This window comes from Mustela nivalis, assembly GCF_964662115.1.
Source record: "Mustela nivalis genome assembly, chromosome: 4".
NCBI classification, from domain to species: Eukaryota; Metazoa; Chordata; class Mammalia; order Carnivora; family Mustelidae; genus Mustela; species Mustela nivalis.
Genome location: NC_139023.1, coordinates 21,564,078 through 21,636,166, shown reverse-complemented (window position 1 = coordinate 21,636,166; position 72,089 = coordinate 21,564,078).

The window sequence follows — 72,089 nt, the reverse complement described above, 5'->3', positions numbered from 1 at the left end:
CCCCTAATGAGTGGCCAGAACTGACATTTATGGGATTCCCCTATTGTTTGATCACTGCTTTTAAAAATGTTCATCTCTTCCAGGCAGCTCCTTTTTTTGAAGTGTCTCATGGTATTACGTTTCCATCATTGTGCAAGAACTATTACATGTTCTCCTCAGAACCCTGAATTCAGATTTGCACAGAGACTCTTCCTCCGGGGTCTCCTTGTGTGTTTGTTTGTGCTGAGGAGGTGGAGGAAGTGGGTCCAAGGAGAGCAAAGGGCTATGAAACACAGCTATGCATCTATTCAGAGCTCTGGGCAAATTCTCTTATTTACAGGGACAAGAAGGGTTCTTTCTAATCAGCTCTTCATTACTGACTCCCCGATTATCATGTTCCCCGAAGATTTTCATTCTTGTATTTTCCCTTGAAAGAATAATCATGATTAAATTATTTAATAATGTTGCTTTGTCTTTTATCTGGTCTCTTACCCAAGAATCTCTAGATGCTTTGCAAAGATTAATTACGATTCACAAGGCTAAGAAAATGGATCTTAATTTAAGCATTTTGCAAATTGTGAGGCCTTGATAAATTAACGAAATAGAAGTAGAAAACCTAAAGTTGGGGATCATTTGCTTGATTGTAGAAGAAAGAGATTTCCTTCTTGATAATCCCGTGACTCTTTTTTTTTTTCTTTCTTTTTTTGGCTCTAGAATTAGGATAAAGGATGTAAAGCCAGATTCATTTGAAGTGAATTAACTTCTTCCAAGAATTATGAATTAACTTTTCCTAAGCACTTTACCTGTGCTATTTATTACCAGGTGAACAGTACTGCCTGAATAGAACAGTGCATTAATCAGGACTTTTGGGGTCATAAGTGACTGAAACCCAACTGCAAATGCAGAAAGAAAAAAAAAATTGACTGATATAATTAAAAATCAAACCATTGTCTGCCCTCAGCTAGACTCAGTCACTCAAAATGCATTTTGAAGATTTTTACCTCTTGGCTCTGCCTTCCTGGAGGGATTTCATTTTGAGGCTGGCCTTTTCCATCTGTGCCCCAGCAGCTTCAGATTTATATCCTACAAATTGAACAGCCCCTGTTTAAAAAAAGCTTCTCTTTCCCAAGAGTTGCAGCAAAAAAATTTAAGAGTCAACCTGACTTTTACCATGTGTGCTCACCCCTGGGGCAATTTCTATGTCTAGTAGGATAAAATATGTTGATTGGCCGGGTTAGTTCATGGGACTGCTCTTGAAACTGAGAATAGGATCAACTATATCCAAACTGGATGGATTGATCTGGTGGGTAGGAATGAGTCCCGAAAGGAAAATCAAGGAATTTTTTCAAGAAAGAGGAGGAATGGGAGTTGTAAAGGCAGAAATAACTGATATTCATAGTAGTTAGCATGATTTAGGATTTATATTTCTTTTCAGCAAAGATAATTGAAAACCTCAGAGATAAAACTCAAAATCTCTCCTTTATTAGTATAATTTTTAATAACATTATTTTCAAAACATGTACACTAGAGACTAGTCCCATGAGATATTTCTTAAAAAAAAAAAAAGTGTTGAATGATTACATAAATTTAAGAAGCACAGAAAACCATAACCATCCTTGGATATACATTTTTATTAAATAAGCCAGTATGACTTTATAACACACACAGATTTTACTGTATTAACATAATCAACCAACATTATTCATATACAGGGTGGGTGTGTATGCTTGCTTCCAAAATTTGTAATGTTTGAGATCAGAAATGTGATGTAAAGTACGGTGGTCTCTTGAAACAGAAAAGAGAAGAGAGAAGAAAGGAGCACTTGACAAAGGTAGGTTAAGGTTCTTGGGGGAACTGGCCCAGCTGCAGAAAAGTAACACTGGAAGTTCAGTTGACTGCTAGGAAGTGTTGATGGAAAGTCACACTTCCTAAAATGGTTAGCGGATTTCCCATTGGGAAGAGTACACAGCAGTGGGGAATGTGTGGATGGGTCGGTGATATTCTGTCAGAGGAGAGTTTGCTCACTGTGAGCTATAGAAAAAAAAAATCTAAGAATACCTCAAGTGTTATTCAGGGCTCTAACTGCAGGGAATTGGATTAACATGAGTGAAGAGCAACAGGGTTCTTCAGCCCCTATTAGAAGTTTAGGGCAGCTTCCAGATCTGGGGCTAGACTTGGAGAACAACAATAGTATATAAGGAAGAGTGAGGAGGCAAAAGATGTGAGTTAAGGCTGAGGAAGAAGCCAAGAATAGGACTGTGGATAGTGTATGTTCAGGGTGTGTGTATCTAAGATACTCATGAGAGTCGCCTCTCTAGAGATGCAACCTGATGCCAGGATGGAACTGAGAACACGTTGAGAAAATTACTACGATTCAGCACATGAACTTTGGAAAAAGAAACAGTTGAGCATTAATGTTAAATCATAGAAATTAGAAGTTGGGTAAGTTACTTAATTATTTGGAAACGTGGTTTCTTCTATAGTGAAAATAATACTGTTTTCCTTGGAAGCCTATTGTAAATATAGTAGGTAAAACATCGAACCTTAGCAATACAGAAAAAGGAAAAAATCTTGTTCTTTATTTCTTTATGTCTGAGTGTAAGTTATGAGTATGTCTTTCCCACTCATACGTGAGAAATAAAATCAATGTTATCAATTCACAGAACTCAACGACTTGCTCTTTAAATTTTATATTCATGTTGGCTGAAGATTTTTCTCCCCTTTCCTTCCCTCTTTTTTCTCATCTCCCTGGGGGATCCTGTGTTTGAGAGACGCTTATGTAATGTGACAAATGTGCTGTTGTTGGTAAAGGAACAGTCTGGTTGGTGGCCTTGCTGGCATCTACTGCGGTGTAGCTTGTCCTGATAAGATGTAGATGCTGCCTTCTGGTCTTACTGCATCTGCCTCTAATAGCTTTGGATATTCTGTAGCCTCTAGTTTGGGAGTTCACTTACCTTTTATGCTAACTTATGTGTCTATACAATGAAATACTATATTATTATATATATAATGTATATCTATATATCATAAAATAAAATACACACACACATACACACAACACGTTTTGTTTATTTATCCTTTGATAGAGATTTAGGTTGCTTCCATGCTTTAGGTATTATGAGTAATGTTGAAATAAATAGGAGTGCAAATATATCATTGAGATCCTGATTTCGATTCCTTTGGCTAAATACCCAGAAGTGGAATTGCTAGATCACATAGTTGCTCTATTTTTAATATGTTGAGTAAAATCTATACTGTTTTTCATAGTAGCTGCCCCAATTTCCATTTCCACCAAGAGTGCCAAATAGTTCCCTTTTTTCTACATCTTCACCAGCATTTATTATATTTTTAAAATTATTATTAAATAACAGCCATCTTTTTAGACATGATTCTCAGCCTCTGATATTCTAACAACTATATCAGATACAGAGTTTATAAGGCTTAAACCCTCTCAGGGTATACCCTGGAAAATCAGATAATAACTTTAAAAAAAAATTAACTTGCAGTAAAACACAAATGACATAGAATTTAGCATTTTAACCATTTAAAGTGTACAGTTCTGTAGTGTAGTACATTCACACTGTCATGCAACAAATCTCTAGAACTCTTTTCATCTGGCAAAACTAAAACTCTATACCTGTTAAAAAACATCTCCCCAGCCGCTGGAAATCGCAATTTTACTTTCTGTCTCTATGAATTTGACTACTCTCAGTATCTCAAGCAAGTGAAATAATACAGTATTTGTCTTTTTGTGACTGACTTATTTCACTAGCCACAATGTTCTCGAGGTTCATCTATGTTGTAGCATGTATCAGTTTCCTTCCATTTTAAGGCTGAATAATATTCTTTTGTATATATATCCCATATTTTGTTTATCAGGTGGTTATCTTCTATATTCTGTGATCTCTCAAAACATTCCTGATGATCTGTTACAGTTTCTATCATTTCATCTTTTTTACCACCTGAAATTAATTTCTAAGTGGTGAAAGCATCAAGGAATTAGATCTCCCCCTTCATCTTAATCCTAGGCTTCTGAGCCTAGTGAAGCAAGGCTTTTATGTCATCCTATATTTTATTTTCCTTTGAATCACCCTGTGACTAGTGAGTAAATTCTCAGTTGTGAACTCTCTTGGATTTAGCTCTTGATAAATAAAGCCAAATGATTAAAATTTAAAAAGAGAGGAGTGAGAGAAGGAATGGGGGAGAGAGGGGAGAGGAAGAGAAGGAGAGGAAGAAAAAGAATTTTTTTTCTCACGTACTTCGCTTAGCTTCTGTAATTCTAAAGTGTGGCTTTTGATATTATCTCTATTACCTGTCAATCAATCAATCTATTATCTATCTATCTATTATTTATCTATCTATCATCTACCTATGTCTGTAGATGTACTTGAAAGCCATGAATTTGGGGGCGCCCAGGTGGCTCAGTTGGTTAAGCCCCTGCTCTCAGCTCAGGTCATGATCCCAGGGCCCTGGGACTGAGCCCGGCATCAGGCTCCCTGCTCAGTGGGGAGTCTGCTTCTCCCTCATCCTCTGCCTGCCTCTCTGCCTACTTGTGCTCTCTATCTTTGTCAAATAAATAAATAAAAATCTTAAAAAAAAAGAAAGCCATGAATTTGACTTGTCTCTCTGTATTAAATGCTAAGCTAAGAACAGTATATAGAGACAGCCATTGTTGCTGGTTGAGTGTTAGGGGAAAGTTATGGGTAAAAAGAATGAAAACAAAACAAAATAAAAAAATCAGAACAACCGGGGCACCTAGGTGGCTCAGTGGGTTAAAGCCTCTGCTTTCAGCTCAGGTCATGATCTCAGGGTCCTGGGATCGAGCCCCGCGTCAGGCTCTCTGCTCAGCAGGGAGTCTGCTTCCCTTCCTCTCTCTCTGCCTGCCTCTCTGCCTGCTTGTGATCTCTGTCTGTCAAGTAAATAAATAAAATCTTAAAAAAAAAATCAGAACAACCAATAACTTATCCAAGTATTACCCTGTCTATATAATAATTGGGACTAATATGTGTAATATATCTGACACATAATTAATACTCAAGAAACGGTGGTTATAATATAGTATATTAACTCTTTTGGGTCAGATTTTGAATGACTTTTGGCATTAACTTTTGACTTGGTTCGAGGTCATACCCTCAAGTGCAGACATGATAACTGGGAATTTTGAGCTGATGACTTAAGGACACTTTTTATGTTTTGAATAACAGATATGATAATAGAAAAGCTGATGCTTTATTTTGAGAGTTGAGAGAATGGGTACTGTATTCTTACAAAAAGAAAGGAGTACCCAACACTCTTCTATCTGCAAATGGTAATTTATCCTTACACATAACATCACAGTTTGCTTAGAATAATTATTTTATGTAAGATATCCATATATATATCCATATATGTAGTTATATTTATATATATTATATATATATAACTTAAATTCCCCTCATGTTAAGAGAATACAGTTATACTCATCTTATCATCATATAAATGGAACCATAGGCTACACATAGGCAGTGAGTATACTGGTTGAAGGTATGGGCTCTGAGATTAAAGAGCTGTACGTTCAAAATCAGACTGTTGTGTACTAGCTGTATCACCTAGGGAGCTTTCTTTAATCTCTTGCTCAGTTTTCGCACCTGTAAGTAGGGATAAAATAGTATCTACTATAGTATATGATACAAGATACAGATCAAAGTTAGTAGTTCCATCTTTGCAATTCTTTAAAAAATACATGCTATTTTTTGGTAATCTGCTCTTCTTTTCTTTTTTTAAGTTTTTATTTAAATTCCAGTTAACATGCAGTGTTAGATTAGTCTCAAGTGTACAATACAGCACTTCCATACAACACCTGGTGCCCATCACAAGTTCGTTCCTTAACCCTCCTCACCTATTTCACCTATCTCCCACCTACCTCCCCTCTGCTAACTATTGGTTTGTTCTCTCTAGTTAGGAGCCTGGTGTTTTTGATTGGATTCTCTCTCTCCTTTTTTTCCCCTTTGCTCGTTTCTTTTTTCTTAAATTTCACATATGAATGAATTCATATGGTATTTGTCTTTCTCTTTGACAAAGCAGTCAAGAATATCCAATAAGAAAAAGAGAGTTTCTCCAACAAATGGTGTTGGAAAAACTGGTTAGCAACATGCAAGAGAATGAAACTGGATCACTTTCTTATCCCAAGTACAAAAATAAACTCAAAATGGATAAAGATCTAAATGTGAGACCTGAAACCATAAAAATCCTAGAGCAGAACACAGGTAGTAATGTCTTTGACATCAGCCACAGCAAGTTCTTTCTAGATATGCCTCCTCAGGCAAAGGAAACAAAAGCAAAAATAAACTTTTGGGACTTCATCAAAATAAAAAAAAAACTTCTGCCCAAGGAAGGAAACAGTCAACAAAGCTGTAAGGCAGCCTACAGAATGGGAGAAGATATTTGCAAATAACACCTGATAAAGAGTTAGTATCCAAAGTATATGAAGAACTTCTAAAACTCAACACTAGAGAAACAGATAATGCAATAAAAAAAATGGGCAGAGGATATGCATAGGCATTTTCCCAAAGAAGATATACAGATGGCCAACAGACACTGGAAAAGATGCTCAACATTATGGACTATCAGAGGAATACAAATTAAAATCACAATGAGATATTAACTCACACTTGCCAGAATGGCTAAAACCAACAACATAAGAAACAACAGGTATTGGTGAGGATGTAGAGAAAGAGGAACCATCTTGTACTACTTGTGGGGATGCAGACTGATGCAGTTACTCTGGAAAACAGCATGGGGTTTCTCAAAAAGTTAAAAATAGAACTACCCTGTAACCCAGGGATTGCACTATTAGGTGTTCACCCAAAGAATAGAAAAATGCTAATTACAAGAGGTACCTGCAGCCCAATGTTTATAGCAGCATTCTCTACAATAGCCAAATTATGGAAAGGGCCCAACTGTCCATCAGCTAATGAATGGAAATGTATGGATAAAGAATATGTGTGTGTGTGTGTGTGTGTGTTACTCAGCCATAAAAGAGAATGAAGTCTTGCCATTTGCAATGACATGGACACAATTACAGAGTATTATGCTAAGAGAAATAAGTCATTCAGAGAAAGACTAATTTGCTATTATTTTCTGAGTCTTATGGGAGTTCTTATTTCCTGTCAAGAGAGTCATCCTTAGTTCCTCCTGTGTAGGTCACTTTTATCCTGGTGGTTGAAGTTTCCTGCCCTTATAAGATACCATGATTAGGTCAAGCCTCTGGGCCTATTGGTACTGCTGTGGTGAGGAGTGAGGCCAAGGTGATGCTGGTAGCACGTGTACAGCTTGAATCAATTTGTTTCTAAAGCCATTCTTAATTCTGTATGGCTTCCCTGCCTAGTGCAGTTGTTGGTTGTGACCACTTAAGGGTATGACTTCTAGAAAGTACCAACTCTCTGAAAAACTTCTCTGCTGGTGTGTTTTTCTCAAACTAGAAGAAAATTGTGTGCTGGACCTTTGCAGGATGGTCACTTGTTACTTGGTTAGTTTTATTGGAACATGAATTTTAGATCTGTTATTTTTTTAAAGGCATTTGTCCCTTCTGTAAACATTTATAGATAATTAGATAAAAAGAATAGACTGAAAAAAGCAGTTAATATACAGTATTTCTACCAGGTTCTTGTCAGAAAAGGAAAGACTATTAAGAATCATAAACATTTATTAATTTTGTTTTCTATTTTGGGGGAAATATTTTTCTGACCTTTAAACTGAATTAGGTCTGGTAGCAATTAATCAGAGGAAGAGCAAAAATAACTTGGGAATTCGAGCTTCTAATAAGTATACATTATAGTTAATGGAGTTATTTTCACTGTTCAAAAAGCATCCACTATTTATGCAGCATTGTGGCAGTTGCTGAGAATCATCCCAGAAGAAAATAGAATTTGTTTCTAAAAACTGGCAGTAATGAAAGAAAACCCCATAGTTGGTGAGATAGAATATCATGCATGGGCAACAGGCCAGCTTGTGGAGCTTTGGTTTTGCATTATATCTGTGTTTGTAATACAGAGCAAGTAGAAACTTATCTTTGTTCCCTCCTCAGGCTGTGAGGGTACTGGTGGGTCAGCAAAACTTGGCTCTTTATTTTAGTATTTTTTTAAAAATTGTTTGATCTGCAGTTTTTATTCTGGGAGCCCATATATTTTGCTTAGGTAGACAGCTGCTATTCATACCAGTACCAAATGAGTGAAGCAGTTGCACTCTTAACAGTACAGTTCAACGTGGAAGAACACATTCTGAAGGAAGATATTTAAAAAGAAAAATATGGAAAGGTCTGGAAAATTCTGAATAAGATCTGACAAAGGAAGAAGACAGTTTAAAAATTGACCGTAGGGCATCGAGGCAAGGTAGACAAGTCTTCTAATCTTAATCTCTTCTTTACATATATAGGAAGCATTATAAAATGAAGTCACAGTGATAACCAGAGTGGTATTTTATAACAGCAGCTTTACAGAGTCTACTATTGTTATGAAATGAAAATTCTTCTTGGCTTGAGTTCTGTTTTTTAAAATTTGATGTTACATATTTCTGTGTATAGTGATTTCCAGGTATAATGATTCAAAAGCGATTGCTCAGTTTGATGCATGTGGAAAATAGCCTGGTAGTAATCAGAAAAGCAGTTCAGCCCAAGAGAATCCTTCTGTAGATGGAAAGCTAGTTTATTTCAGAATGACCTCTAGGTGAGGATTAGGTTTCCACAGTATGGAAAGATATAGAGAGTAATCTCAGTTTAATTGAAACCTGGCATTTCTTCTCCATTTACCTTGTTTGTGGGGAGAACAGTGACAAGGAAGAGAGGATAAAGAGTGTGAGTTCAAAACTCAAGGCTTTAGTTCACAGTCTGTCTCAACTGATTACCAGCTGGGTGATCTTGGAAAAACCACTTGTTCTCTGTGATTGTTTGATTGCAAAATGTTTCCAGCTCTTTACTTCCCACTCCATCCATGTGACTTTGCAACTCCTCCTATTCGTTAAAAGGTGCTATCTACTTCTTCAGCGTTGGACTTTGGACATGGCCTTGTAATTTCTTTGGCCAGTTACAAGGTGGGCAACAGAATAAGTGGCTGTGTGGCTCTTCGGAGGCCTCTCACCACCAAAAAGAGACCATGTGAAGGAATCTCCTGATGACAACTGGCTACCCCCCAGATCAGAGCCTCCTAGCTGATCTACAGTGACTACCCGTGCTTGAGGGAACTCAGTAAAGATCAGAGGATCTCTCAGCTGAACTCCATCTCCATCACTGATTTGTAGAATCCTGAAATGAATAGACAATTATTGTATTTTTTTTAATTTTTAATTTTTTAAAATAAACATATAATGTATTATTAGCCCCAGGGGTACAGGTCTGTGAACTGCCAGGTTTACACACTTCACAGCACTCACCATAGCACATACCCTCCCCAATGTCCATAGCCCCACCACCCTCTCCCAAATCCCCTCCCCCAGCAACCCTCAGTTTGTTTTGTGAGATTGGGAGTCTCTTGTGTTTTCCCTCCCAATCCCATCTTGTTTCATTTATTCATTTCCTACCCCCCCAAAGCCCCCCATGTTTCTCATATCAGGGAGATCATATGATAGTTGTCTTTCTCCGATTGACTTATTTCGCTCCGCGTAATACCCTCTAGTTCCATCCACGTCTAGACGATTATTGTTTTAAGCTAGGGTGACTTGGTGACTCTCAGGTTCACTTATCCCACCTGTAGAATGGAGATAATTACACCTGCCCTGGAAGGTTGTTATGAGGGCTGTATGATATGAGAAATATTATGAGCCCATCCTCATGGCTGGCCCATAGCAAGTGTTTAATTAGGGTCAGTTCCCTTTACACCCCTTTAATCAGCTCCGCCCCCCTTTTCACCCCTTCCCTCCCTACAACTTTTTCCCCTGGGCCAAAAAAGCAAATAGTCAACCTTTTGAATAATTTGATTGCCACATAGATGGCTAAGGTGTTGTGAATGTGTAATTAAAATGATGAATGCTCAGCTCACATTAAAATAACAGGCATGGTGAGTGCACCAGAACACATCTTGATTAAGCGGTTTGACCCACATGCTTTTTCACTGGCTGCAGACCAAATGCTGAGTGGAGCTGTGTGGGGCTGACTGACAGGCTCTGCATGACTCCGAGGGGAATGATACCAAAGGGGCTGGTTTCACTAAATGCCACCCATTCTGCATGGTATTTCCGGATCAGTTAACTATTGAAATTTGCTTTGTAGCACAGCTCTTATTAATTTTCAAGTATTATATGTTTGAGCTGACTTGGATATATTTTGAAAGTGAATCAATGTAGTTGATTCAGTCAATAAATATGTACTGAGAACCCAATATGTATCATGGCTAAGGATACAACATGGACACATAACTTGTCTTTATGGAGCTCAATGTTCTGTTCCTAAATAACTTTGCAAATGTAGGTCTCCTCTTCCTCAGGGACTCTGAGATCAATCTTTTCCTTGGAAGGAGAGACTAAAGTTCATTGATTTGGCGTTGACTCACACTGGTTGTTAAATCCGTTATAAACATATAACCAAACTTGAATGTAAGTAGGTCTAATCTTTTTGGACTAAATTACAATGAAATTGAATAATGACTCCAGGGACCGAATAAAATGTATTGTCCAATGACTCCATTATACTGATCTCTGCCATTAGACAGTTCATCTGCCTGCACTGCTGATTGCCCGGTGTTTGGAATTTTCTCAGATGCCATGAATCTTTTGATTTATTTCATTCATTTATTTCTGTAATCACCCATTTACTTATTCATCGACTTCTCAAACATGTGTGCCTTTGATGTGCCAGGAAATTCTGGTCCCGTTAATTGAAGCAGACATGTAAAGAAGTAACTGGAACAAACTGTTACATTGGCTAGAAGTTTTATAGGGGACCGAGGAGCAGAGACAAGTGTTTGAGGTGACTTTAACCTAGATCAACTTGTCTGATCTGAGGCAGAGTCTCGCCCATCTAAGAAAATTTATCATAGCCCCAGGGAGCTAACACTATAGCCACTTCTTTTATCATTTCTATATCCCAGTCCTGGGCTTGTCTCTCACGTGGCGCCGTGCCCGGGGTTCTTGACTCTAGAAGCTCTTCTCTGTGAGCCTGTTAAAACTTAAAAAGTAAGGAGCACTTGGCCAGACTTATGAAGAAGACACAGGCACAAGTATGGAATGTGTGTTTTCATCTTGTAAGAAATTATTTCAATTATGTTTTCATTTTGTTACAGGTGATATTTATGGAAAAGTGATCTTTGTGAGTAGTGCCAGTATTTGTGTTTAGGGAGTGCTTATTGCCATAAATGTAAGAAGTTAGCGGCCGTATTAGTTTGCTCTGGCTGGACATTACAGAGTACCACAGACCAGGCTTGTAGACTTTGCCCTCTGTCTTCACCTGGTCTTCCTTCCATGTGTATGTCCAAATTTCATCTTCTTATGACACCGGTCGTATTGGGTTAGGGTTTACCCTAGCTACTTCACTTTAAATCAGTTACCTCTCTAAAGATCTTGTCTCCAAATATAGTCCCCTTCAGAGGTATGAGAGATTAGGACTTCCAGGCGTGAATTTTTGGGAAATACAACTCAGCCCATAACAGTTATTTTCACCAAAAGTATTCATTAAAATCTGAACACTCACATGCAACAAATAAATCCCATTTTAAAAAATTATTTTTTCATTCATTTATTTATTTTAAAGATTTTATCTATTTGTTTGACAGAGAGAGAAATAGAGATAGCAAGAGAGGGAACACAAGCAGGGGGAGTGAGAGAGGGAGAAGCAGGCTCCCCGCTGAGCAGGGAGCCTGTGCGGGCTCCATCCAAGGACCCTGGGATCATGACCTGAGCTGAAGGCAGACGCTTAATGACTGAGCCACTCAGGCACTCCAGCCATTTTATTTTTTAACAGAGCTCATAAGTGATGCATCCAACTATATTAAAGGAAAAGGACCTGCTGTTTTGTGGCACTTGCTGTTTATATACATGTGTGATTGGCTTGAGTGGGAAGGAGAGAGCAATTTGAAGCTTTAGAGAATGCCAGAAACAGTGTGAAAGACTTCAGTTTGCTCCGAGCTTCTGCATCTTCATTTTCTTAGTCCAGTAGTAAAAATTATGGCATACAATTTGAAAATAATAACCTAAAGAATTATTTTCTGAGTTGGCCTTTAGCCAACTTCTCCTTTGTATACTGTTAGGAGCATTTTATCTTCTCTTTTCTTTATAAGCTCTCACTGTGATTTCTGTTCTAGCAATGCATCCATTAATGAATGGTATTTCTCTCTGCCTGTATCACGTGTGGGTGTGCTCTTTGTGTGAGAGGGGAGAGGGAGAGGGAGGGAAGAAGGGATTGAGAAACAGAGAGATGGAGAGACAGGGATAGAGAGAGAGAGAAAACAAGAGAATAATGCTAGAACAGGAGAAAGCAAGAAAGCATGTTTGCTTTGGATGCATGTATGTCAACTCTTGTTATCCATCTGGAAATTCAGAGAGAACATTATCTAAGAAAGGAAAAAGAGTTATTTATTGAATGTATACATAGGATAAAGAATATTTGTGTCATACTTCTTTAACATTAGAAATTATACTAACATTACTAACATTTGGAATAAACCAGCAGAGCTTCCGTCAAAGGCAATGCTGATAACACATAATATGACCTTGTGTTAGGAGTTGAGTATGTCCTATTTTATAGTTTTGTGGCATGTTAATGAAACTATTATTTAGGTTTGGACATACATGAACATCTTACAGATGTACATGCCTACCCTAGAAACTCACCTGTGATGATGATTACAAATTTTTTTATACAAAAGAGCTATCACAGCAGTGATGTCTCTTATCAACTCAAATTGGATGTTGAAAGGCATTTACCTAGTTTTGATGACTGGATTTTCAGTCTATTAACCCTTCTTTCTTTTCTTTTATTATTATTATTTTTAATTTATTTGAGCGGGAGAGAGAGAGAGAGAGCATAAGCAGGGTGAGAAGCAGAGGGAGAGGGAGAAGCAGAACCCCCCCCCCACACACACACTGAGCAGGGAGCCTGAAGTGGGACTCCATCCCAGGATCCTGAGATCATGACCTGAGCTGAAGGCAGATGCCCAGCTGACTGAGCCATCCAGGTGCCCTTAAGCCTTCTTTCTATTGTTCAACCTTTCACAAAGCCTTGTGGGTTCAAATCTTTTTCTCTTCATGCTAATTGTATTGGGTCCTGTGGTGCCATGGAATCACAAAAGGGTCCTGACCTCTTTCTGAATTTTAGATGTTTTAGACAAGGTATTCTAATCTTACTTGAACTTCATTAAGCCACCGTGGTCCACACTGGATTGAATAAATTTTTCTAAATGGCATCAGCAATGCCCATATTTTGTGCCATCATTGCTACTGGATACCTTCAAGGAGCTTCCCTAAGAGAAGAAACAAAATGTCATCACTTTAAGTAGCCTCCTTTTTCAGGGCTTAGCAAAGAAATTCCCTTTCTTAATCACTTTCATTCTGTTTGTATATATCACCTGTAATCAATATTTTATACTTTAAAATACTTTTCTTACCACAACTTATACTGTTAAAAATAGTGCCTTTAATTTAAGATCTATTTGTTTGAATTCATATCATTTCTTATATGAGAACTGTAGAAGCCTGGCTATGTCTCTGGACTTTGGTGAATTTGGTAGAGTTGCTTCTGCTGCCTGGTATGGCTTTTTCCTTTCTCTTTTTACTTTAAGAAATCCAGCTGTTAAGATGCAGTAGAGCAGTAGGCTCAGTGGTGGGTAAAACCAAAGCTGCTGGTGCCATTTTCTTTTCATCTAGAAAGAAGGATGAAATTGATCAAGAATGTTTTGAGAAACCTGGTTTACTGCCCCATCACATAGGGGTAGAAGAATGACAAAATTGCATGTGGTAGATTATATTAGGTATCCTGGACAAATTCAATGTACCCAACAACATCTTTGATTTGGTCACCAATCATTGGATTTATCTGATAAGCCTTAGTATTGGCCAGAAAAATCTCATTAATTCAGTACCTTAGGCTTTGCTTAGGAATGTGAGCCCTTGTAGTATAGGGTCAGCTGATGCAGAAGCTGTCTCCATCAAAGTTTCAGGCAGAACTAAAAGACTGATAAAATGCTCAGTAGGGGTCCATTGATAGGAAAGACTAAGTAATGGAATGGACAATTGAGGTTCACTATTTGCTTCAAGGAAGTGGGTCAGTTATAGAATACATGTCTCGGTATCTTTAGTTTTCCTCCTTCCAGTCTCTCTAGTCTAGGCCAGTAACTCCTTGGACTAATGATTTACTTATAATTTACAAAATAATCTTTGTCTTACTTCAGGCTATTCTTCATTCTCATCGCTGTAGCCAGGTTGATATTTCTAGAAGTTGAATAGTATCACATCATTCTCTTGCTAGCTTCCATTTGCTACTCATTGAGCATCTAGAGCAATTTTTTGTTTCTTCTGGTCTATGAGTTCCTGTATGATCTGTTCCCTACTTATTTTCTAACTTCAATAAATTCATTCATCCCAGAACTCATGGCTCCAAGTTCTTTGGCCTCCTTTCAGCTTCTAAGACGGGCCAAATTCTTTAAAAAAAAATTTTTGTTGTTGTTGAGGTGTAGTTGACATATAACATTAAATTAGTTTCTGGTGTAGAATGATTTGGTATTTGTATACACTATGAAATAATCACCACAATAAATCTTACTGCCCACCCCCTTACATAGTTAACAGGTTTTTTTTCCTTGTGTTCACACGTTTTAAGATTTAAGTTCTCAGCAATACAGTATTATTAATGATAGTCACCATGCTGTATGTTTTATCCCTATAACTTTTTATTTTGTAGCTTTGAATTTATTTACACCTTATGGCCCCTTTATCCATTTTGCTCCTTTCCCCTTTCCCCAAACAACAATCTGTTCTATGAGCTTCAGACTAAGTTCTTTTTAACCTCAGGCATTATGGACATTTTGTTTCCTTTGCCTAGAAATATTTTCTCCTAGATTTTCACCACCACCACCACCACCACCACTACTACTACTACTGCTACTACTACTATTATTACTACTACTACTACTATTACTTCTTCTTCTTCTTCTTTTGCTCTGTCTCAACTTTTGAAGTCAGCTAAAGTATCATATCCACAAAAGGCCAGTCTGCTTTTAGAGGCCTCTAAAGTAGGGATGAATGTAGACCTTCCTCATCTTGTTCTGTACCAGTGTTCTGTTGTTTTATAGCTTATCACATTTATAGTTATTTTCTTTGTGTCTTTGTTTTCGATCTGCTTGCAAGTTTTATGAGAGCAAAATCCCCGTCTGTATTGTTTCCCATTGCACCCCAGTGCTGAGAATATTGCCCCCAAATACACATTTGTTGAAAGGATGAATGAGAAAATGTCATTCAGTCTAGAGTATGGCTGTTTTGTTTAAATTATGTGAAGTATTGAAAGTATGACTTATCAGTATCTGTGACAGGGGAGTTAGCACCACACCCTGTACTGGCATGAGAAAGTGCCAAAGACTTTGAACTTGACTTAATCAACACAATTTAAGATTTTAGCACCCTAAATATGGAGGCATGAACAGGTGTCAGTAGCACCCTGTGGTGATCTCAGTGACAAAGCTGCTGATCTCAGCATTGGTAACAGTATGAAATAGTACTTTAGCAACCTGAAGCATGAAAATGAGAAAACGAGTATGTTCTGTAGAATTGTAAAGAAGACTGATCTGCTGCAAATCACTCTCTGTGGATTCCCAGAACTACTAGAAAGGAATGGAGGAAAAAGTGTGACTAAAGGGCACAGACCTAGAGCTATTATTTCACTTAAAATTTTTTATGAAACTTTATTCAATCAAGACTAATGTACTCTAGAAACTGTATCATATCTGTAGGGGTAAGTATTGTCCAAGATTTACATAAATATTTAGGATCCTTATATTATCTCTAGTTGTTGCATTTACCTATCACTGATAAAAAAGTATTTTTGCATGCAGCACAGTAAGAGGTAGAGATAAGTAAGAGATAATGAAGATGGAGCTAAGTGCTATGGTAGAGGACCAACAGCTGTGAGTTACAGAAGCACATAGGATAGGCATCTAGCCTGAAGAATAAACTGAAGGTGACCTTTGGAAGCTTAATTCAGTGATTTACAATAGCAACCATTTAATCTGCTCCATGTTTTCTGGGTCAGGAATTTGGGCAGGGTGCTTTTGAACAGTTCTGCTTTATGGGGCATTAGATGAGGTGATGGGATGACTGCAGGTCTAAAATGACACACATCATGCTGACAGTTGGTGCTCACTGACAGCTGGAAGCTTGTAGGGGCTCTCAACCAGGAAGCTGCGTCTTCCAAGTGGACCTTTCCCTATGTTTACTTGTGCTTCCTCACAGCATGGTGTTGGATTTCCATAGACAGCATTATAAACAGTAAAGCTGGAAACTGTGCAGACTTTGGAAGGCCTAGCCTCAGAAGATACACAGTAACACAGTCCATAGTCCCTCACATTTTATGGTTCAAAAAAGATCACAGGACCCACGTATATTCAAGGAGAGAAGAAATGGCTGTATTGTAAAAGAACACATTGAATGGTAGATATTGTTGTGGCCATCTTTGGAACCATAATCAAGTACACTGGTCTAAAATCTCTTGGTATTTTGCTTATTTTTTTAGCCTTAAATTTGAAGGCAGGTGACATTTCCTCTTGATAATGACCTTTCAGATTCTTGAAGAAAGTCAAGAAGAAAATTATCTTTATCTTTTTTTATCTTCTCTTTCAACTCGGTCCTTCCAGGAGTATTTGATCAAATCTTGTATTACAACTTAAACTTGTTCTTTTCTAGTTTTGGAAGATGGCCAATTTCTTCGTATCTTTTCAATCAGCATATTATATGAGATACTTGACTCTCAATAGGAATTGATAAATATTAAGCAAATACAAAGGATAGAAGCTCTCTCTAGTTTATACTAATAAATACATCCCACTGTTAATGTGATGTCTTGAAATGAGCAACACCATACTTGGGGACCTGATTCTAGTACATCGTCTCTGATCACTATCCTGTGTTAACATGAGCAAGTCCTATGTCTTTGGGCCTCAGTTTCCTCTTGTGTGAGTCCTTTGAACTTGTTGATAGAAAAGTTAATATTCTAAGTTAATATTATTTATGTTTTCAGGGATATTTGCTGAATGTTAAAAAATTCTGATGACTACTTAAGAGAGTTTGCTTAGTAATTCAACTTGGAAACAGTTACCTACTTCTTGTTTCTGTTTTAGGTAAAATCACAAAAGTATTCAAAATATTCTTTTTTCCCATTAAGATTTGGCATTCAATTATTTCTAGCTAATGTTTAATTAATTTGAGAATTTTTTATTTTAAATTGTTACTACTATGCGTGGAATACATTGATTTTTTCAAACTAAAAATCAGAATCCTTGCTTTCATTTGCAAATTGAGTTTACGTTTAGACAAAGAAACATTCTAAAGGCTTGTGCAGGTGTTAGAAACTTTTAGGTAAAGCTTATAGATCATGGCAATAGAAACACATTCATGTGACTATTGTACTATTTGGTTATTTCAGCCATTTGTTTCTGTCCGCGTCTATGGATTTACTATGTGCTAGCATTTATTAGTCATCAAATGATTTATTTCTCAACAGCAGCTCTATGAGGTAGGTGACATTATTACCTCCATTTTATAGGTAAGGAAACTGAAGCATGCAGAGATAAACAAGTTGCCCAAGGTCACATATCTAACACTTGGGAGAGCTGGGAATCAATTTTTATTTCAGAGTTTCTCTTTTAACCCCTGCAGTATGCATTCCTTTCTAATCTTGGGATCACAGACAAAATTTTTTTTCCAGAAATTCTATCCATAAATTCAGTAGGATGGTTCCAGGAATGAGGCTCTAATACTAGGGCACTAACTCTAATGCATCTTGGAAGTACTGAACCATTTGTATAATGAATCCCACACTGAGTGATGAGACAGATATCACGAGGTTTGGGGGCTTAATGGGCTTCATCTCCAACATGTTTAAGAACTTTCCCTTGTACATCTGTCATCCTTTCACAGTCTTGTTAAAACATCATTATTCTACTTCTACTCCTACCCACTGCCTGGCCAGAAACTTCTCTTACTCAGTGTTGCTTCAAAGGAGTAGGATGATAAAATAACTTAAGCCATATTAAAAAAAACCCATCCAGTAACAGACTATTAAAAATAGTGCAAATTGCATAGGACTGCAAACATGTTTTATCTTGAAAATTTATCTGGAACATTTGCTTAACTGGAACAATTTTGCATATTCACTTCCATCTGCTTATGAAATATTCCCTTGGATAAAACTATTTCTTGTTCTGAATATTCAATGTTAACTTTTTTCCTCAGCTCTTTAATAAATTCACATGTTTATTACAAACACAAATCAGGTGGTTTCAGGTACTGTAAATATTACATATGTGCATGTTTGTCATTCTTTTGTTTAATACATTTCAGAGTTTAACCTGCCATTTGTTGATGTACATTGAAACTGCATATAATAATTCATCTAAAGGCAGTTTCCAAAGCATTATAAACAACACACTTAACATTTTTTGGATGTGTTTTGATGGTTTGCCATCTCTCATAATATGGGAACTAGTGTAATAAACTTTTAGGGTGCTATTGATTGAATTTTTTTCGTGGATGGATTCAGAGAAGCCCAAGGTTTTAGCTTATTTGTCCCTTTCAGTTTATGTATGTGAAACATTAGGTCACATTTTGTCTTTAGTTTATAGAAATGTAGTAGGGCTGAAATAAGATACTGAATGTGAAGTTACCATCAAAATTGTCTGACCATCTTTGTATCTTTAACAGCTCCTTTTACCCCCCCCCCCCCCAGCCCTGAAATAAAGCCTATTCTTGTTCAAGGCTGCTGAAGTTTGATTCCTAGTGAGGAGAAAGATTTCCAGATTCTATTCCAGTTTTCTGATATAAACACCCCTTGCTAGACCCTTGACTCTCTTCTCCCTTTCCTCCTGTCTGTGCCTGGCCTTCACTTGCCCCTGTGCTAAGATTCTTGAATTTAATTGTCTACTGGATAACTCTGGACTATCTACTTAAGCATTCAGTTTTGGATTTTCTCTGATGCTCCCCTTTGGATCTGCATTTTTTTTTAAAGATTTGTTTATTTATTTATCTGACAGACAGAGATCACAAGTAGGCAGAGAGGCAGGCAGAGAGAGAGGGAAGCAGGCTCCCTGCTGAGCAGAGAGCCCGATGCGGGGCTTGATCCCAGGACCCTGAGATCATGACCTGAGCTGAAGGCAGAGGCTTAGCCCACTGAGCCACCCAGGCGCCCCTCTGAATTTTTTTTTTTTTTTTAACCTTTGGATCTTTATAGATTTGTTCCAAAGCACCCATACCCTGTCCAGGTTCTTAGAACCTGGCTCACAATCTGAAATCCCAGGAGCTGCTTATCTAGGAGGGAAGTAGACAGGTACTGTGTTCGGCACTGGTGCCACGAAGAGGAAAAGGAACACAATCTTTGTCCCAAGAAACTTTTCACCTCTTGCAGTGAGGGGTATAGAGAGATATAGACTATTCTAATGTGATAAATGTAGTATGAGTTCGTGCATAAAATTTTGTAGGAACAAAGGAGAAGGCGATGGAATCAAGCGTCACAGTTAGGAAAGATCATTTGAAAGGCATGTCATCTGAAATGAGGCTTAATGATGTGAAGGCAGTAGCTAGGTAGAACATGTGTCTGAAAAGGACTGTTTTTATTTTAAAGCAAATCATGGAATACAGAAACAACATAGTATTAATAAAGAAATACAAGTGTTTGGCTATTGCCAAGATGTCATATGCAATGTAAAAAGGCAAGAAATGATGCTGAGGAAAGCAGAGGTCAGATAATGAAAACTCTGTATGCTACAGTGAAAGATATGGGCTCCTCTTGTACTTATTATAGTGTGATAGAAAAGTAATGCTTGCAATACTTTGCTGTTTCATCTGCTTATATGCCAAATGACACCCATTTATTCTTTTTCTAGAACTAGCACTGCAATTTAGTTTTGGAATCCCCACCATTCCTTTATTTTCTCTGTGTGGTTGGGTTGATGTTGGGTCTACTCCCAATTCAGGCATACTATGCAGACCAGACTGTTAGAAACATTTCATGCAGCTGATCACAGCTGGTCCTTTCTTTAGGTCTTCCCTCCACCCCCACTACCACCTCAAATCTCCTAAATCTTTACAGTGATAGCGATTATTATGGTGCATGTATACAGTATGTGCAACAGTGATGATTGAGCTGGGGAAGATGCAAAGAAACTACTATCTGCTAATAATGGCTCAAAAAAAAAAAAAAAAAAAAAAGAAGTCTTACAGAATAAACAGATCTCTCTAATTCCTGGCTGGTGATGGTTCTAGGTTCTAAGCAAGTAAGAGTCTTCCTACTTTTTTCCCACTTTCTTTCAGGATTGTGGGTTCATTTTGCTTCAGGTAGCTAAGTGTGGATAGACCATCAAACTGGGTGTTTTTTTTTTTTTTTCCCCCACCATATTGCTACTTATGTTATAATTACTGCAAGTTCTTCTAGTAATCTGACAGTATTGTGAAGTTAGGAAGATCCAGCTATCCAAAAATATCCTCTCTGAAATATTTCTCGTGTAACTCCAAGGCAGAAATCTAACATTTATAAGAGGAATTTAGTGTTTTCAAGTTAGTTTTCCAACTCAAGATTTGTTTCATTTGCACATCAACTCTGTGGACTAGGCAGTATAAGAATTTTTATCTTAAAGATGAGAAAAAATCGAGCTTCTCTGTGACTGGGTGGCCCTAGTTCATACAGCAGGTTGAACCACGAATAGAAGACTGAATTCAGAGTCTGAAGTCTTTCTCTTTATCATACTGCCTCTCTGTAAGTCTAACAGTACGTTTAGAAGATGAGGAGGGAAAATGTTCACCTCCTTTCTTTGCTAATAAGGGAGCTAAAGCACAAGAGAAAACAAAATAGTGGCTGGATTTGAAATAAGAGACAAATGCAGGTCTTTTCACTTCTCAGCTTGTGAGCTGTCAGCTTTATCTGTGATTTCTTTTTGCATAACTCTATAGCTAGGTTCCTGATACACACATAGTGCTGGCTGGTTTTATTACTGCAGGGCTATTCCTCTCTGATCTTTTGTCTAGTGCTGGGACATAGTTAGGAATGCCATTTGCACTGTATTGTCAGGCAGGATGTGCATATGGCTTCCTTAACTACAGAAGAAAAATGGTAGCTATTTGTCAGACTCCGAATCTGTGTACCCAAATTCTATTTTACCTGCAAGGTGCTTAGGATGAGCACCCAAAATACCTATTATGGCACATGTAGCAATTTGACATATAATTCATATATACAAAGCTTCTAAAATATACTTTGTTTGAATGGTTTTGGAACTATGATTATAAACAGGGGCCTCCCTGGCTTTCTGTTCACCTTGGGGTCATGATTTTATCTTTCAAACATTTTCTCAGAAGAGTATTACTGCTGAATGGGCTTTCTTACCAGTTTGCCTGTTGAACTCTGGTAAGCCTTGAGTTGTTCGGGAAAATGTTTTAACTCCATCCTATTTCTGCTTGGCTAGAAAAAGCTTTTAATCTCTGGAAGGCTCACATTTTGTAAATGTGTGTAGTAAAAGTAGTTTCTTTAAGAAAAAGAATGTCACTGCTTTCTAAATGTGAAAAATAATTGTATAGCTTAGGTACATTTGGCAGTTTTATATCAACACGCCCATCTCTGGAAAGCGTTTACTATTGCAAGAATATTGTGTCTTATCCTAGTTTCAATATGTAGGTTCAATAAACAGGTATCAGAGTGTGTGTACAATCATACTGAATGCTATCTTTTTAAAAAGGCCCTAGTAGAAGTTCTAAATATTCAGGTGTTCAAAATAATTAAAGTTTATTGTGGTAGTGTTGGAGGGTGCAACTTAAAATGAGAACCAGTTTAAACATATTATGATCTTCGGAGAATACATGCTGGAAATGTTGAGAATGAAGGATAATTTTACCTTTCATGTTTTTTGGTAAGATACTACGTGGTGCTGATTTTTTTTTCTTTTTTTAAGATTTTATTTATGCATTTGACAGAGATCACAAGTAGGCAGAGAGGCAGGCAGAGAGAGAGGAGGAAGCAGGCTCCCTGCTGAACAGAGAGCCAGATGCGGGGCTTGATCCCAGGACCCTGGGATCATGACCTGAGCTGAAAGCAGAGGCTTTATAACCCACTGAGCCCACCCAGGCCCCCCTATGTGGCGCTGATCTTGATTTATTTAAAAAAGTATCTTTATATTATAGTTCTTTATTTAGAATGTTTAAGTTAATATTTCTTTTCTTTATGGATAGGAACATTTCAAAAGGAAAGTAACTCTAGCAGCCTTTGAATCTGAATCCTTTGTTGGAATCATTAGGTTTTCCCATTGGATGATTGGTTTTTCTTCTACTGAATAGAAGAATTCTTTAATTATGCTAGCTCCGTTAATGAAGAGACACAGAATCCTAGAATGTTAGAACTGATAAGGATATTAGTAACTGTCTAATGACTGAAAACAACTCACATAAAAAAATACATTTTATTTTGCAACCAAATGTACTTGTATTAATACTCCCTTGTCTGCTCTACTCACAAATAATAGGCATAAATAAATAAATAGATAAATTAAAAAAAAAAACTGGAACAGGAATTTTGTGAAAAAATACTTGGGCTTTGAGTGATAAACCTTGGCATTTTTTCTTCTCAACTACTTCATTCAGAAAAAAATTGCTGATCTCAACCCGTTAGCACCAACTATATATTTTGTGGGGCTCAAAGCAAAATGAAACTATGTAATAAAAATTACAAGATGGCAATAGCAAATTATTAATCCAAAGTGGGGCTATTCTGAGCTTGGGGCCTGTGAGGATGCCCAAGTTTTACACCAGTGAAACCATCTCTGCTCACAACTTACAAATGGGTTGTGGCCAGCAGTTATGAGACACAGCTCTAGAAGGAAAAAATGAAACAAGATGGGACCGAGGAGGGAGACAAACCTTAAGAAACTCTTAACCAGCAGGAAATAAACCGGGTTACTAGGGAGTGGGGGAGGGATAAGGTGGCTGGTGATGGACACTGAGGAGGGTATGGGCTCTGGTGAGTGCTATAAATTGTGTAAGACTGATGATTCACACACCTGTACCCCTGAAACAAATACTACATTGTATGTTAATAATAATAATAATAATAAAGCAGATTCAGACCTATAAATACAGAGAACAAACTGATGGCTACCATAGTGAAGTGTGTAATGGGCAAAATGGGGGAAGGGGTGGGAGACACTGGCTTCCAGTCATGGAATGAATAAGCCATGGAAATAAAAGGCACAGCATAGCAAATATAGTCAAAGATATTGTAGTTGCACTGTATGGTGACATATGGGAGCTACACTTGTGGTGAGCATAACATAAGGTATGGACTTGTTGAATCACTACGTTGTACACCTGAAACTCCTGTAACACTGTATGTCAACTATATTGAAATTAAAAAAAATTTTAATAAAATAACACAGCTCTAGAACAACTCTCTCATTTCACAGATGTAAAGGCCAATTGAAGTTTAGTGAATCAAGAAAAAAAATAATTAAGTGAAATAGAATGGAAATTCTCTGACTTCTTCCCTGGTGCTCTTACCACTAAACTTAGAATGATTACTCTTGTGATCAGATATTAGAGTTATGAATTTTCTGGCTTTTTGTGAGTTCTCCCCCTCCTCTGATTCCAACTCTTTTTTTTTTGTTTGTTTGTTTTTTAAGTTTAACTTGAATCAGACATTGTTGAAATTGTTTCTAATATCACTTAGTCTATTTTAATGAGTTGGTAAGAGTGAATCATAAATAAGGACTGACCCTTCCTCCCTCCGTCCTTCCTTTCTCCCCACCCCCACCTTTGAGGATTTTTGAACCGCCAACTACTACTGTGTAGTATTGTCATTGTTCTAAGGTAATTAAGAGAAAGAAAGAAAAAATTAACGTGAAGTTTCCGATTCTGGGTCAAGGAAGAAAATCATTAAAAAAAAAATAGAGAGACCAGTACTGTCTAGTAGAGACTGAGATGAGAGATGGGGGAGTAAAATAGAGAGGTTATGTTTAGAGAGGAAGGGAAACTTATTTTCTGAGCCTGAAGGGGAAGATGAGAAGATAACTTGTACATAGGACATTCTACGTGTATACAGAAGAAGACATGTGTCCATGGTTTTTATTTCTACACAGAAATGACACCCAGGGTCATTGCGCAGTAAGGATAGTGGTTAGGAAGGTAAACAGAATAGGTTTAGAGGAAAGCTACCAAGGGGAGTCTAAACAGACTGAGAGATCATGGCTTTCTACAAAGGATCCTCAACAAGAAAAAGTTAAATAATGTATTCAAAGTTATATATTTGTCTACCCAAAAAAATTTAGTAAGATATATTATTGAATTACAATAATACATGTAGTATAAAAATTAATAATAAATTTAATTGATTATTAGGCAGAATCCAGATTGTTTTAGAGCAAAAGTGAATCTGAGCCAGTTAAAATGGGCTGTTTAAAATAGTCCCCAATCTGAATTTACAATATTTTTGTGTGTTTGTCAGGTAAGTATATCAAATAGTTTTGTGTTTAGGTCTAGGCTGTATGTCAGGGATTAAATGGGCAATACAAATTAAAGCTTATTTCTTGGCTTTCTTTTGGCTTATTTTTTATTGAGATAGAATTAACATACAATATTATATTAGTTTCAGGTACACGGTGAAATGATTCAATATTTGTATATATTGCAAAATAATTACCATTTTGCAAAATAATTACCACAGTAAGCCTAGTTAACCTCCACAATAAATTGCAAATTTATTTTCTTGTAATGAGAACTTTTCAGATCCACTTTCTTCGCCATTTTCAAATCTACAATACAGTATTATTAACTATAGTCACCATGCTGCACAATTACATTTCCAGGACTTACTTATTTTACAACTGAAAGTTTGTACCTTTTGGCTTCTTTTGCCCATTTCACCTACTCCCCATCCCCTACATCTGGCAGCCACCAATCTGTTCTTTGCATCTATGAGTTCAGTTTTGTTTTTGTTTGTTTAGATTCCACATATAAGTGAAGTCATAGGTATTTGTCTTTGTCTGACTTACTACATTTGGCATAGTGACCTCAATGTCCATTCATGTTGTTGCAAATGGGAGGATTTCCTTCATTTTTATGGCTTAATAATGTTTTCATTGACTATTAGGAATGGAATTGAATATGTGAATTCTACAAAATTCACAATTTCTTTTTTCATTCATCCCTGGGCGCTTAGATTGCTTCCACGTCTTGGCTATTAGAGATAATGCTGCAATGAATATGGGGATGCCTGTGTCTTTTAGGGTTTCTTTAATTCATCTCTTTATTCTTAACAGAAGTCAAGGGAAGTGTAGAAAAGTGAATGAAATTTAAAAAATAATCAGCCAAAATATCATCCTGTGTTGTTATTTATTATTGAAACGCACAGCAGTGTTTGATCCTATATAGTCAAACCATGAGGGATTAGGACTTCAAAAAATGTAAATGAATGTTAATCGTTCCTTGTTAGACTTCCAGATATAATTCTGTATTATAATGGCATTCATTTATTAATTTAAGAACTTTGAAAAAGGCATAAGCTTCTGTCAGATTTGAAAATTTCAAAGTATTTTTTTAAGATTTTATTTATTTATTTGACACAGAGAGAGAGATCATAAGTAGGCAGACAGGCAGGCAGAGAGAGAGAGAGAGGGGGAAGCAGGCTCCCTGCCAAGCAGAGAGCCTGATGGGGGGCTCGATCCCAGGACCCTGAGATCATTACATGAGTTGAAGGCAGAGGCTTAACCCAGTAAGCCACCCAGGCACCCCTCAAAGTATTTTTATCTCCATCCTAAGTTCTTTTCTCTTATTCCATACTTAGTTCTGTTACTCTTTTTTTTCTTCCCCTTTAAGTGCTTGTGTCCCAATTTCAGGCAGGACCTAATTTAGAAAGTGTTGAAAACTTTAAGAAGTCCTCTCACCCAGCGTTGGGCTGCAGGGCTTCATAGTAACCGACACTGTGAAATCAACACATATGGCTCTTCCCCACCCCCACCTCCCATTTCATGTTACTGGCCTAGAGAATTTGGGAATCTTTTACAGAAACATATCATTGTGAGTTCTTAGCACATATATCTTAAGAACTATGCTTAGATCAACCTGAAAGAGAAACTATTTTGTGTTTGTCTTTCCCCCAGGTCTAAGAGAAGATCAAAAAAGTTAGTATGTCTTAGGTAGGCCTTTTGTGCATTTTCATGCCCATTCATATCTTTTAATGGCATGGAATTGTGTGATGATTAAAGGCTCTTAGCATCTCTTTATGAGGCCTTTTAAATGTCAAACAGCCGGGCACACAGTAGGTATAAAATGTCCTCTGCAATGATCAGAGCAAGTTTTCAGAATAAATTGAATGCTTCCCACTGTCACACTGAGACTTCAAGATAGCTATTAAAAATAGTTACCCCAACAGTTTGCATATTAATACCATGAAATATTCATATATTAACTTTAAAATAAATTCTGATAACCTATGATAATTTGTTTCAATAATTTTAGGAATAGCAATCCCTTAAAAAGATCATTGGTGAACAGCATTTAAGATCTAAATGATTGCTTCTATCTCTTCAACAACTTCTCAGTAGCTTTCTTAATCTAAAAAATAATGCAAGAGTTCTCTATGCCTTGATTAAAATTTAGGTGAATCAAAATTTCTGGAACATTGTTTCTTTAGCATGGTATTTTTATTTGTAATACTAAAAACTTTTTTTTTTATTAAAAACACCTCTGAGTGAAACATAGTTTAATGTGTTTCTTTTTGACGAACTAAGAGCCTTTAAAATGCTGGTATTCATTGTGACTGTCTTAGGGAGGGGAACCCGAATGTGGCATTTTCAACATTTATTTGACTAGTTTTGAGAAAAGGCACCTCAGGGGACAATTATATAGAACATGTTTTGGCAAAAGCTGATAGAGAGCATGTTTGAGTTTCTGTTTACACATTCAAGGACATAGTCATGGAGTATAGAAAAAGTGTCAAATTTTTGTTAGGATATAAAAAAATGTGTTATCTTAGGGTGAGGCAATCTCATGTGAAGTGGATGGAATGTGAGATATTTCCAAATTTAAAACAAAAACAAAATCTAAGCTCTCAGTTTTCTGTTAGCTTGTGAGGTGATTAACAGATCATCTTTAAATAAAGTTCCTTTGTAGGCACTTTACTTAGTATGGAGAAGGAAAATGGAAGCTCTGATCGTTTTAGCTCTGAGAAAATTTTTTTTTTTTAAGATTTATTTATTCATTTTAGAGAGAGAGTGAGGGGGAGGGGCAGAGGGAGAGAGAGAGAATCCAAAGCCAACGCCCTGCTGAGCGCAGAGCCTGAGGCAGAGGTGGGCCTCAGTCCCACAACCCTTACATCTTGACCTGAGCCAAAATCAAGAGTGGATGCTGTCAACCAACTGAACCATCCAGGCGCCCTGCTCTGAGAAAATCTTAAATGGTTTAGGGTCTTGAATGACCATGGGAAAGGGGACTTGTATTGGGCACTAAGGGAAAAGCTGTACTTTTGGATTCTATGTGTTGAGGTCCATGACCTCTGAATCATTGGGCTGCAGATGATCTTGCAAAGATGAGACTATCACAAGCGAGACTGAGACTGTACCAACATGATTTTCCCGTAGATGAAAGAGAAGATAGAAGATCTCCACACAGAGGCACCTGGGTGGCTGAGTCGGTTAAGTGTCTGCCTTCAGTTCAGGCCATGATCCCAGGATGCTGGGATTGAGCCCCGAGTCTGTCCTCCTGCTCAGTGGGAGCCTGCTTCACCTTTTCCCACTCCCTCTGTTTGTGTTCTCTCTCTGTCAAATAAAGAAATTAAATCTTTAAAAAAAAAAAAAAAAAAGGAGGAAGACCTCCCGCATGTAGTTGATTGGTGATAACATAGAAAGTAATAATAGTGATTATGTGCTTAGTGCTGTGCTAAAGTGCTTTGTGTGAATCATTTCATAAAGAGCCCAAATAAAGTCAGTATAATTCCTATTCCCAGTGTTAGATAAGGAAAGTGAGGCCTGGAGAAGCTGCATATTTTCCTCCCATCTCACCTCTAGAATGTGAATGAACCAAGGGACGTAAGAACAGGATATCTGACTTCCATGCCCACGTTTCTAAACACTAGAGGTTTGCCTTCTGTGAAATGTTTTAGCATCAGTAATACTATTCCTAATAACAAAGTATGTCATCAACAGGTCCCTTCTTTATTAAATGGAGGCATTTCTGTGTCAGAGATGTCCCAAGTTTTTTGAACACTTTCTGTTACTAGTTACTGTTTGAATATGAAATTTCCTCCTATTTTCTTCTCTTCCCAGATATGATACTGTAACTTGTATTTGTATCTAAGGTTTCTGGAGTTGAGGAATAATTTCAGGTAGGGAGATAGAAAAGCTTATGTTGGTTAAGAAGAAAGTGAAGGATTTTTGGAATAAAACAAGGAGAGAGGTGGGGAAAATATATTTTAATAATTTCAAGATTATGAAGGGAACAGAGTGGAATAAATGATGCACTATTGATGTAGTGTGTGATTTTAAAATCAAGTCAAAGACGCATGGGTGGTCCCCTGTAGTTGAATTCCTCCATGCAAATAGCCACAGTATATAAGCTTTCATTTGCTTCAGGGACGTCTCTCAGGACCAATCAGTTCTCACGCTCTTGACGATGCGATGCAATAGACCTAATGGAGGGGTCACGGCTGCTGTGAGCAGATCAGTTCCTGCGGGTGATTTCTAATAGCTTCAGAGCCCGGTGTTCTTTGCTAATTTCTCATTTCCATTCCCACTGTCACAGTTCACACCCTTATTACCTCTTGTCTGGAGTACCAGCTGGTCTGATTACCTTTGGTCTCACATCTCTCAAAGTCACCCTACAGAGTTTAAGGTTCTTGGAGCCCCGTTTTTTATCATGTCACTTTCATGATCAGAAGTTTCCAGTGGGTTGCCATCACCTCCTGAATGAAGAGCAGACCTTGTAGCCTGGCATCTGTCTCTTGAACTGGCTGTAACCCACCTGTTCTGCCTTATCCCCACTTAACTTACGTGTGTCCTTCATCTGTGCTTGTCAACAGCTGCCAATGACCCGTTTCTGCATGCTATCCCCTTTACTTTTTGCTTTTCTGTCAACTAAAGTACCCTTCTCCTCTTTGTTCCATCAGCGACATCTACATAGACCACTCATTTTTTTTTTTCCTTAAACTACTTAATGGGGTATTGTTGACATGTAAAAAGCTGTACATATTTCATGCATACAATTGTTAGTTCTAGATCCCATGCTATATAGCAGATCTCCAGATTTTTTTTATCTCATATGGAAGAAACTTGGTATCCTTTAACCATTACATTCCCAGTTCCTCTTCTCCTCAGGCCCTGGCAGCCATTCTGAGTTTGAGTATTTTAGGTTCCATCTATATGGGAGGTCACACAGTATTTACCTTTATTACTTAAAGCAAGTCTGGCTTATTTTACTTAGCTCATTGTCCTCCAGGCCCGTTCATGTTGTCACAAATGACCAGGTTTCCTTCTTTTTAAAGACTGAATAGTATTCCATTGTGTGTTTATGCTACATTTTTTTAAATCCCTTCATCTGCCAATGGACATTGCTGTTGCTTCATGCATGTATCATTTAATGTCCGTTCATTGATACGCATGTATTATTTAATGTCTCTTCTTTGTCAAACTCTCGGATATTTTATTACAGTGAGGAACTTTTTGTCTTCTGAACTTTACAAGTAGAGTTTTTAAAAGTTTTTATTTAAATCCCAGTTAGGTAGCTTATGGTGTAATATTAATTTCAAGTATACAATTTGGTGATTCAACCCTTCCGTACAACACCCGGTGCTCATCACGAGTGTACAAGAGCAGAGCTCTATGACTGGATTTTTGATCTCTTGTCTATACAGCAAACATATTTTTCTTTAGATTACAGCTGGAGTACATCTTCGTTACTGGATTTTGAGGTTACGAAATTCAGAGGCTACTTCTTGGTCATCTGTGTACCCCACAGTGACTAGCCTTAGAACCGTATCATAGTAACTGGTCAAAAATATTGGTTGCACTTATATGACCTGGCTCCCACCATTCCTGAGAATATTATCCACAAAATCCTGAATCCTCAAAGTGCTCACAATTTTTCTTTTACCCTACTTGTTCTTCCAGCACCCTCATTCTTTCTCCTGAAAAATCATCCCAAGTGGAATTAAAGTCTTAATTTGTATAATTATTTATTTTTGGTCTTTGTAAGATCCGAGAGTAAGACTGCATAGCCCATCGAAGTATCCTCAGAACTAACACAGTACCTGGAACTTGGAAGCTGCATAATAAATATTAATTGAATGAATGAATAAGTCTCCTAACATTATCTGTTTCCGAAACACCTGAATAAGAGCTATTCATTCAGGGGTATTTAATTTGTACTTGCTGTATCGAGTACATTGCTGGGGCTCAGGAAACAAAAATGGAGAAAGAGTTCCTTCAGTCAAATGAGAAAAACCTTTATTAAATCTAGTCAATTGGCAAAAGGTGGTTAGCCATCCACTTTGGTTTTAGTGATGCTGTCTGCACTAGCTGGTCCATAAAGGAATCCCAGAATGTCTCAAAGCCTCACCTACATTCCTAGTTAAAAAAAAATGTAGTCTGCCTTGCCTATAAGGCCTATTTGACTCTTTTAATTTATACCATTTATCAGATACCTGCAGCCATTTCTTCAGGGGAGTAGATAGAACTCCGTGTGAATACTGTCAGTGAATCCACTGTTCAAGATTCAGTCGACAATACAGAACGTATCAACTTTAGATGCTTGACAGCACCGCTGTATTTAGATGATCTGTCTCAGATTCCTACCCAAAGTTCAGATGAAATTCTTAATATTCAAGTGGGTTGCGCTAAGAGGCACGTTATTCATAAATCTTCCTCATTTTTTAAAGCTTTGAAACTGCATCAGGTTAGGTCAGCATATCCTGGGCTATTACTATAGAACAACATTGTAAAAATCTGTTTTTGGCTTTTATTGGAGTCATATAAGAGATGGTACTATGTAGAACATTTCCACGTATTAAAAATAAAACAGCAATTAAGCAATTTATTATTCATAAATTTATTCAGTGTTTCTATATGAGGATCCATGTCCTCATGTATATATTTTTTTCCAGAATTTAGAGTTAAGATAAGCTTTGCCCGGGGGCGCCTGGGTGGCTCAGTGGGTTAAGCCGCTGCCTTCGGCTCAGGTCATGATCTCAGGGTCCTGGGATCGAGTCCCGCATCGGGCTCTCTGCTCAGCAGGGAGCCTGCTTCCCTCTCTCTCTCTCTGCCTGCCTCTCCGTCTACTTGTGATTTCTCTCTGTCAAATAAATAAAATCTTAAAAAAAAAAAAAAAGATAAGCTTTGCCCACCATTGTGCTTCCTTTCAGTAGTTAATGAAATATTTTCAAATCATTTTATTTATATGTATATGTATATGTATATGTATGTATACATGCGACACGTATTATACATACATGTGTCACATGTATACATACATACATATATCTATGATAGCCTGGGAGTTAAAAGCTAAGTCTTTTGCTTAGATTCCTTTATCTTGGGTTTTATTCTATAATCACTTTTCTTTCCCTCTCCCTTCCCACTTATTGCCTGATTCTTTTATTTATTTTTTTTTCTGTGCTTTTGAAAACAGTTCTACTATATTGATTACTTGCATTGTGGTTTGAATCAATTATTTTTGGATGTAGTTGGAGGCCTAAATAAGTAATGCCTAAGTAAATAATAGACTTGTCTTTAGACATCCATATCCTCTCTTATAAACATTCATTGCAGGAGTTAATTGGAAATGGAACTAAATATTACTTTGATTAATTAGTGTTTATTAAATTTCCTCGGTGTACATTATAGAACCTGTGAAGCTTCTAGTGTCTGCTCTAACACAGCTTGAATGGTATTTTTAGGGAGACAGCATTGAATTTTTCCTGTATTTTAATGAGCATTATATACACAGATTAATTTTTTTCTTCAACATTCCATATTGTTCCTTCTGCTTTGAAATGAAAATTGAAAATGCTTAAATAAATTAATTGAAAAGTTGTTTACTATCACTGTAACTCATATACGTATTTTCATGTCCTCAGCTGAAATGCAATTTTCTAATGCTTGACACAGGTAATACTGTTTAATGAATCACAGCCGAGTTCACTTTTAGCTCCTCTAAACTGGGAAAAAAGAAAAACACACCTCTCTTTCATTCTTCACTGCTAAGAGTATAACATATGTGGAGAAGTGCAAGCTTCTCACAATCTAAAAAGCAATCCGAGACTTACTGGGACACCAGTTCTTCACATTACCATTAGTAGAGTACAATTCTCTAGACTACAATTCTCTACCATTAGTAGAGTACAATTCTCTAGAAACATAAATATCAATCCCATCTTAAAATGTCCAACTGATAGAAAGGAATATTTAAATATACAGACATGGCCAGTCATGGACAAAAATTTGGCCCTTGGGGCACCGATGTGGCTCAGTCCTTAAGTGTCTGCCCTTGGCTCAGGTCATGTTCCTGGGGTCCTGGGATCCAGCTCTATATTGGGCTTCCTGCTCCACCATGGAAACTGCTTCTCCCTCTCCCACTCCCCATGCTTGTGTTCACTCTCTCGCTGTCTCTCTGTCAAATAAATAAATAAAAATATTTTTAAAAAATTGACCCTTGTATTCTACCAGCACCTCTTCTGCGTTTTGGGCACTTTGCTCTCAAAAAAAAAAAAAAAAAAAAAAAAAAATGCTATCCTCAAGTTGTGTTTCCTAGATAGTGTTCAGCAAAATACTTCTGAAAGAAAGACTGTAGGAATGGGGATTCTTGATCAAATACATCTGGAAAGCACAATATATTATACCTCCATTATTCTTGGAGAGTGCCAGTTTCTATTACTATGAAGGCTCTGAGAATTCCTGCAGGAAAAAAATATGTTACATTGTTAAATTTAGCATTTTACTAAAAGAAAATTTTTTTTATTCAGAACAAGCAAACATACAACGCCCTGAGGAATTATTCTAGTTGCTTTTGTTACTGTTGTCTTCACATTTCATTGAGTACAATTTGGCTAGGGGTGCTGTAGGAACTCTCTTAACACCTGGGACTTACTCCTGTGCTCTCTGATTCTTATGGAATCATGGAACATTTGAAGGACCTCAGTAGATCATGTTGTCTAGTGGTTTTCAAGCTGTAGCATGCGTGATAACCACCAATGGAAGGTATGCTAAAATACAGATTGCTGGGCTCCATACCTACATTTTTGGCTCAGGAGGTTTGAACAGGAAGCTGGAAATTTGGATTGTAACAAGTTCCTAGGTGATTCCAGTGTTGTTAGTCTGGGGTGATCCTTTGAAAACTACTGATAGAATGGTTTGATATAGTCCACTATATTTCCCCCGACCTTCCAGTATTTGAAACTTGCTGAGATATTTTTTGCTTTCAATTTCCTCAAGTATCCTTAATTATCTAGAACATACCACTTATCCACAAACCACTAGGATCGAATATTCCAGGTAGTCACTCATTAGCTGTGGACTTATTTCTTGAAAGAACAACAGTTTGCTCTCTTAATGACCTTCATTTACTGCCCCTGGGTGCCTTAGTTCTTTAATTGTTTATCAATCTGTATATTCACTCATTTACTTTTTGAATGAAAGCTTGCTGGGTACATACTATAGGCTGGGGACTCTCTGAGATGTTGAGCTTAAAGTAGAAAAGAAAACAGTTACAGTAGCTACTCTCATGGAGCTTATTGTTTGAGGAGGGGAAACAAAATAAACAAGTAATCACATAAATAAACAGGATAATTTTAGACCGTGATGAATCAAACAAGCAAAACAAACAAAAACAAAACATGGTGATGCTAGAGAGAATGTCTATGAGGGAATTACAGATACCGTGGTCAGAAAATGGCCACTCCGAGGAGGGAGCATCTGAGCTGAATCCTCAGTGGCTTGCCTTTTTAATATGATTCTCCTTTGGATTTGGCCACCTAGTGTCTGCAGTGGTGATTTTACTGTCAGCCCCACTCTTTCTTTTGACTTTAATGCCCTTTGCATTACCTTCCACAGCATTACTGCTTTGCTTAGGGCAATGGATCAGAGATGCTTGTACCCCAGAGGACCTCTACTCCATAAGCTGTATCACTCCTGGTCATTCTCTTCTCAGCAGTTCTCAGCTCTTGCTCCACCTCTTTGACTTGACTAGCAAGAGGGAATAAGATAAACTGTCTACTTCACCAACTCTTCTTGAATAGTTCCTAAAAAGGAAATATATATACATTGTTTTTATCAGGTCTTATATAAATATATATATTTATAAATATATATATTTATTTTTTTTAATCAGGTCTTTCCATCTCTGAAATATTAAAAATAACTTAAAAATATGAGCTGAACTTAGTTTCCCTGTTGTTTTTTTCCTCCTAATGGTACCCATTGGGGTAATACAGATCTAATCTAATCTTCTACATAGGATGACTCTTCCGATATTTGATAACAACCGCCCTGTCCTTCATATCTCCTGTGAGATTCTCCTTTCTTAGGCAAAACTTTCCTATTGCCTTTGAATTAGTCGTTCCTTATCGGATATGCCTTTGAATCTATTGACTCTTTTGCTTTCGCTCCTTCATTTGCCCTTTAGTTTGTCTTTAACCATTGGGTTTGAGTAACGGAGAGCAAAGTAGGACTATTACCTCTTCTTGATCTAATTACTATTCATCTATGATGCAGCATACATATACCGGGGCTTTTTGTTCCTTGAGCTTTGAATATTAATCTCATTTTTTAAAAACTCAAATTGAGTTTGGCTAACCTCTTCTTCGCTAATTAGGTTTCCTTGCACATTTGCCATAATAGTGTCCCTTCTATCACTTCACTTACATAGCACCAACTTTATTATGTCAGGTACTTTTCTAAGTGCTTTAAGTACATTAACTCACTTAATTCTTAAACAACCTTATGAAATTGGAACTATAATTAACCCCATTTTATAGATAAAGAAAGCAAGTCACAGTGAGGTCAAATGACTTGTCAGAAGTCATACAGCTATTGACAAGTGATGGTTCTAGAACCTGAACCCTGACATCCCTGTCCTGGAGTTTGTGCTGTGAACCATGAGGTTCTAATACTTGTAATTCTGTTGCAGTCAAGAACAAGACCTTTAATTATCCCTGTGAACTTTCATGTCATAAGATTTACTCTGATTTTTCCAGTCTGTCAAGATTCTTTTTGTCCTGACTGTGTCATCCAATACATTCAATATCCCTAACAAGTTCATGTCTTCCATAAATATAAAAACAATTTATTAAAATACTCAATCTATCTATCTATCTATCTATCTATCATCTATCAGTCAGTCATCAATCTATTTATAAATGATATATCATTCATCATCTGTTCACATGTTCTGAGAGCCATCAGCTGATGAAAATTTTACTCTATCTCGGGTTAAATGTGCAATTGGCATCCCTTTCTACCCTTTATTTCATATTCCAGTAAAAACTTTTAGCTCATGATGACTGGCAGAATGTTTCCTGGATCTCCTAGAAGGAAACAGATGACACCAGTTGAACTGGATGTTAAAAGGCAAATTGTATGAACTTTAAATTTCCTTCTAGGCAGTGATTGTGGAAACTGAGTAAAACTGTCAGACATTAAGGTTGGTAAAAGTCCTTTGACTTTTAGAGGGATTTGGCCAACAGTTGTGTAAAAGGTAGTAGGAACAGTGATAGCTAGAGTCAGGCTATGAATCCAGGGAGTTAGAAGAAAATGTAAAAACTATTGCCAGGATAGAATGCTGGGATTTTAACTTCACAAGAACTCTAATGACCTGAAAGGTGCTGATCTTCTTAGAAATAAGTGTATATACTGCGCTAAAAGAGGTATGAATATGCCTCATAATATGTAACGTTGTGTAGCATTTGACTAAAACAGGAATCAATTGGGATTAGTTTCTTTAATTTTCTATTAAGTCAAGTATTAATATATGTACCAATTTTGGATATGCATAGGGTACAAGATAGAAGCTAGATAGTCTTTCAAAATATTTTCCTGTAGTGATCCTGAGAGATAACAAATAGAGAAAAGAATTATTTGTCTTCTTTACTATATCCCTAGAGCAGAGCTTCTCAACAAGAGTGCTGTTAGAGCTGGATAATTCTTTATTGTGGGAGACTGTTCTGTGAATTGTTAGCAGATTATTAACCTGGTCTTGGTACTCGCTGGATGGCAGTGGTATCCTCTCCGTTATGATAACCAAAAATGTGTTCAGACACTGTCATATGTTGTGTGGGGTACAAAATTGCCTTCATGGAGAACCACTGAGTTAGACCATCGATCAGAGTGGAACCTCAAATATTTCTTGAATGAATTAAAACACTCCCTCTCCCTCTTTCTTTCATAACCCGATTTCTAGCCCTTCTCGCTAAATGTGTTAGACAATGAAGAATTAATAGGAATGCAAGGTTCCTGCTGTTACATTCCTATTAATTCTTCATTGTCTAACACATTTAGTGAGAAGGGCTAGAAATCGGGTTATGAAAGAAAGAGGGAGAGGGAGCGTTTTTATTATATACTATTCCCAGTCAAGAAGAACATGAATTTAGGTTCAAATCCTACACAGATCAGCAAAAACTCTTCTCCCATTTGGTGAACACTTGGATTACGCACCTATCAAATCTTCTCTCTGGGTGATGACTAAACTCCCATTTGTCATTTGCCCCTTTATTCCAAAGTTTCCCTTTTCCTGGAGGGTTACTTTAAATACAAAGACTCCAGGAAAAATTGTTTAATCCTTTTAAGAAGAATGAGATCTTACATTTGGTATTTTCTCCTAAACAACAGGATATGAGCCCTGGGGAGCCCTTGGACCTTTGAACGTTTTAGAGGTCATTGCGTTAGAGGGAGGAGGAAGTTAAGGCAAATTTCTCCAACCACTGAGCTTTCCAGGCAGTCTCATCAGTGTTGTTTATTAAATTCATATGTACGGTCTCCAGGATGCTCTTTGCGTGCTCCTTCTTCAAAGACATGCAACCAACATTAAATAACCAAATATTCAAGACTATGATCCCTAGAAACTTAAGTTTGCTGCTCTAATTGCTAATCTCATGGTCATGGTTTAATATTTTTTCCTAAATTGTAGTTAATTTGGAGATTACGTTTTCCCATTTTGTATTTCCAAAGTTGTTGATATTTGTGAAGAACTAGTGCCAACACCTTTCAGATTTAGTCACAAGAATTCTCAGCCAGGCCACAACCTTTTAGCACAAGCTGCTAAGACTTTTTCTTTGGAACAGGCACTGGTTTCTGCCATTCAAGTGCTTGCTTGAGCTGATTTCTGCTTAAAGCATTATTCATTAAAATACACTTGTTAAAATATGTTTATGCATGCCTAAAATCTACATCATAGGCAATTTTTATGCTTTATTGACTGATTAAAATAATGAGTTTGAGTCTCCCACTTAAAGGTTATCATTCTCATTTTTAAGCACAGTGGTAATAGTCATACCAACAGGAGAGTGAAGGTATTTCCTCCTGACCAATCAAGTTACCACATACTGTAAAGGACAGTACATATATTCCTCACACACACAAAATTTTACGTGGAGCAAATTGAGCTGTTTGCAGAAGTAGATGGTTACCTTCAAGCTGTCCCTGAGATAATGTATTCAGTTCAATTCAATACCCACTTATTGTATACCTGTTGAAACTGAGGAGAGAAGAGCCAAAAATAGTTACTTGCTGGGCTGAGAAGATTTCCTTTTTGGACATTGAAATATGAGTGTCTCTTTCTTCATATGTTTATTTGCTCATCTGGATATTGACAGAATAGGAGGGAATTATGACAACACTAGGAAAGATAGCCTTTTTATAGTATGGATTGCATTAGCCTTTGCTATGATATTTCTGAAAGCCTTCCATCTGTGTGGGAGATATTTCTTCTGCTTCTGCTTCTCCTTCTCCTCCTTCTTCTTCTTTTTAAGTTTTATTTATTTAAGTGATCTCTGTACCCAACATGGGGCTCAAACTCATGACCCTGAGATCAAGATTTGGATGCTCTACTGACTGAGCTATCCAGGCGCTTCTGTGTGGGAGATATTTCTGATGAATGCTCCATTAGTCAAAATATCCACAACTTCAGTAGATATCCTTGTCCAGAATAGTTGTTATAGTCTGTGTTTGTTTCATAAGGGGAAAAAAAAAAAGCAATTTACAATTTCTTTCTTATTCATTTCTGGGCTTGCATGACGGCCTATAGGTTTTTTGTCAATTATTTATATTATAAAGCAGTGCTATGGATTATCCACACGAGTCTGCTGGATCATAGTTATGTTTTTCTTGGGAGTCTCAGGATCTGCTTTGGCAAGGAGGACATACTCTCCAGCTTTCTGAGGAGGGTTAATGCTTTGGAATGGCCAAATTCTGACATTCTGTTGTGGTTTGCTATACATTCCTCTCTTCACTCATTTGGAAAGTTCCATGTTCCTATAGTCTTGCTATTCTGCAGAAAACAGATTTTGGTGATAAAGCCAGATAAAGAAGAACATATGCAGCCCCATTTCCTTTTGTTGGATATTATTCTTTCATTAAAGGAAAGAGAAGGTATTTTGAAAGTGTCATTTGTGATATATTTTTGGGAAGCATGGGGAAAATAACTCTGTCATGGAGAGTCTTATATTTCTTGAAGATAAAGACTATTGTCTTTTTAAATATTTTTATCTGAGGAGTATAGATATTTATAAAACAGTAGATACAAACTCACAGAAACAAAAGATCCTTCATAATAGATAAGAAAAGTAGATTGCATGTTGCATCAACTGGAGTGTAGCTCCCAGCATGTGGTTCCTAAAGGACAAACTGTACTACCCCAAAGTTCTATGGATCTTCCTTGTACACACAAGATACAATAAGAAAAAAAAAAAAAAAAAAAGATGGCTTATGTCTTTGGACTTGTTCTTTTTTACACTTCCTTCTGTAACTGAACCAATGTAAGGACACTTCTTGGTGAGTCAGAAAAGTTACCTGGTTGAGCTGTAGCCTAAGTACTACATATTTGCAGCAAGTAAAGAGATCATAGGAGATGGTTTCCAAAGCCATGTCTCCCTGAGAAAGTGAATGGTTTCCTTTTGTTTGGGGTTAGGATGCATATGTTAGGATTCTTAGATGCATGTCTAAGACAAGAGTCTTATCATCCTATGTAGAGACCGGCATGAGGTCACACATGAGCCTTAAGGAAACTGCCTCTACATGCATAGTATGTTATGTAAATAAGACCGAGGCTTCTCCTGGGCAGAGATTTTAGTGTTATAATAAGGTAAAGGGTTTGTAGGTCATTCCAGTGGGCATTCCATGATTCGCCTGAGCAGGGGTTTAGCTCAAAAGTTCTGGGTGGTGTGGGCCTGTGGAAGGTCATGTCCTGGCAGTCATTATCACCCAAGGGGTGGTTTTGGGTTTCATTTGGCTGAGTTAAGAGGGAAGCCTGGAAGAAGAGTTTAAGGAAAAATGTAAGACAAAGGTTAGTGAGTACAACCAGGTAGGCAGTAAAGGTCAGGTCTTGGGGGTCTACCAGGGGATACTATCAGTTTCTTCCCAAGTGTATAATACAGGTTTTTGATGACTTCTTAAAATCAAGAATTCACGAAAAGATATTTGCACAAAAAAACTGTGGCTGAGGCACATGCTGATCGTTACTTTCTGTTCACTGGAGGTGAGTGACAGCAATAGGACCAATGTTTGTAGTAGGTATGCTCCCACCATGTGGGGAATGACTCACTGAGGGCATCTACTTATGTTCTTAGGAGCAAAAAGAAAACCAAAACACTCATTCTGCAGAAATTTTTATATTGGTGTTACCACACTTGCAATCCCAATCTTCTCTTTTAGTAAAGTGGAAGAGAAGTTAAAGCTTCAGTTTGGCCAGAATCGTGTTGGGAAACCCAGTCGCTTGAAGATGAAGTGTGTATGCAACAGGAAATATTTGGTTAGTGGATTTAAAAAAAAAAAATTACACCTACAATGCAGTTAGAATAAACTCTCCAGTGAATACCTTACATGCCACCCAAGGGAGAGCAGTTTTTCTCTGTGAGTTTTGTGACACATGTCATTGTGAAGTCCATACGATAGGTGAGATTGTTTTCTATATTTTCAGTAAATGAATGTCAAACCTGAAGTCTTGTTTTATTGCAAAAATAGGCTCCACAGTATTAAATAAATCATGCATAGATGATGACATTCATTCTACAGCCTAAGAGCTCGTTTTGAAAAGGTGAGCTTGTGTTCTGTATCTGAACCTCAGCTTGCATGTTATACACACACGCTTTGAGAAGCACAAGCTAAGGTAAACATCATTTCACTGTAACCTTTTAAAATTCTTCGGCATAATGACTAGCTATGACATGAATAAGTATGCAAAAGGAAAAAAAATCCTTCAACAAACCTATTCTCATGCTTCATTTACATTATTCCCAGAACACAAATAGTAAGATATTAAAACTGGGTAAGACTGTCAAATGAGATTCGCTCACCTGACAGTTCTGTCACTTTAAATTGCTTTGTTGTTTATGCCACAGTTGCAATCTCAGCCCTGTTACTTGTTAATTGCTTAGTCAATGCAATTGTATCACAACAAATTTATCAGAATTTTAAGAGAAGAACTGTCTCTTGCTTGGATATGAAATTACTTTGATGGATCGAAGGTGATTATTATCATTAAATGTGACAAGCACAAAATAAAAATTCTAGTTTTCAATTCCACTGCAGTAAAGGCACAATAAAATTCTATTTGGAGCCTCCTGATAAAGGAATGAAACATCATGTGAGCAGATGACCATCAAATTGCATCAAATGAAATATTTATTGAGTAATTTAAGAAGTGGAGAGCACTTTAAATATTGGCTGTTACAAACAAGCACATTGTACATATTTACATGTAACTTATGAAACTATGTATGTGTGTGTGTGTGTTTGTGTATGTGTGTGTGTGTATGGTCTGATTTGGTTTTCTTGGGCACTGGTGCTGGATTCATGACATTGAAAGATTCTTTAGGCCCTGTGATGGAATTATCTGGCTCTTCATTTTAAATTCAGCTGTTGCCATGTACAAGCTCTTTTACCACTTTGTATCTACATTTACGTTGTCTTCATTCATTTAAAATAAAATCCTAAAGCATATATACCTTTCTGAGGTAGCAGAGCATAAGGGAACCCCAGATTGTGTCCCAAACTGATGTTACACCCTTCTCCCATCCCCATCTTCTGCTTTCTTTCCACGCCCCTTCCATTTCTTCAGTGTTCACATTATTTGTAAAAATCCCATCACTAGCTTATTGACCCAGCCCCAAGTCTCATCACCTTTATTTTTCTTTCTTCTTTATCTCCTGAGCAATTCATCACCAAATCTTTTCTGTTCTGTTATGTGACTCTGACACTGTCTCCTCATCTGTTGGTATTTTAGTTCAGATCCCCCCACGGTGTCTTCTCTGGACTGGTTTCTTCATCCTCAAACTCATTCACTCCTCTTGAAAATAATGTTTTTCTGTCACTGGTCGGAGAGTCTGCACTGTGTGAATGGAGGTCCTGGTCTTGGAATATGCGTGAAAGATTTATGTGAGGATCCTTGCTCGAATGAAGACAGCCGGAGGAAGGAAGCAAGCACAAAACAGTTTATTAAGGACAATACACTCTTGAGGAGGGAGAATGCATAGGCCCAGAGTTGGCAACTGCATCAGGGTTAGGAGTGTCTTTTCTTTTTATATTTGTGCAGGTTAAATGTCATAGCTAAGGAGATCTCCAGCTGGGGTTGTTTCCAATGCTCTAAGGGACTCCTACCAAAAGGAGGAGTTTTTGGCCCTTTGAGGTTCTTGCCAGAACTGGCCTGGCTATCTTCCTCTGTGGGGGGGAGGGGTCAAAAGCATAATGCAAATATACTCTAATGAAGCTATAGGTTAGTGTTGGGCAGAGGTTAAAGAGGCAAGGGCAGGTTCTATACCTGTGGCACTTGGTCTATCAGCCCCAGGGTCCTGGAAGCCACAAAGTCAGGATGTTGTGTCCTCAGGCTTCTAATGTGTTACCTACTTATCACCACATTTGCCTCCAGCTCATACCCAACTGCCTACTCTGTCATTTCCTTATATGCAGAATTGGAATTATAACACCTACTAACCTGTTGCAGAACGCTGATGTGAGAAATAAATGAGATAATAAGAGTAAAGTGTTTGAAAACATCAATAGTCATACAAATGAAAGGGAATAACACATTTTTGTAAGTTAACAGTTTAATGAATTGGATAATATTTAAAGGTCTACAACATGCAAGCCTCTGTTATTGGTGGCTCTTAGAGATATAAAATGATTATAATATATTTCTTACCCTGCAGGTGCTTAGAATCAGGAATGATCACCTGTAATTATAAGTGACTTTTCTGATATACAGTCTTAGCAGAGGCTGTAGATCACTTTAGCCAAAGACCTATTGAAAAATAATTTTATTCATTCATTAATTCATGCTCCCCCCCCATTCATTTAAAAAACATTCTTTGCACTCATGTGATAGGCACATTTTTGGTCCTGAAAATCATTGGTGAAGAAGTTTGAGAAAGCCCTTGCTATGTGAAGGGGAAAGATAGCAAAACATATAAACTCATACTATAGGAATAAAAAAAAAGAGAGTAATGGCATACGTTGGGACTCTTTTACTTAGACAACTCTCTTCTTTGAGAAGATGCTTAATATTAAAATTCTTTGATAAACCTCACTAGACTATAATACAATATTCTTTTGGCATGACCACTGATAAAACAAGGTTGTAATAGATACTTACATTACTCTGGCAATGTTCTTTTGGTCCCTTTACCATTTCTGTGCATGCTGACTTGATCTGAAATAGCCATTATTTTTTATCTTTGGGCTGCTGGAACACACTTTGCTAACTCACACCCACAGGGCAGAGGCACCTGGCTATTCATGTCCCTCCAAGGCAGCCCTTAAGCAATGGTATGGGTGTGGGAGTATAACTACTCCAACCCTCATCTTTTGGCTAGGATAACGGAGGTATGCTTTTAACACTATTCCCCATATGTAAAGCTTTAGTTTTCCACTGTGGCAATTACCTTTAGTATGTACCTTTTACTTGCATCAAGAGCCATCACATCAGTGTTGTGTAGCTGCTAGGTTAGCTTGCCACACATCCATGGATTCATCTGGTAAGAGAAAAAAGTCCATATGGATTTAGAGAGGTTATTATTTATACCGGGAGCAGATCAAGATCAACAGAGTATCAGCAACTCACAGCCCAGGACTTCACAGGACAATGTAGAAACAGAGAAGCCAGGTGAGAGACCACACGAGTAGTGAGTCACAATGTCATTGAGGAACTGACTCTAAATTATAGCCAAGTAGTTGTACAGTCTGCAGCTGTACCCAAAGAGAGCAAGATAGAAAGTCTGGTGTCTCACCAGAACCTGTGCTCATAGCAGCCTTCCACAAAGTAGAATCCCTCTGGTAAGATAGGGGCATGGATGAAAAGCAGTGTTGTGACTGCCTCTCATAAGACTGCTTATCTTGTTTTGTTCCAGGGTGGATCACAGGATGTTCCATTATGACTTGGGTCTCACCTGTGTGGACTATGAGGAGACAACCAAAGTCACCCTAGCACGATAGTGGAGCTCCTTCTCTACAATTTGTCACTTTCCCTCTGTGATGATGATTCCTGTATCAGCTTAGCCTTATTTATGGTTAAAGGATGCCAGGATAGCTGTTAAAACATTATTTCTGGATATATATGTGAGAGTGTTTCCAGAACATTCGTAGACTGAGTAAAGCAGATTGCCCTCCCCAGTTTGAATGGGCATCAAACAATCTGTTAAGGGCACTGAATAGAACCAAAAGGTGAAGAAAGGGTGAATTTGTTCTCTCTGAACTGAGACATCCATCTTCTCCTGCCTTCACGACGGGGACTTTTTGCCTTGCTCTTCTTTTGGATATAGCTATGGACTATAAAATTGCTTGACTATAATTTAGAGTTGTCTCCTCAATCGCATTATGATTCAGTACTCATGTGACATCTGTACATCTGGTCTTGGGCTCTAAGACCTTCAGACCTGGGTTGGGACTACACCATTGGTTCCCCTGGTTCTCAGGTCTTCACACTTGGAGTGGATTCCACCACTGGCTTTCCTGGTTTTCTAGCTTGCAAATGGAAAAATGTGGGACTTTTTAGCTTCTATAATTATGTGAGCCAATTCCTGTGATAAATATTCTTTATATCTATATATATCTTTATTTGTCTCTGTTTCTCTGGAGAATCTTGACTAATATGCTCACCTCCCCCAACTCTGCATCGCCTTCCTACTCCCCTCATTATATTTCTGCTCCTCCCAAATAACCTTGCCACACTCAGTCTCTGTCTCAGGGCAGGGGATCTGACTGAAATCCAAAACATTCATATCCACATCTAAGAGAGCTAAGTATGCAGAGCTGTCAGAAGGATTCTGCTATGGTACATTTCTGAGCCAGGGCACAGAGGTTGCAAGATTCACCTTGAGTTCATCTATAGAATGCACATTTGTCTTGGAGAGAGTAAACAATAAGAACAGTAACTCCATTTCACAGGATATTTGTTTTGTGCAAGATAAAATTTATTTTTCTTTTCTGAAGGAAGAGCATAACTTCTAAATGGAAACTTTTGGTATGAGGTTTTAAATGTGAGTACACAAGAGGGGTTAGTGTCACTTTAAGAAGAAAAAAAAAAAAAAGATGTATGGCGGTACCTGTGTAGACATTTACAAAAGGGTTGTATGTGCAAAGCTAGAGCAGGTCTCTTGAAAAATCTGATAGAAACAGATCTCTTTTTAAGCAGAAGAGAGATATTTTTTCTCGACATTGCCAACACCTACCATGGACAGGTGATTTTAACATAGGGAGTTCTTGCATAGAAATACTATTATTTAGATCCATTTTTTTTCAGTTTTATTGAGAAATAGTTGACATGTATCTCTATATAAGTTTAAGGTGAAAACATGATGGTTTGATTATAAATAAATGTAACATATTGTGAAATGATTACCACAATAGGTTCAGCTAACATCCATCTTCTCAGATGGATACAATGAAAGAAAAAAAGAAGAAAAATGAAAAAAAAATCTCTTTGTAATAAGAACTCTGAAAAACTTTCCTATATATCATGCATCAGTGTTAGCTGTAGTCACCATGTTGTACCTTACATCCCTAGTACTTATTTATTTTATAGTTGGAAATTTATATCTTTTGTACCTCCAATTTTCCCTCCTCCCATCATGCACTTCTGATAACCACAAGTCTGATCTCTTTTTCTGTGAATTTTGGTGTTTTGCTTTGTTTTTATATTCCACATATAAGTGAGATCATACAGTATTTGTCTCTCTCTGCCTTATTTCACTTAGCATATTGCCCTCAAGTTCCACCTATGTTGTCGTAAACGGTAGGATTTCTTTTTTTTTTTTTTAAGATTTTTATTTATTTACTTGAGAGACAGAGAATGAGAGAGAATGAGTGGGGAGGAGGGCCAGAGGGAGACGGAGAAGCAGACTCCCTGCTGAGCAGGGAGCCCAACGTGGAACCTCATCTCAGGACCCCATAATCATGACCTCAGCCAAAGGCAAACACTTAACTGATTGAGCTACCCAGGCACCCACATTTCCTTTTTTTAAATGGATGAATAGTATTTCACTGTATATAAATACTCCTTTTTTGTGTTCTTTTGTGTAATTACTATAGGATTTTCTCTTGTGGTTACCTTGAGACTTACAAAAAATATTTTAAACTTGTAACACGTTATTTTAAACTGATAACAACTTAGCTTTTTTTTATTTTTATTTTTTTTTAAGATTTTATTTATTTATTTGACAGAGAGAAATCACAAGTACACTGAGAGGCAGGCAGAAAGAGAGAGGGAAGCAGGCTCCCCGCTGAGCAGAGAGCCCGATGCGGGACTCGATCCCAGGACCCTGAGATCATGACCTGAGCCGAAGGCAGCGGCTTAACCCACTGAGCCACCCAGGCGCCCAATAACAACTTAGCTTTAATAGAATTTGTAAACTTGGTCCTTTTTACTCGCCCCCCCATGCTGTTACAATTTATATATTTTTTTATATTGTGCGATTAGTAACAGATTATTGCTATTATGGTTTATTTTTGTTTGTTTGTTTTGTTTTTTTTGGCTACTTGTTAAAACTTTTAAACTAGGGTTCTGAATGAAATATGCACCACTGTATTAATATTGCAGAATCTAACCATGACTATAAATTTATATTACCAGTGAAATTTGTACTACCTTTTTATGTTTATATGTTGTTAACTAGTATTCTTTTACTTCTACTCAAAGAAGTTCCTTTAACATTTCTTGTAAAGCAGGTCTGGTGGTAATAAACTCAGATTTTGTTCATTTGGAAAAAGCCATCTCTCCTTTGCTTTTGAAAGACACCTTTGCTGAGTATAGAGTTCTTAGTTGACAGCCATTTTCTTTCAGTCTTTTTAATACACCATCATATTCTCTCTTGCCCTGAATAGTTTCTGTTGAGAAAGCCACTGGTAATCTTATGGGAGGATTCTTTTGTTTATAACTTCTTTCTTTTCTCTTGCTGCTCTTAAATTTTTTTTTTTTTTTTTGTCTTTAACTTTTGGTAATTTATTTGTAATGTGTCTCAGTATAGCCCTATATATGTTTAACCTATTGGGATGCTTTGCACCTTAGGAATCTGGATGTTCTTTTCTCTCTCCAGTTTCAGGAAGTTTTCATCCCTTGTTGCTTTAAATATATATTCTGTCCCTTTTTCTTTCTCTTCTCCTAGAATTCCCATAATGCAAATATTGTTTCTTTTTTGTTGAGTCCTGTAAATTCCATGGGCTTCTTGATAGTTATTTCTTCCTTTTTTTTTTTTTTTTTTTTTTTTTTGCTTTTTATTTCTTTGGGTAATTTCTAATGTGCTATCCTACAGGTCACATATTCTTCTGCATGGTCAAGTTTACCTTTGAAATGGTTAAATTCTTCATTTTGATTACTGTATTTTTTAACTCTAGGATTTCTGGTTTTTATTTCTGCTTTTTGATGGTTGCTCTTTCTTTGTTGAACTCATATTGTTGGTGCATTGTTTTCCTAATTTCATTTAGTTGTCTGTGTTTTCTTGTAGTTGACTAAACTTCCTTAAGAAGATTATTTGGATTCTTTATCTGAGAGTTCACAGATCTCCATTTTTTTTTTATGGTAAGTTATTAGATATTTATTAGTTTCTTTTGGTTGGTATCATATTTGCCTTATTTTGTGTGACCCTTGATTCTTTATATTGGTATCTATGCATTTGAGTAATTAGTTCCTCTTCTAGACTTGACAGGTTTGCTTTGGCAGAGACCATTCTTCACCAGTCAGCTCAGTTTGAGTTTCTGGGGGTGTCTACTGTAATGTCCTTGGGGAGGTGGGTCCTATTATTATGGTCTATTTTTGAGGCAACTGCTCAAGCTCTGAGGACAGGGATGTGGAGTGGGTGCCTCTGGCTGAGAACAGTTGGATGTGATGGAGTGGCTTTGTTGCCAAACAAAATAAGGCTGTGGGATGGGTTCCATGGTTGTTTGGATTCTCTGGTCAGTCTTACTCAATGGTTGAGACTGGGTACTATATTCAGTATTAGATGGGGCTAGGAATTAGTTTCCCTGCTCTGGTAGAGCAGTATGATGTGACCCAGAGCCTGCTTGGCTCCTTGTTTGTGGACCCAAATCAGGCCAGAATATGCTGTAAATTCCCTGGTCAGGTGAGGGCACTGGCTTTACTCCACAGACGGGGAAAGCCACATGCTATGATCTCTGTGCAAATGCCACTATATGTCTGACTATTGAATGGGCTGTGCAACTTCTTGTATGCTCTAGTTACTTTCCCTGGTTCGACAGGCTGAAGGCTGTCTTCTGTGATGAGTGGGGCTTTGAATTAGATTCTCTGCCTGGGCACAGTGGGGGAAGCAGCTCTAAAGCTGGTAAAATTCTTTGTTTGTTGTCTTAACTTAAGCTGACATACACCCCAAGTTCCTTGGCTGAAGAGGGTTACCAGCTTCGCTTTGAAACTATTAGCTCTGCTTTCCCTTCTTTGAGCTCAAGTGCCACTGGACTGGACAGCTTCTAGGAATTGTCACCAGCCCTTTTCTTCAGTTGGGACTTGAAGATACCCTCCACAAAGGGTAGAACTGTATCTCAGACCCTTTTCTGGGTGGAGCTGTATCTCAGACCCTTTTCTGGGTGGATGGGAAAAGGGCTTCTCCAGGCTATGCTCGATTTCCCAAGCAGGCTTGCTTGCTGATTGGGAAGGTCTGGGAGGTACCTCATCCTTGGCTGTGAGTTAAACCTCCTGCCTTTGCATAACACAGGACCTGTCCATGCCTGGCACTGGTTTTGCCCTGTGGTAATCAGCTCTTTCTTCCTTCCTACCTCTCTGCTGTAGCGCTGGTGGGCTCACAGCTTCCAGGAGTTGTCACCAACCTCTCTGGTCAGATGGAGCTGGTAGATATTCTCCACAGTGTATGGTGCTGTGACTCCTCACCTTGCCTGGGCATGAACCAATCAGGCACCAGGCCTGACAAAACTCCTAGTTTGAGGATCCAAATCAGACAGGTCTGTACCCCACTGAGTTTCCAGGTCAGAGTGAGCCCCCAGTTTGGCTCTGCAGAAGAGCAAATTGCTGGTTGGGATTATGACATGGGTACAGCAGGTATGACTCAGTCTGCTGAGACCCATGTGCTGGTCATTGTAGGTTCCTCCCCTCTTCTGCATCACAGTCCAGATTCCCAGTGGCTGAATTCCACAGATTATTCCGCAGTCCCCATGGTACGAGATCAGAATAGGGGCTCTGGCAAACTGAACCCAATGTGGGGGAGCTGGTTGGGTTCTCTTTTCCCACAGGGGAGACCTGTCTGTGTGGTTTTCTGCTACCCTAGGGGAGGGGCAATGTGGCAACATGGAGTCACTTCTTTTACCCTCCTAAGGCAGTTTGCCTTGATCTGGGGTACAAGGGCATGCTCACTCCTATGTTTTAGGATTCTCTCAGTGGTGTCTTATTCTTGAATAGTTGTTAGTGGTTCTTCTTGTGAGACGGAGGGAAGTCGGGAAGAACCTGTTTTGCCATCTAGGTGATATCACCCAGATCTAAATTTAACCACACAAATTTTACATCTTTTAAGGATTCCAGTATTTGAACCTACGAGTTTGTACTTCAAGGCACCTACTTTTCTCATTTTACTGTACTTGTTCCTAGTATCTATCTATACCTGGAACAATGATGATAGAAATAGCTAACATCTGTTGCACATTCACTTTGTGCTAGCATAATTTCAAATGCTTTGTGTGTATTGACTGCTTTAATTCTCACACCAACCTCTAACATAGGTTCTATTGTTTTCCCATTTTCATTTTAGGAAACTGGAGTATAAAGGACTAAGTTACCTGCCCTAAATCAAAGATCTAATAAATGGTGAAGACAGTATTTAAATCCACACAATTTGACACAGTCTTTGATCTTAAACATTATCCTTCTATTTCACCAGATTTTGAAAGTGACACATTGAAAGTACTGTTTATAAACTAAATTCTGTTGTAGAAAGTCATTCTACAAGGGCTCATGTAAAAACGAAAAAAAAAGAAGCTTTAAATTTAAAAGTTGTATGTAAAACTCAAAAGGCAAAGTTATTTAAAACAGTTTTACCTAATATGTTAATGTCTATAGGCAAGAATCTTGTTATTTGAGAATTGGCCTCAATTGGTAGTATCTGACTTAATGCTGACCAAAAAAAAAAAAAAAAAAAAAATGTGGTTATGATTATAAACAGGGAAATGTTATAAAAATGCACCTTTTCTCTTGAGACCAAAAAAAAAAAAAAAAAGATTATTAAAAATACAACTGTCTCTAAATTCAAAATGTGTTTATTATATCCCTATTTGGTAACTCATCATTTTAAAAAAATCAGTTCTTACTCTTTATTTGAGAACTCCAAGTTATTAGTATAAAATTGTTATTTAAAATCAATTTTTGTCTGGCTTTGCTCAGATTATGAGTACTAATTTATAGGGGCAAACCCTCTTGTATTAGAGCAGACTTCTATACTTAAATGCCAATAACATCAAACTTAAATAACAGCTGTAGTGCAGGTCTGTGGTGGCAAGAGGAAAGCCAGCTACAGTTATTAGATGTTGGCAATATAGATAATATAGATAATAAAGAGCAAAGGTTAGCCAGATGTCAGTTTGCCTGAACCTGATAACCTGAACTCAGAGACATTCTCCTTGAGAATGCAGAACGGGGATTGTAGCTGAGCTTCATGGTGCCAGTGTGCAAGATTTAGGGCAACATTAACTTAACCAATTTTCTTAGATCCACTTTAACACCTGTGATCCTTAGAAGCCATATTCCCCAGTAAGCAACATATCAGTGGGTTTGGACATATTGAACCAACTATTTTTGTATCACTTAATTCATCATAAAAATAGAGTAATGTTATGAGAGAGAAGCAGATGGGCTGAATCTAACTCATGATAAAAGGGAGAGAAATTTCAGCAGAAATAGTTCTGGAAAAGTATCTCAGAGATTCTGACTACTAGCTACTAGTGATAATTACCAGAGTTAATATTACTTAATAGGTATAGACATTCCACAAATGATCAGATTGACATTCCTCTTCTAATTCAATAATAATTGTTCCCTATTACTGCCCGTTAGCAAAAAGCCTGCTATTGATCCATTGTAAAAGAGAAGCACTTTTGTAGCAACAGTTTTTCAGTAGGAAGCAATAGAAACAAACTCCAGCTAATTGTATCAGGATGGACATTTATTACAGGACTACTAGGAAGCTCTTGGCATAGTTAGGAGACCAGAGAGACAGGCTAAGTACTTGGAAGTAGGACTTCTACCCAAGCCACACTTCAGCACTGGTCTGATGATGAAACTGTTGCTGTCTTCATTGACTACCAGCTGCCACAGTCTGCACTCTGCCAACTTTTCCACCTTATAGCAACTGCTCAGGCTGCCAACTAGAGGGTCCAGGTGTGAGTTAAAGTCTGATCTAAATCCATGCAATTATCAGAGTCCAAGTTCCTCTTTACACCCTAGCTTCAGGGGATCCTGTGAAGTGAATGTCTTATATTTTTTCACTTCTGGGATGATAATCTCTTTCTCCTGCTATAAAGACTTATAAAGTGTGGAATTACCCCACATAGGAAGGAGGCTGAGATGCTAAGTGGCTAAAAAGAATGATGACTGTCTAGTCTATGACAACTTTATGTAAGGCCCTTTTGCAGAGCTCTGGCCTCTGGCCTTGTCAGATAACCAAGTTAAGTAGTCTCTAAATTTGCTCCAAGGATTCTGACTGATAGTATAACTCTTTTGTTCACATAATGGATCTCTCAGACATACTGACATGATCCTGAATGAATTTTCCTACCCTTATTCATATAGAGGTGACTATACATAACTATCAGTATAGAGAGAAATATCTGAAGTTAATAATAGCATGTTTGACACTAGTACCTGATGCCAATATGAACACGAACAACGACCAAATACTAAGGCTAATTTTTTTGTAAAGAGAAAAGGTCATCTTTTTTCCTTGTGTATTTTATTCACAGTCCTGACTTCTCTAGTTTTTTTTTTTTTAAGCTTATATTTCTTCTTTCTTTCTTTATTTATTTTTAAAGAATTTTATTTATTTAACAGAGAGAGATCATGAACAAGTAGGCAGAGAGGCAGGCAGAGGGATAGGGGGAATCAGGCTTACCACAGAGCAGAGAGCCCGATGCAGGGCTCGATCCTAGGACCCTGAGATTATGGCCTGAACTGAAGGCAGAGGCCCAACCAACTGAGACACCCAGGTACCCCTTAAGCTTATATTTCTAAAATGTTCTCAAAGCAATAAGAATAAAAGAATATATTATATTGAATTTAATTTTCTGTATAGGTGGAGTATACCTGATTTTACAGAAAATATGTTAGGAACTTCAAATTATCATTGGTTATAATATTTGAAATTGTACAGTCTCATAATTTGTTCTCCCACTGGAAGCAATAATTATTTCTTTAGGTGATATGTTTCCATAACACTGACATAGGGAAACTACCCATTCAACAAAGTTTATACAAAATGGTAGTTGGGTTAATGTTGGCGATGTTCCTGTAATTTCTTTTGTATACTTTTCATTGGAAAAAACAAACAAACAAGCACATATTCAAATACAACAAGCCTGTGAAGCCTTTCCTCTACAAGCCTTTCCTCAGTGAGGAAAGAATATATAGTTTAGAATCAGATAGACTTCTATTCCAACACTTTATCTTCTACTTAGCAGCTTCCTTACCTAATATATTTCACCTCTCTGAGTCTATTTTCTCACCTATAAAAGTGAGAATGAAGAGACACCTGGGTGGCTCCATGGGTTAAGGCCTCTGCCTTCGGCTGAGGTCATGGTCCCAGGGTCATGGGATTGAGCCCTGCATCGGGCTCTCTGCTCGGCAGGGATGCTGCTTCCCCTCTCTCTCTGCCTGCCTCTCTGTCTACTTGTGATCTCTGTCTGTCAAATAAATAAATAAAATCTTAAAAAAAAAAGTGAGAATGATAATTTCATGGACTGAATGCATATGTCCTCCCAAAATTTATGTGTTGAAATCCTAACACTCAAGGTACTGGTATTAGGGGGTGAGGCTTTTGGAGGTGATGAGGCAGAGAACCCCCATGAATATGATTAGTGTCCTTATAAAAGAGAACCCAGAGAGCTCTCTCATCTCTTCCCAATGTGAGGACACCTGAGACAGACCTGGTGTCTATCTATGAACTGGGAAGTGGGCTTTCACCAGACATTAAATCTGCCAGTGCCTTGATCTTGGGCTTTCTACCCTCTGAAACTATGAGAAGTACATTTCTGTTATTTATAAGCCACTTGGTCTATAGCATTCTGTTATAGAAGTCCAAAAGAAATAGACAATAATATCTTTCCTGAAGGATTGTGGTGGGGATTAAATGAGAAAAACATGTTGCATAGTCACAGCCACCTTGTGGTCTCAGTAATATTGGTGGTTATTTCCATTTTTAGATGAGGGTGTTTTCATCAAACAAGGAACAAGAAGTATTATGAAAACACCTTTAGGATACTTATTACCCAGACTTTCTGCTTCCTAAAAGAAATGAAGAAGCATTGCTTGGAGACTTCAAATTTTGTAATCTACAAGACGGTTTAGACATTTTTTAAGATGACACATCAGGGTCTCCATTAAGAAATGGGGCTAGGATTGAATAAGCTAGGCTGAGGCAGGTAACCATGGGGCAGAATTAGTCAGATATAAACAGTATAATTATCACATCAATGAATAATTATCTGAAATTCAAGTAGCCAATTCAATGAAACTGCTTTTTGACTTTGCATGGCACAGATCTGACACACACACAGTGTCTTAATTCTCTTATCAGAAATTTGATAAACAGAGCAATTCACAAGGCACTTTAGAAAATGACACTATTTAATAACTTCAGAACGAGAGACAGCAGGTGTTAAGATGAAAAGGACTTCAAAACTTGTGTGTGTGTGTGTGTGTGTGTGTGTGTGCCCCTGAGAGAGAGTGAGAAGGGAGGAAAAAGGTAGGGAAGAAGGAAGACGGGGAGGGAGAAAAGTGAAAGGTAACAGTGAGAGTTAAAAATATACTGAATTTCAGATGTGGAGAAGAAAGAACCCTTGTGCACTACTGGAGGGAATATAAATTGCTGAAGCCACTATGGAAAACAGAATGGAGGTTTCTCAAAAATTGAAAATAGGAATACCATATGATCCAGTAATTCCATGACTGGGTATATACCAAAGAAAACAAAAAACACTAATTGAAAAGATACGTGCGCCCTTATGTTTATTGCAGCATGATTTATATCATATATACATATGGTGGTATTTTGGTCAGGATATGGAAGCAACCTTAATGTCCACTGATAGATGAATGGATAAAGAAGATGTAAGATTATATATATACATATATATATATATATATGTATATATATTTCCCCCATCCACAGTGGAATATTACTCAGCCTTGAAAAGGATGAGCTCTTGCTGCTTGCAACAACATGAATGGATGTAGAGGGTATTATGGTAAATGAAATAAGTCAGACTGAGAAAGACAAATTCCATATGATTTCACTTATATGTGGAACCTAAAAAACAAAACAAATGAATAAATAAACAAAAAGCAGAAACAGACCTATAAATGCAGAGAACAAACTGATGGTTGCCAGAGAGAAGGGGAGTAGTGGTGGGGATGGGCAACATGGGAGATGGGGAACAGGACATATGGGCTTCCAGTTATAGAATAAATAAGTCACAGGACAAAAGATATAGCATAGGGAATGTAGTCAATGATATTGTAATAGCATTCTGCGGTGACAGATTGTAGCTCTAATTGTGTGAGCATAGCATAATGTATAGAGATGTTGCATCACTGTGTTGTATACCTGAAAGTAATGTAACATTGTATCACTTAAAGTTCAATTAAAAAAAATAAGACATTGAATTTCACATTCAGGATCATGGCTTGAAAATTTCTCTCCTCATCACTAACTGGTTGTGGTATTTTACCCTTTTCAGCATTATTATTATTAAAACAAAAATAAAATAATAATTTTCAGGGCAACTGCAATAACAATTGGCACAATAACAGGCACATAAGAACACTTAGAACAGTCTAGGTAAATACTGGATGCTCAATAAATGTTGAATCTTGAGGTGCTATATTATTATATATAGCTATTATTATAGATCTGTTCTGATTGTTCAGTGCCTATGATGGACAAGTAGCTAAAAAAGTTGGACTATCACCAGATTATTGAAATAAATTTTAACGTTTTGCAGCTTTTTTTAATTCTAAGGGTTAGAACATTCCAAAAAATGTTAGGAGTCAGTGCTGAAAGTCAGAGTTTTCTAGAAACAAATTTTTCTCTCCCAAAACTGTGTTCCTCTCTCCCCCTCCTCTCCCAGTTCATTGGTCCTAAAACTTAGACATTCTTATTATATTTGAGCTGTTTCTGGAAGGCCCAGCAGCTGTTTCCACAAAGGTTTCCTTTGCAAGCACCGTTTCTCCTCCTGACCGCCTCTGTGCAATGTAGTTGCATTATTTATGCGTGCCAAGCTTCACAAACTGGAGAGCAAGAGGGACCACTAACATTCAATCCCCAACTGGTAGAAGTCAGTAAGAAAACAAAGGTAGCCCAAATAAGCTACTTAGTAGAATGAAAATCAATGACATCTTTTATCAAATGCCATTAGCTCAGGCCTCCAAGCATTAGGAAGAAGACATCTAAAACATTTGGCCCCTCAAGTGAAGGACAAAAATTGCTCTTTCCGGGGGCACCAAAGTCTGGGAACTTCTAGTTAAATAAAATCAGGAGTCAGATGCCAACTGGAGTTGAAGCTCCACAATCCCTTTGATTATCTCCATGGATGAGCCCAATAAGAACTCAACTCCAAATGACAGAGCCTGTTAAGCTGTTTGCTTTTGGAGGTAATAGATACAGAGCTGATGGAGTCTAAGACATTATGAACACTGCTAAAATGATTTTGTCCATCTGTGGTGGTGTTTTGAAGGAGAAGACAGAATCTGGGGATGATCGCTTCTTCATCTCCTTTTTCCTCTGTAGATATTAGTTTGCTTATTATGGAATAGAAACCTATATGCTGTTTGTTGTTGTTGTTGTTTAAAGAACTGAAGATTCTCTATAATGCAAAGACTCACAGTCAATCACAGTCAATGCCCCAAGCAAACGGAAGGGGAAAGTTTTTAGTTCCTACTTGTTTCCTATGAGATTTTGAAATACAACTTCAAAGTATTAATTACAGTCAGGTTGGATGAAACCAAAGGGCAAAAAAAAAAAAAAAAAGTGTTGATTCAATTTCATAAGGGACTAAGGTTTCAGTGGGAATTTAATTAATTTTCTTTCTTCTGCAGGTGAAGTTCCTATAAAGTGGATTCAAGTAACATGGGCCTTTATTATTTATTTATTTTTTCCCTAGAATGAGTTTTGCAAAGTTGCCTCAGAGAATTTCCAAATTGAAAGGGAGAGGTGTGGATTGGTAGTTTTTCTAAACAGAGTCCTCCTAAATACAGAAATTATGGATGGACCAACACAAGTCTCTTGCCACCCATGGGAAATAATTCAAAAGTGTATGCTTGACCAGTAATGGGTCAGAGGCATTATCTTCACAAGAAAAATAGCACATTGTGCTATGCTATTTCCCATTTTCACTATTAATTCTTTGTTACCTTAGGCAAGCCATATGGGAGAAAAATTTAATAATAAGAGGAGGTATGTGTCCTTCCTTTCCTAAGCTGGTTAAAAGTGCATTTCGCTGCTTGGATTACTCTATCCACTAGAAAAAAATTACAACTCTGTGCTTCTGCCCAGTTTACATTGTGCTAGAATCAGAGTTTAAGAGAATATTTTCTGTGCTTACTTTAATTTTTCCTGGGCATTTTGAGACGTAATTTTATATGATTATAATATTTAGCCTATAAGCCTATTTAATCAAATTGATTTCTTAAAATATATTCCATCACATAACATAGTTGTATGTTGGGGTCTGTGTATTTTTTTTAATCCTATATAGTATTCTCTTTTATTCTCTTTGCATGATTTGGAATGCCCTAAAATTAATTAGGAAGTATTTGCTGTGCATTTTTATGAAGAGAAGATCCAAACTTTCTTTGGCTTCTCAAAACAGAGTATAACCTCATCCCCACATGCCTAAGAATCACTGCTATTTTTATACTCCCTTTCCAGACAATTTCATCCTTTTTGGAATCTAAGTTACCAGCCAGTAGCTGTGACTCTTAAATGTATATTTCAAGCTCTTTCTTCTGAGCTTCAGACCTTTATATAAAAGGCATTTTATACCTGAAAGTTCAAAACTGATTGCATTGATCTACCTTCCTCATCTCTCCATTCCCAACCTCCCTATACTTGCCTCGCAGCCTGTCTGCCCTGTGTTGATGAAATTGCAACCCAAACACAAATCTCAGCTTTTCCTAGTTCTCCCCTCTCTGTGTCCAGTTAGCACCTTCCTAGGAGTCTGCTTTCTAGATGATTTTTATCACCTTTCTCTTTTCTCTTTTCCTGCCATTTTTGTCCCTGTAAACTATTGTCTAGTCCAGTGATCTCCAAAGAGACAGACACACTTGAGGATGGTCCATGAAAGTCAAAGAAAAACATTTTAAAATTCCTGTTTCCCCTTTTTTTTCTTATCCTTTTAAATTTCTATATGAACTTTATAACTTATACTTTACATATGTCAATACATATTACAAGATATGCATGTAATAGGGAGAGAATGTTCAGTTTTTGCTGATAAGATTTCATGATGAGAAAGGTTTGGAGGGCACTGATCATTGCTGGAACCTTCTACCTAGTTGCCTTGTCCCTGTATTTACATTCTCCAATTCATTTTGTAGTTACCAAAAATACTTCCCATGGCCAGTTGGATGAGGTCAGACTTTATTTTTAGGAAGACAAACTGTGTCCTTCATTATCTACTTTAAATATACTCTTGCAGTTTCATCTCTCCCCATTTTCCTCATTATATTTCCTCTGTACAGAGCAAGAAGTGCCTTAGTACTCTCTTAGTTATGCCCCATTCCTTGACTTGATGCTTCCATTTGTTCTGTCTTTGTGGACTCAGCGCCTTTTCTTCTTCACCTAGTAAACTTCTGCTCTTTCCCACCCTGCCTGAAATCACTTCCTTCTGAAGCCTTCCCTGACTCCACGCAAAGTTATTCATGTCCTTTCTTGTATACATTACACATAGTGCTATTGTATGTGTGAATTGGACTCTGTTTTAGGAGTCTGTTCAAAATTTTCTCTCTTTCTCTGAACTGTGTCTTTAGGTTGTCTTACTCATCCTTATATTCTCCAAAACTCCTTGCTCAGCAGTTGCCAGGCAAGGCAATAACTAAATTATCTTTTAACACATATATTAATTCACTCATTAATTCTAATACTTCAGTATTAAAGTGTTATTAGAAATTTCATATTATTTTGCTATATCAGCTCAACATTAGAAGATATCAGACTGGATATTAAGATCACAGAAAGAATCCAGTGGTGCCGTAATTGAGACAAGAATTTTTTCCAGTGTATTAATCTGAGGAAGGCCTGATTTTTGCATTTCAGGGGTGACTTGAGAAGAACATGCTTTTTACCTCTTGGTAAGTGAATCTTTTCACAGAGGCACCTATGTATATAGGGTAAAATACTTTGGTATTTTAATTTTATTTTATTTTACTGTAGAAAGAACATTGTACATGAGATCTACACTCTTAGTAACTTTGTAAGTATATAATGCATTATTGTGGACTAGAGGTACAGTATCATACTGCAGACACGCTGGAGCCTACTCGTCTCAATCAATGGAAACTTTAAGCACATCGATTAGTAACCTCCCATTCCCTTGCCCCCCAGACCCTGGCAACTCCCATTCCGCTCTTGGGTTTTATGATTTGACTGTTTAGAAATTCCATATACGTGAAATCATGTGATATTTGTCCTTCCATGATTGGCTTATTTTACTTAGCATAGTGTCATCCAGGTTCATTCTTGTTGTTACATGCTGCAGAATTTTCTTCTTTTCCAAGGATGGATAGTATTCTCATATATATGAATACCACATTTTCTTTATCCATTTATCTGTTAATGGACATTCAGATTATTTCCACATTTTGGCTGTAGTGAATTGTGCTGCAATGAATATGACATTGCTAATATCCCTTTGAGATTCTGATTTCAGTTCTTTTGGATAAATACCCAGATGTGGAATTGCTGAGTCATATGATAGTTTTGTTTTTAACTTCTTGAGATACTTCCATACTCTTTTCCACAGAAGCTACAACATTTTGCATTCCTTTTAATTGTGTGCAAGATTCTGTGTGCAAGAGTTCTCATTTCTCTATGTCCTCACCGATGCTTATTGTCTTTTATTTTTATTTCCAAAATGTAGGAGGAATTTCTACAACTCATTAGTAAAAACAAAAACAGAAACCAATAACCTGATTAAAAAAATAGGCTAAGGATCTGAATAGACATATCTCCAAAGACGATATGCAAATGACTAACACATATGTGAAAAAATGCTCAATGTTACTAATAAGCATCAGGGAGATGCAAATCAAAACCACATTGAAATATCACCTCACTCCTGTCACGATAGTGATTATTTAAAAAAAAATATATGTGTGGTAGTTAAGCAGAAATGATACTGTTTCCTATTGTACCCAGGCTCAGTGGGTGAATTGAGAGATTCTCACGTTTCCAAGTACAATAAACTGACAGTAAAGAAGTTCCTATAAAGATGGTTAACAGCCGGAGTTCTCAGAATATTCAGCCTTTTCCTCTCCAGTCATGTAGATGATCTTCACTGATGATCCCAATGAATGGAACAAACAATAGAAATGGTCCTTGAAAGTATAGTCTTCCAATAATAAATGGAACAGATGAATGTTCTGTTCTCTTAGGATGTCCTGGGCACTAAGTATTACAGGGCAAAATCAGCAGTGGCATGTCCAAGCAGATCTATGACGGCCAGGCATTCATAAAATGCATCATTTTATGATATCCCTATGAAAAATAGGGATAAAAGTCATTTACCCACTTAACATTTCGATGTCAGCAGCAATATTCAAACTACTCTTAACAGATTGCTTCAGCAGCCTTCACATCTGCAGTCTGCAGCTCAAGTAATATGGAAAATGGTCTGATGATCAGAGAAGGTCTCATCACAGTATTATTTGCATGGAGTACAGTAGGTCCCAGATAAACCAGGAATAAAGAAAGAATAATCAAGAAAATTACTAAGTAATGGTTATTTTGGCTGGTCTCTCACAGCATAGTTATTTTTGTTGAAAAGTGGGAGAGGGAGGTATTTGTATTTTAAATGTCTTAATATCCATATCGTATTTTCATGACCTAACTCTCATTGTCATATTTTTCACAATCTGTGCATCACTGTTGTGATGTACAGATTTCCCTATTCACATATTCTTTATCTTTTCTAACAGGTACCTAAGGCATTTTATTATGGGAAGTTCATGTCTTTGGTAATAAAGATATTATAGTGTTTCAAATCCTATGTTCGTTTAGGTTCACTAAGATTTTTTTTCTTTTAATATGCTTTACTTTTCATAATAAAGGATGTAAGTGCATTTTTTTTTTTTGCTAAAGTTGCAGCTAAAAGCCATTTTTCCTCAGAAGCATTTCCTCAACTCTAAGGCAGAGATAATTATTCCAACTACAATCTCCCAGAACTTTATGAATGTATCTAGTCAGACATTTATTACATTCATTACAATTATTTTTTATGTTTGATCTCATGACCCTAATGCAATCTCCATGTAGGTAGATAATGTATTTTATTCATTTCTGTTTTTTTCTCAGTGTCTGACACTCAGTACATGTTCAAGACATATTTATTGAATAACTAAATAGATAATTAAATACATAAGTAAGTGCATTAAAATGTGATTTCTGTATTTTCCAGAGCACCATATAGGCAGTATCATGAGCATTATAAGCACTCAATAAAAATATAAGAAATTATTGAAATATTTCACTGGAATCCCTTTACTTTTATTGATTAAAACCTTATCTATAATGATCGTTCCTTGAGCCTTCTATTTATAGGCAAAGGGAGGCAATAGAAAAAGCACTGAAGTAAGAATTGATTTTTGCTCTGGTCCTGGGATTTTTTTTTCTTTTGTGTGATTTTAGGCAATTCACTTTTATCTTTACAACTCTTAGTATCCTCATGTGTAAAATGAAGATAAGACCTGCCTTGCACTCTTTCCTGGGTTTTGCTGAGAATGAAATGGGGTGCTCTATTTTGTAAATAAAGGATTTCTGTACAAATGTATAGTGATAAATTAGCATATCAAGTCTGCTGTTTTGTTTCCCCAAGATTAACTTTCTTCAGCCAAAAAATGATTTGATTGTGTGTGTGTACAGTGTGTGCACATGCATGGTGGTCAAACCAGTTAGGAATATAGGAAAAAAGCCTTTGTTTAAGATCTGAAAGTATATGTTGTTTAATATTAACTTAAAATATTTTATGAACATGTGAAAATATTTGGTAAGTGTAAGAAAACATTTAAAAAGAATATATGTACTAAAAAGGTACTAATTCATCATAAATTATTCTAGGACAGGGTTATAAACATTAGATATCCTAAGTAATTCTTCTCTAGCAAAAAGTGATAATTCGGGACCCTCATATATTTTATATTATTTTTATTGGAAGAAAAGTCAAATTCCTAAATTCTAGATACATAGCTCTGTTGGAGGTAATTAGGTTTTTGGCAAAACATTAATACCAAACTCCAGGTCTAGCACTTGGCAGTGTCAGAATTTTTCAGTTTCTTTGGCAGCTTTTATTCCTTTTGGTATTTTGAATGTTCATATTCAAAGTTGTCTTTAAGTCATGAAAGAAACTCTCAGTAGAACTCAGTAAGTTTTATCAATTATCCCAATATTAAATTTAATTAAAAATTAAATAAAATTCACACGAATTTGAAGCAGACATCTGAGTGTGTGTTTCCCTAGGAATTTCTGAAGGCCAGGCATGAGAACAACACTAAATGAAGACTTATCATCAACCTTTTTAAGCTGAGTGTGAACAGTCATCTAATTTAGGATAGGATTTAACACAACTACTCTTTTTTAAAATGTTTAAAAAATATTTTATTTATTTGTTTGACACAGAGAGAGAGATTACAAGTAAGCAGAGAGGTAGGCAAGCAGGCTCCCTGCTGAGCAGAGAGCTGATGCTGGGCTTGATGTGGGGCTCGATGTGGGGCTCGATGTGGGGCTCGATGTGGGGCTCGATCCCAGAACCCTGAGATCAGGACCTGAGCTGAAGGCAGAGGCTTAACCCACTGAGCCACCCAGGAGCCCCAACACAACTACTCTTGAATTGGCTGTTGAGTATCTGTCGTTATTGAAGATCACATTGGAAAATAAACATCTAGCAGTTTTGTGCATTTTCTGTTAAATACAGTAGATATTTTCCCCCAAGTATGTTTAAATACATATTTAGTAAAGGCTCCCATCTTCTTATAAAAAGGTCATGTTTTGTACTAGTGTGTTCAGTAAATTAAGGAAATTTTCTGGTAGAAGAGAAAGTATTGGAATAACAATTACAAAGTATGCTTTTGAAAAAAGTTAGTATTTAAATATTTAAGATAGCATGTAAGTATTCAGCAATATTTTAGTTTCAGGATATATTACAACTCTACTAAATGCCAATTTGAGCATTCAATTTTATTTATTGGACACCAGCTGGATACTACTATGTTAAAGTAGGCATACTATAAGTAACATTGGAGATTCAAGAATGTAAAATATATTTTATTTGCTTTCAAAATGCTTGCACTAAATTAGGAGGAATGCTAGGTAGAAAGTAATAAGAACCAAAATAGTTTGGATAAAATACATTCAGAGTTGCTTAGAAAAAATGCAAAATTACATCTGACTAGAGTGACTGAAGTAGTTCTGTAAAGAGCATTTTAACTAGTCCTTGAAGGATAAAATATCAGAACACATGAAATTTGGGAATGAAAAAACCAACTAGATGTAGAGTAGTTTGAACAAATTCAACTCACTATGTAAATATAAATTTATGAAGATAATTAATGGAGGATTAGTTAATTAAAAACAAGGAATTGGGGTTCCTGGGTGGCTCAGTGTGTTAAGCCTCTGCTTTCAGCTCAGGTCATGATCTCAGGGTCCTGGGATTAAGCCCCTCATTGGGCTCTCTGCTCAGCAGGGAGCCTGCTGCCCCCCACCCCATTTGCCTCTGCCTGCTTGTGATCTCTCTCTCTCTGTCAAATAAAAATAAAATCTTTTTAAAAATAAATAAAAACAGAAGGAATCATCTTCTTGGCAAATAATTTATTATAGGTTTCTTTTTTTTTTCCATTTTCTTTTCTTTTATTTCTTTTCAGTGTTCCAAATTCATAGTTTATGCACCACACCCAGTTCTCCATGCAATACATGCCCTCCATAACACCCACCACCAGACTCACCCAACCCCCCACCCCCTCCCCTATCATAGATTTCTTTAAAAAATATCCAGGTAGACTTAAATATTTTATTCATTTATAAGGCAGAAGTACTTCAAGGATCTCTTTTTTGGAAAATGAAGACAACAGTACAATTAACATTAAAGGAAATCTACCATCCTCTTCTTCCATTTAATTTGGATTTATGAAAATATAATCTTTATGTGAATACCCTTTGCTGACTGGACTCATTGTTATTTAGGCAAAACCTAGAATCTTAATCACAGGAGTCAAGAAAAAAAGATACATTTTGAAACAAAATTACCAAAAACGGGAGGAAGATGGCAACAACAAAAGGAACAGCAATGATAATAATATCAACCGTATGCTTTATAGCTTCAAAGAGATTTCTGTAGCAGAAGGAACACGGCTTTGAAGTCAGACCATGGTTTTCCACCATTTCTACAGTTATCTTTGTGACCTTATGCAATTTACTTAAATTTCTAAGCTTCAATTTCCTCAGCTGTAAAACAGAAGTCTCAATGCTATTTTACATGACTGAATGTGTTAACATAAAAATAAAATAATTAATATATTGTGGAGGCAAAACAAATGTTAACTTCCCTGTCTATCTTATAATGGCTGGTATAAGTAGGTATTACTCATTCAGCTACTATGTATTTTAAGCTCCCAATCCCGTGGGCTTTGTACTGGTTTAGAAGGGGTTACTTACCTTAGAGAATAGAACAAAAAAAAATATATATGCATCCTTCAAGATTTCAATAATAGAGGGTTGAAGGAAAGACAACCAATAAATCAATAAAGGAGAAGGCGTAGTATGTTTATTTTCCTTGAATTTGAATGCACCTAGATATTTCTCAATTTAGATTGGTTGGCTTTACTTTTATTTTGAAATGTGTAATCCCTTTTTGATTTGAAGATTTATTTCATCTTTTGTGTTAGGAAAAATTTATGCAGTGATTATATTTTCTCTTCCAATTGTTGTTTTTCCTGAAAATTTATGGTATAAAAGTTTAATAGGTTCACGCAAATTTGCATTTATAAATTTATAAAGTCATATAGACTAAAATGTTTGTACACTAGCAAAAATGATATAGAAATATTTTCAAAGGCACTTCAAAACTAGAATGGGAGAGGAAAATATATGATGTATTTATTTAAGCACCTACTACCCTTTAAAATCTGTATCTCTTATTTTTTGGGAGGTTTTTGATCACTGCTTCAATCTTGTTACTAGTTATTGGTCTTTTCAGGTTGTCAGTTTCTTCCTGTTTCGGTCTTAGAAGTCTATAGGTTTCCAGGAATGCATGCATTTCTTCTAGGTTGCTTAACTTATCTGCATATAGCTGTTGATAATAATTTCTGATGATTGTTTCTATTTCCTTGGTGCTAGTCATGATCTCCCCACTTTCATTCATAATCTTATTAATCTGTGTCCTTTCTCTTTTCTTTTGGATTAGTTTGGCCAGGGGTTTATTGATCTTATTAATTCTTTCAAAGAACCAGCTTCTCGTTTCATTGATGTGTTCTACTGTTTCTCTGATTTCTAATTCATTGATCTCTGCTCTAATCTTAATTATTTCCCTTCCCACATATGGGTTAAGCTTAACTTGTTGCTGATTCACCAGTTCTTTAAGGTATAAAGATAGTTTGTATTTATTCAGGATTTTTCTGCTTTTTGAATGAGGCTTGGATGGCTATGTATTTCCCCCTTGTGACTGCCTTTACTGTATCCCAAAGAGGTAAAGGATCTATACACTAGGAACAACAGAACTCTCATGGAAGAAACTGAAGAAGACTCGAAAAGGTGGAAAAAACATTCCATGCTCATGGATTGGAAGAATACACTGTTAAAATATCTGTGTTGCCCAGAACAATCTATATTTTCAATGCCATCCTGATCAAATTATCATTGGCATTTTTCAAAGTGCTGGAACAAACAATCTTAAAATTGTATGGAACCAGAAAAGACCCGGAAACACCAAGGAAATTTTGAAAAGGAACAACAAAGCTGGGGGCATCACATTACCTGATTCCAAGCTATATTACATAGCTGTGATCACCAAAGACAGCATGGTACTGGCAAAAAAAACAGATACATAGGCCAATGGAACAGAGTAGAGAGCCCAGATATGGACCCTCAACTCTGTGGTAAAATAATCTTCGACAATACAGGAAAAAATATCCAATGGAAAAAAGACAGTCTCTTCAATAAATGGTGCTGGGAAAATTGGACAGCTACATACAGAAGAATGAAACTCAACTATTCTCTTATACCATACCTAAAGATAAACTCAAAATGGATGTGAAATGGGAATCCATGTGAGACAGGAATCCAATGTGAGACAGGAATCCATCAAAATTGTAGAGGAGAACATAGGCAGTAAACTCTTCAACATCAACTATAGCAAATTCTTTCAAGACACATCTCCAAAGGCAAAGGAAACAAAAACAAAAATTAACATTTGGGACTTCATCAAGATAACAAGCTTCTGCACAGCAAAGGAACTAGTCAACAAAACAAAGAGGCAATCCATGGAATGGAAGAAGATATTTGCAAATGACCCACAGACAAAGGGCCGATATCCAAGATCTATAAAGAACTTCTCAAACTCAACACCCAAAAAGCAAATAAGTCAAAAAATGGACAGAAGACATGAACAGACACTTCCCCAAAGAAGACATACAAATGGCTAACAGACACATGAAAAAATGTTCATCATCATTAGCCATCAGGGAAGTGCAGATCAAATTACATTGAGATACCACATTACACCACTTAATTTTTGCCATTACACCAATGGCAAAAATTAAGAGGGCAAGAAACAACAAATGTTGGAGAGGCTGTGGGGAAAGAACACTCTTATATGTTGGTGGGAATGCAAGTTGATGCAGCCACTTTGGAAAACAATGTGGAGATTACTCAAAAAATTAAAAATAGAGCTACCCTATGACCTGGCAATTGCTCTACTGGGTATTTATACCAAAGATACAGAGGTAGTGAAAAGAAGGGCCATATGCACCCCAGTGTTCATAGCAACAATGTCCACAATAGCCAAAATGTAAAAAGAGCCAAGATGCCCTTCAACAGACAAATGGATAAAGAAGATGTGTCCATATATACAATGGAATATTACTCAGCCATCAGAAAGAATGAATACCCAACTTTTGAATCAACATGGATGGAACTGGAGGAGATCATGCTGAGTGAAACAAGTCAAACAGAGAAAGTGAATTATCATATGGTTTCACTTATTTATGGAACATAAGGAATAGCATGGTGGACATTAGGAGAAGGAAGGGAGAAATGAAGGGGGAGGACATCGGAGTGGGAGATGAACAATGACAGACTGGACTCTGAGAAACAAACTGAGGGATTTAGAGGGGAGGAGGGTGGGGGGGGATGGGTGAACCCAGTAATTAGTATTAAGGGGTGCACTTATTGCATGGAGCACTGGGTGTTATACATAAACAATGAGTCTTGGAACACTACATCAAAAACTAATAACATACTGTATGGTGACTAACATAATAAAAAATAATAGTGAAAATAATAAAAAAATAAAAATGTAGGCAAGGATGCTATTACCTAATACAGGCTTATGAATAGACAGACAATTACAAGAGAGTTCTCCTGGCAGAACTCTTTCTTCCACAACTCTTAAGTTTCATTGTTAGAAATTAATTTCTGTTGGCCTCACAGTTGTTGGTCTTTTAAAGGTTTTACACTAAAATGTAAACATACTTTGAAAGCATAGTACATTAAAGACACAGAAATTGGCTTGAAGGCTGTGCTTGAATAGTGCCTAAAATATGTCTCTAGTTATGTGTCTTTTGAAATGTTGGGGTCAATATTTTAAAACTATCTTATTAAAATGACATACTCATTAGATTGGAAAATGATGAAGCTGGGAGGCAGAGCTAATATGTCAAATGATAGAATTAAAATGTAAGTGGTCCTGATTAGCTGGAATGGGAAATAGGGGGTTAAATCTAAGAAAATGCAGTTTCCTAAAACTGTATGTAAAGTGCCTCTCTTAGGTGGGAAAAAAAAAAAAAGACAACGAAAAGTCCTGTGTATAATGTGGCACATGTGAAAACACTTTAAAGATATTGTTAACTGTAAAGTTAAAACAAGTTGAGAGTATGATGTAGTGGCCCCAAAATAAGAAAATAAAAAAAGGTGAAAAAAAAAATCTGGATCTCGAGGGGTACCTGGGTGGCTTCATTGGTTAAACCCTGATTCTTGATTTCTGCTCAGGTCATTATCTCAGGATTGTAAGATTAAGTAAGCTCTGATTCTTGATTTCCATTCATATCATGATCTCAGGGTTGTGAGATCAAGCCCCATGTTGTGCTCTGTGCTGGGCAGGGAGCTGCTTAAGATTCTCTGCTTCTGCTTCCTCCCACCCCCACCACTCAGTGTGCAAGTTCTCTTTCTCTCCCTCAAATAAATAAATAAACTTGTACAGCAGAAATTTCTGGGAAACACACCAAACAGATGAGAAAATACATTTAATCACTGAATGGACTTTTCTTAACATAAAGGATAAAATAAATCTGAAGATCAAAAGGTAATTTCCTTTGTTACAAAATAAAAGTGAAACCAATGAAATAAAACCTAATTGTGGTATATTCTGAATGAGTTATTGAACTTTCAAGGAAAAGAAAAAATTCCTGAACCATCCAGGTAGGAAGTAAAAAAAAATCCAGTAAGTTACAAAGGGGAAATAAAACAATGAGAAATAGCAATATTTAGTGCCAGAAGACAATGGCACAAGACCTATTCATTCTAGTTAAGAGAGTAGGACCCATATTTTCATTAAAAAAAAAAAATCAAGGAAAATAGGCAGGCTTTCTCAAACTTAAAAAAATTGAATCCTAAAATATGGATAGTTATTGTTGAACACATACATACTTCTAGTCAACCAGGCAATGGATTGCAGAGCTGTAGTAAAATGAGTAATGCAACACCTGTTGCCAAATGACAGGGAAACGTGAATAAAATTTTGAAGAAAACAGAGTTTGTTATAAGAATTTCATACCCTGCTAAAATGGATATTTTCAACTATACAAGTACTTAGGAAATAGAGTACTGTGGATACCAAATAATATAAGCTTCCTCTTAAGAATGAAAAATGTGAAATCAAGAATATAAGTTCTTATTTAAGAAGGGAACTTGCTTTCATTAAAGGAAAATTATGAAGCAAATCAATTCTCTATCATATATGATATTTTCTCTCTTGAGTTTCTTAAAAGTATTCTTTTTTTCTTTGTAATTCACACAATATTTATAGGGAATAGTTCGTGGTCAGTGATGAAATTTTCTTTTTAAAAATTTGATATATGTTCATATATATCATATATCTGTATATTCACATATCTATCTAATTTATCTATTTAGTGAAATGATTAGGTGATAGAGTTAGTTAACACACCTGTCCCTTCAAATAGTTACTTTTTTGTAGTAAGAATGTATCGAAAACATCTACTTTTTTAGCAGTTTTCAAATATATAATACAGTATTGTTAACTGCAGTCAACATGCTGTACCTTATATTTCCAGAAAAAATTTGTCTTATCACTGTTAAGTTTATAACCTTTAACCATGCATCTTCACCCATTTCCTCAACCCCCACCCACCCTACTCCTGGTAACTACCAATAGGCTCTCCTTTCTGAGTTCCCTTTTTTTAAAAAAATGTAAATTTTTACATTTATTTTTATTTTTAATTTCATTTTAATTTAACTTCATTTTTATCTTTTAGAGAGTGAGCAAGAGTGCATGTGCAATCGTACAAGCCAGCGGTGGGGGAAGATAGGGAGAGAGAGAATCTTAAGGAGGCTCCATACCCTGCACAGAGCCCTATGCTGGGCTTGATCTTTAAGATGATGAAATCATGACCTGAGCCTAAATCAAGAGTCCAATGCTTAACTGACTGAGTCACCCAGGTGCCCCCCACCCCCGGCTTTCTTTTTAGGTTGAAAATATTCCTGAAAGATGAGTACTTTTGTGATTGACATTTTATAAGGGTAATCACAAATTGTACATATCTTTATTTACTTCGGATATGTAACCCCTGCTTCTGGAAATGTCTGCTACAAGCTGCTACAAATGTCTGCTATAGCTGCTTATGATAACGTTAAATTAGATAAAATGGTCCCAACAGTTTCTAAATCTGAGACACAACATGAATTACTGTTTTGATAGCAACTAGAGGCCCTTTATAAACAAACATTTGTCTCTTCCACATTACTTGATATTATTGACAATGCTAGAAAAGAATAAAAAATTCTAAACACTGTCAAAAGAAAAATGATAATAAACTTAGTGAATATGAGAGGTGGAGGAGGAATGCCAACTCTCTAACTTTTCTAAGTGGAGTGGAGAATCACTTTACCCCTCCAATATTGTAACATTGAGGACAAACACAAAACAGAACAGGACAGGGGCGCCTGGGTGGCTCAGTGGGTTAAAGCCTCTGCCTTCGGCTCAGGTCATGATCTCAGGGTCCTGGAATCGAGCCCCGCATCGGGCTCTCTGCCAAGCAGGGAGCCTGCTTCCTCCTCTCTCTCTCTCTCTGCCTGCCTCTCTGCCTCCTTATGATCTCTGTCTGTCAAATAAATAAATAAATAAATAAATAAATCTTTAAAACAGAACAGAACAAAACAAAAAAACAAACAGAAAAAAATCCCGGCAAGAACGTCTTTATATTTTTTAACATTAAAGGGATCATTTAGAACTTAATAACTTTTGAAACAAAAATATTTTATTGGAAATTCATCTATTCTCACTTCTGATTTCTAAACTTGAAGAAGATAGATTTGGCATTTTATTTAATAAAACTGTGATATTATGTTTTAATTTGGATGAAATTACCTCTCTGTTCCTTCTGTATATATCTAAGAATAAATGTATATTGTATTGCACTCTAATTTTAATGATGATTTCTTTTGTTTTCTTCTTCATGTTTTTCTTGCTTTACATAATAAGCATTATGTATATAAGATAAAACAATGTATTGTTCTAATGAAAAAGAAATTGAGGATCAGAGAAGTTAAATAACTTGTCACGGTAACATAAAAATTTGGTCTGAGTACTTTTTTAGTGAAACTAAAATATGGTGTAATATTTCAATTTCTTTAAAAAAAAACAGTGGTTCTCTGAATTACCAATATTTGGCAAGTATTTTAAGTTGCAATTTTTCCTGTTCTTTCTGTTTATTTTTAAAAATGGTGGCTAAAATGTAAATGGATTATTTTTTCTTTCTGTAGTTTTAAAATCACCAAATAAATGTAATTGGCAGTTTTAGGCCATTTTACTTTAGATTGATCCTAAGATGGAAAATTACAGCTTACACATTCTTACACACACACACACACACACACACACACACACACACAGGATAGGGAGTGAGGAGAAGAGAGGGAGGGGGGAGGGAAGGAGAAGGGGAAGAAGGATCAGAAATAAAACTGAAGATAAATTAAGGACTTTGTCACTTACCTGTACCATCTGTTCCTTCGAACTTCATGGTTCTCAATTTGAATTCTCTCTACAGATACATATGTATATGTGTGTCTGTATACATATATATGCATATAATTTACATTTTAAATCTGAATTTATCCCACATAAATGTTCATAGTCTTTTTATATAAAAGGTTATAGAAACTGGAAGACAAGCCATATATCTTAGACTAATCTGTTTTAGAGTACCTTTAAATTGTATTCAACATAGCAGTTTTATTAAATTCCTTGATTTAAAGTATTGCTGAATTATCCTGTAATCTACAATTCTCAGGTGAAGAGACAAAAATCCCATCAAGCTGAGGAGACGGGAATCTAATTCCACAGAACAAAATGTGCTTTTAATAAACTGTGACAAGACAGGCAAGAGAAAGAAAAAGGTTTAGGAGGCAAAAGATCTGAGTTGCAGACTAATGAAAACATTCAATCCATGTGTCACAACCAAATAAAAGAGAAAAAAGAATATGGCAAATGGACACTGACCTTCCAGAATACATTTCTCTATATCATAGCAAGCTCACCTAGAAGAGCAACAAATCCCTGGTAAACATTTATCTTACAAAGAAATGCAATTAAATGGTTAAAAGAATAAATTTTTAATGCAACAGCACAACGAAACCAACTTAGCCAGAGAATATACTTTATAAAATACAAATATAACACGTGCTGGATTATAGGTCACATCTGTGACCCATATACACAGCATACAGAAGGCTTGGTTGTGGGCTGCTTTCATCTTTCAAACTCTGATGCTATTTGAAACTTAAGTTACATACCAAGAATTCTGGTTATGAGTAATGTATATACTGGGTATAGAAAACTCAAATGGCCAAAAATAGAATTAAGAAAAAAAGATTCACATACTGTTAACTTTTTTATGCATTCACTTTATATTATAATTTTGCCAGAGTTTTGTGCATAATTGAGATAATATTTTATCTAATTTTATATCCTTTTTATTTATAAAATTGAACATTGAAGTTTCTGATCACATTAAAATACATAATTTTAAGTGAATGATTGATATCCTAGTAAGTCTCTATACCTCAGTACCTAAATATACCTTGTTTATGGACATTTTAAACATGTTATTTTCTTCTAAATAAGTCTGTAGTAAATATATCTGCCTATACTACATTATCTGTACTTTGCTGTATTTCCTTTGTATAACTTATATGAATATAATTTTTAAGAATAAAGGCAAGAACATTTTGAAGTATCTTTGACTTATATTATCAATTACATTCCAAAGGTTTACATCAGTTTGTACTGCATTGCACAGGGGTGCCCCGAGTTTACCCTGTGATTAAGTTAACATTGATTAAT